Genomic DNA, 72,089 nt, shown 5'->3' with positions numbered 1-72,089 from the left:
TTTTAAATGTCATTGATGGAAAGTAAGGTTGATTTATCAATAAATTGTGAAAAAATGGGGTACTCAGATTTGGGATTTGGTGTTATGCGTGTGTAGTCTTTGAAAATATATGACACTGGGGTAATTACTCTCTTTATGCATGAAACAGCACAAGATTTAATATTTTAAACACAAAGCCTATAAAGTTCCAATGACTTCAACAGGCATAGCCTTCCTCCACATGCCCCATAAGCTGTTTGAGGCACATCCAAAAGCTTGGTTGAGAGAGAAATGCAACATAGACTTGCTTTGACTTCCTGATCAAGAAACAGGAATTGTGGGATACTGTCTTCACTAGAGCTGTATAATAATGTGATGCTGAAAAAAGTTACTGGTAACAGATTAACAGAAAATTTTGAAACTGAATAAGATGTGAATATGATATGGACTAAGAACATGACCTACACAGCAACCACTGACCTACACAGAAGTTTCCTCATAAATAACCATGTTGCTCTGCATCTCTACATTATTATTTGGTTTATCTGCTCTTCACATCAATTTTAAACACAAAAGCACTACACATTGCAAAGATTTTACTACACTCTTGAGATAAAGTATACATGCCATATATTCTACAGGTGTGTCTTATCTCAGGGCTATAAAAGTGCAAACCTTTAAGGAAGATGAAGATGAATGGTATACCAAGAGGTCACTGAACTCTCAGCTTACTGCAAAAGTTACAGGAATGCACCTTAAATGTAGACAATAAGTAGTAGCATTAAAAGATGAATATTAAAAGGTTACTAAACATATGCTTTCTATTTTTGTCATAAAATTCTCATTAAGTGAAAATATACTCCATTGTCAGTAATGAGCTAAATTGTCAATCAGTGCATTGAGATCATTTTGCTACATAAAATGACTCATAAAATGAGGTTACATCACAAACAATCTGGAAACAATCTCATAAGTAACATCGACTTTATTGACCAGATTTAAGAGGCTTGCCCTTGCCAAGGTATCACACTGAAAGTCAAATCATTTTAAATCTAGTTAAAATATCAAATATTTGTCATTATGAGATTTTGTATGAATATTATGAAAGTATACAATTTCCATACATTTATACTTGTTATAAGATGGTTTTACTTATGAAATATGCTTTTATTTCAGATAATATTGCTTATTTAAAGCATAATTTCTTTGCAGCTTCACTATTGTAAAGTACTTTAAAAACACAAATGTCTCAAAATAGTTTGAGTAATCCTACAATAAAATGTAGGTATACTGACTAGATTTAAATTACTTCCCTTGCCAAGATATCATTTTTTGCAGTGAATGTATGAATGTTTATTTGAGAAGATAAATTAAATTAGTGCTAACCGCTCCTTCTCTGAACAGGACAGTAACAGAGCTCACTCTGGGACATTTTCAGTGCATGGCCTGTGTAAAGACTCCACTCCTGACCTTTGCTGTTATTTATGGGAGATTTCTCTCCATTCACAAAGAGAGTGGTGGAGATAACCTCTGGCACTTTCCTCTGCCTGGTACTGGGTAATGAAAAGGCTTCAAGATATTAGAAGATAGAGATAAAAGGGACAGAGTAGCCCAGTAAAACTGATTTTCTGCCTTTGTGGTTGTGGATTGTTTTGAGGGAATATCCTCTCAAATGTGGTAAAGCCCTCAGAGGGTAAAGCTTCGCTGACCAGATCTCTGTGGCACTATCTGCCCTCTCACCGCACCACTGGCCTTTCAGGGTTCAGGCGTAGGTGTGATGACATAGGGATTAGCCAGGGTCAAAGGTCAGATAAGAGTTCTCCTCTGTTATGTTTCACTGACCTTGAGTATGAACAAATGTTTGCCTTTCGTAGCAGAAAACTACTTTTGTTGCATAATGTCCTCTGCATTAGATTGACATGGTTTTGGAAATTTAAAGGGATCTTCTGAGGAATAACCCTCAAACCTATAGTGTTTTAACTCCCGGGCAACTTGGCCTCAGTCTCAAATTACAAACAGTACACTAGGAGTTAAGTAAATTACTGAGCTAACATGCAATCAAACCACTACTGTCTGTGAAAACAGTTTGTTGCTGCATCCACATACACAAGTCAAAACTCTAAATATCTGAAGAAGCCGTTTCATAAGTCTGTGGGGGGGGTAAAGCCTGCTTTGTGGTGTTAAAGACTGCTGTGTATAAAACTGCTACAATGCCCTGTGTAAATGCTGTGCATGGTGAACAGTTCAACACTGTAATTAGTAGCACAATCACACGGTTGGCTTTAAGAGCTTAATTATAATAGTCAATTAGCTGAAATACAACAATATGTAATATAACCTTGAAGCATTTGGCAACAGTAAGCTATCTAGTAAATTATTATTTAATGTAACAGTATTACTCTTTATTACTGTAATTCAGAATATAATGTAAACAAATATAATTGTGTAACTCTATAACACAATATATATGTATCTATATACTAACGTATTCCCATTTGAACAGTATAGCAAAACAATAGTAATAGCTCTCAACTTTAAGGGTTTATTGAATTTAATAACATTATTTGGTTGGTCCTTTGCCTAAACCTAACCCTCCGAACCCTCACCACAAAGCTAATGAGAGTCAACTACATTTCAGCAGATGGTTTGTATTAGTAATCTGAGCATCTCTATATCATTTATAAATGACCATACAAATGAAGTAGGACCTTCAATTTCATTAGATGTTGTTTCAGTGTTGAACTGCAGCATTCTCTCCATCACAGCAGCCTTATTTCTAATCTATGTCTGGTAGTGGTTGTTTCAATGGCAGGTGCCAAACCCAACAGGGAAAAATGCTCAACCATTACAGCCCTGTATCTGGAACACAGGCAATGCAACGAGACGTGGCATCTCTCTTATCCTGCACCTCGCTTTGGAAGAAACAATCCTTCCATCCTTGTTGATCCAGGCCTGGGTGTACTCAAGCAGTGCTTGAAGAGGGACTTACTGTTCGGAGTGTCTGGAAATCATTAGAAACTCCTGTCCTCCACAGCACGCCCCAACTATACCCATATACGCTGTCCAAATGCTTCACACAGCCTCTCTAAGGGCAACCCTCTGCCAACAGAGCACGAGAGGGACAGAGTTGAAATTTGGCAGAGCCTCATGACATGGTGTGCAGTGCATGTGCTGCTAAACAAACACTGGAGGGGCTGCTGTCTCCAGAGTTAAGGAGTGGGGGGGCAGTCATCAAACTGACTCACTACATAAATAAACACTTAATAACTCCTAATGCCAAAGCTAACAGCAGCCTGTCAGTGCGTGTGCTTATATATACGCACATACAGGGCCTCCATGGTAGCCACACTGCTTTTGGAGGTGGATCACAGGCAATAGCATGTCACTATGCGTACAGCAGTAGGTCAAACACTAACTGGAGGAAAAACTGTGTCTTGATTGTATGTTAGCTCAGTAATTTATAAGCAATGGTCAGGAAGCAGGGCCAATGGGCAGGATGCAAAGTACGATGTGGTCCGGCTTATTGAAGAGGAAAGGAATGGACACTGTGTAAATACACGCAGCCGGCTGGCGTGACACTGCGCTCAGGGCTTAGCGTTTTAGCTCAGGCTGCCAACACACACACCCCTACTACAGCCTGCCACTCAAAAAATGACACAGCAGCGCAGATCTGCTAGGATATGATTACACTGCAACTTCACTTCAAAGCCAGTCGCCGTCAGCGCAGGGGCTGCGTCCAACAATGCTCTTGACCGCATTCAGTGCTCCCAAAATGCACCACTGTGGTGGCATCCAGAGGGCAGCCAATAAAGAGTTAGAACACTGCATCCTCAAACTGTACCAATCTACACAGTCAGTCTGTTACAGTGTCTCCATGGCAATCAGCAGGTTCAGAATGGGGAAGGCTTTATTTACAACGCTTCATCCAGTTGCTGGTACAGAGTGCAGTGTGCCTAAAATGAACACATAAAGTACTGAACGTGCAAAAAAACTTCAGGTCAAGTTAGTGGGAGAAGCTCATTAGACGCACCACATATCCATGTGGACTGATGGCATTCTGTAGGTCATTGAAGGTAAATAAGATGCAGAACCCCATTTCCAAAAAAGTTGGGACACTGTGAAAAATGTAAATAAAAACAAAATGCAATGATATGCAAGTCATTTAAACTCTATATTTCATTGAAAATAGAACAAAGATAACACATCAAATGTAGAAATTTTTAATATTTATCCATTTTGAATTTGATGCCAGCAACACATTCCAAAAAAAGTTGGAACAGTGGCAACAAAAGACTGGTAAAGTTGTGTAATGCTAAAAAAAAAAAAAAAAAAAAAAAAAACACCTGGTGGTTAATTGGCAACAGGTCAGTAACATGATTGGGTATAAAAGAGCATCACAGAGAGGCTGAGTCTTTCAGAAGAAAAGATGAGGAGTGGTTCACCACTCTGTGAAAGACTACATAATAAAATCAAATTCATCATCTACGGTACATAACGACTTTAAAAGATTCAGAGAATCTGTATAAATCTCTGCATGCAAGGGACAAAACCAAAAACCAGTATTTGATGGCCATGATCTTTAGACCCTTAGGCAGCACTGCATTAAAAACAGACATGATTTTGTAGAGGAAATCACTGCATATACTCAGGAGCACTTCTGAAAACTCTGTGAAAACAGTTTGCTGCTGCAACCACATGTGCAAGTTAAAACTCTAAAACACAAAGAAGAAACCACATATAAACAGGATCCAGAAACGCTGCCACCTTGTCTGGCCCAGAGTTCATTTGAAAATGGGAAGTGAAAAGTGTCCTGTGGTCTGATGAATCACCATTTGAATTTCTTTTCGGAAACCATGGACACTGTGTCCTCTGGGCTAAAGACCACTCAGCTTGATATCATTACACAGTTGAAAAACCAGTATTCATGATGGTGTAGGGCTGCATTAGTGCACATGGCGTGACGTGCACATCTGTGAATGTAATATTAATGCTGAATAGCCCTCACCCCGATAGTCACTAAGTGCTTCGAAAGACTGGTTATGATCTACATCAAAGCCAACATCGACGTCACTGGGGATCCACATCAGTACGCGTACCGGAAAAAACGATCCACAGAGGATGCCATCTCCTCTGTGGTCCACACTGCCCTCACCCACCTGGAGAATAAGGATTCTTACGTCCGTATGCTCTTTGTGGACTTCACATCTGCCTTTAACACGATGATTCCCCAGACCCTGGCTTACAAACTCCACACACTAGGACTGAGCACCTCTCTCTGTAATTGGGTCCTGGACTTCCTGACTAACAGGCCGCAGTCTGTGAGGATCCACAACATCTCCTCCTCCACCATCATCCTCAGCACCGGCTCCCCTCAGGGCTGTTTGCTGAGCCCCCTCCTGCTTACACTGCTTACATATGACTGTTCAGCCATCCATCCAGGCTGTCATATTGTAAAGGTTGCAGATGATACGGCAGTGGTTGGATGCATCACAAATAGTGATGAGTCTGGTTATAGGCAGGAGGTGGAACACCTGGAGAGTTGGTGTAGTAAGAACAATCTCTGCATTAACGTGAAGAAGACAAAGGAGATGATTGTGGATTTCAGAAGGAGCAATACCATCCCTCCCCTCCCCCTATACATCGGAGGTTCTGCAGTGGAAGTGGTCTCCAGTTATAGGTACTTGGGTGTACACCTAAGTAACAATCTCACCTGGAGTAGTAACACTTCCAGCCTGAACAGGAAGGCACATCAGCGCCTCTACTTCCTCAGAAGGCTGAGGCGTGCTAGACTCGGGAGCTCATTTTACAGATGTGTGGTGGAGAGCGTTCTGTGCTCCAGCATCACTGTGTGGCATGGAAGCTGCACTGTGGCAGAGAGTAAAGCTCTGCAGAGGGTAGTGAAGGCAGCACAGAGGACTGTTGTAGTCAACCTTCCCACCACCATGGACATTTACACCTCTAGATGCAGGAAAAGGGCAACTGGCATCATGAAGGACCCCACTCATCCAACACACACACTTTTTGTTCCGCTCCCCTCAGGTAGGAGGTTGCGGAGCATTAAGAGCAAAACTACCAGACTGAGGAACAGCTTCTTCCCTGAAGCTGTAAGACTCTGAAATTCCAACTGAACAATCACTGCAATGGCACTTCATGTCCACTTATTTATTGCTGCTGTAATGAATCAATGCCTCCACTATATCATGCCTGCACATGTCACTTTATACATTACCAGTATTAAGATGTACACCTTCTACCTCGTACTCATACTGATGTGGTCCATGCTGCTGTTATCTGTCCTCCCCTTTATGCACCTTCTATTTATTGTTTGTTTGTCACTTTGGGAGTTAACTGGACCGTGAGTACAATGTTTCGTTCCACCTCATGTACCACATGTGATGTGAATGACAATAAAGCCCTATCTCTTATATATACACACATGTTGTGGCAATATGCTGCCATCCAAACGACATCTTCTTCAGGGAAGGCCTTGATTATTTTATCAAGACAATGTCAAACCACATTCTGCATGTATTAAAACAGCTTTGCTCTGTATTAAAAGAGTCCAGGTGTAAAACTGACCTGCCTGCAGTCCAGACCTGTCACCATTGATAACATCTGGCATATTATGAAATTAAACATATGGAAAAAGAGACCCTGAACCGTTGAACATCTTAAATCCTATATCAAACAAGAACAGGAAAACATTTCACTTTCAAAACTATAGCAGTTGGTCTCCTCACTTCTCCACACTTACAGAGTGCTGTTAAAAGAGGTGATGAAACACAGTGGTAAACATGCCCCCATTCTAACCTTTTTGGAACATGTTGGCATCAAATGGAAAATGGGCATTTTTCAGAAAACATATCATTGCATTCTATTTTCATTTACATTCTGCACAGCGTCCCAACGTTTTTGGAAGTGGGGTTGTACCGTTAGTCATTTTTTTACTGTGTAAATTTTGTGGATGTTTTATTTATTTTTATTCTTTTATTTGGCTGTGAATGGGTCCAGGATTCCATTCTTTACTACAATAAGCAAAAAGAGCCCAGCCAGTCTTCATTGATTTCCAGGTAATTACTTAATAACTTTTAGGATGACGTACACCTAAGAATCAGGGATGGGAAAATCAATACTGAAATTCTGATTTGATCCTCACATTACAATATCTAAATAAATGTGAATAAGTATTACTAAATTGGTGAAAAAGTAAAAACAAATGAAAAAAATCATATCAATTAAATGTGTAGGATAGGAAAAAAAGTTCTGCCTTTCTCTTTTCTTCTCATACATACAGGCACAACATTAACGTCCACATTTGTACTGGATTGCACTGGAGATTAGACTTTTATCATTTATTGAGGAAAATATATCTGTGAGTGGGAAAAGTATGTGAACCTTTAGGATTAGCAGACAATTTGAAGGTGAAATTAGAATCAGGTGTTTTCAGTCATTTGGGGGCAAACAGGTGTGAGTGACCACCCTGTTTTATTTAAAGAAAAGGAATCTATCACAGTCTGATCTTCACAACACATGTTTGTGGAAATGCATCAAGGCATGAACAAAGGAGATTTCTGAGGACCTCAGAAGACGAGTTGTTGATGCTCATCAGGCTGGAAAAGGTTACAAAACCATCTCTAAAGAGTCTGGACTCCAATCCACAGTCAGACTGTATAAAAATTCAAGATCACTGGCTGTGTTTACATGCAAAGATTTTTGCCAATCCGATTGAATACAATCCGATTACAGATTCAGACTGAGGTGTTTATGCTCACTCTACTCAACAATCTGACGAAAATCTTCGTTTACATGCCCACTACAAGTAATTCGATGCAAAATGACGCACAGGCATGGAGTACCAAACATCATGTGATGTCCAGTCGACGCGCTTGAGTTTTTAATTGCTTTAAACTGATGTCAGACTCAGAAAAACATCCTTCACATGCACTTATCAAGGAAGACGTCATGCTCTGAGACACATAAGCTGGATGTCCGTCCCACCGTCATCTTTTAAAGCTCAGAGTATAAACCTCGTCTCCTCTGCAGACCAGTTTCAGCTCCACCACGTTGAACGTTATAAACCTTTTGCTATGACGCGCCTCGCATGCGCAGAACGTTCTTACACCTTCCGATTGGAATGTAATCGGATTCAGGCGTTTACACGGCTATTATTCTTCTATTTAACTGATTATTTAGAGGTTTACCCACCTCGTTCAATCATATAGAAATTGTATTCCGATTGGCCTCAATCGGATTAGTCTATTCTGATTGAGGTGTTTACATGGACGTATTCTATTCCGATTGAGGTTTTAGTCTGATTATTAACGGATTACCAGGCTGCATGTAAACGGGGCTACTGTTACGCTCCCCAGAATGGCCGAACAACAAAGATCACACCAAGAGCAAAGCATGTAATAGTCCGTGAGGTCACAAAGGAAGTCAGGGTAACTTCTGAGCAACTAAAGGCCTGTCTCACAGTGACAAATGGTTTGCATGTCAGGCTTTCAAGGAGAAAGCTGCTGCTCTGCAAAAAGAACATTGCTGCCTGTCTGCAGTTTGCTAAAGATCACATGGACGAGTTAGAAGGCTACTGGAACAATGTTTTGTGGACAGATGAGACCAAAATAGATCTTTTTGCTTTAAATGAGAAGCGTTATGTATGCAGAAGGGAAAACACTGCATTCCAGCATAAAAACCATATCCCTTCTGTGAAACAAGGTAGTGGTAGTATCATGGTTTGGACCCGTTTTGCTGCTTCTAGGTCAGGCTGGCTTGGCATTATTGATGGAACAATCAACTCTGAATTATACCAGCAAATTCTGAAGAAAAATGCCAGGACATCTGTCCGTGAGCTGAAATTCAGGAGAATGTGCATCATGCAGCAAGACAATGACTCTAAGCATACAAGTCATTCTACCAAAGAATGGTTAAAGAAGAATAAAGTTAATACTTGGCAATGAACTGAAGAACTGAAGCTGTTTTGTCTGGAGGAACAGGCTAAAATTCCACCAAGCCAATGTGCAGGACTAATCAACAGTTACCAGAAACGTTTAGTTGCAGTTATTGCTGCACAAGGAGGTCACACCAAATACTGAAAGCAAATTCCATCCATCCATTTTCTAAGCCGCTTCTCCGTCAGGGTCACGGGGGGCGGGGGGGGAGTTGCTGGAGCCTATCCCAGCAGTCTTCGGGCGGAAGGCAGGATACACCCTAGACAGGTCGCCAGTCCATTGCAGGGCAGACAGACAGACACAGACAGTCAGTCACACACTCACACCTAGGGGCAATTTAGCATGTCCAATTGGCCTGACTGCATGTCTTTGGACTGTGGAAGGAAACCGGAGAACCCGGAGGAAACCCACGCAGACACAGGGAGAACCCCAGTGACCCGGCAGGGGAATCAAACCCAGGCCATTCTCGCTGTGAGGCGACAGCGCTACCCACCACGCCACTGTGCCGCCCCTGAAAGCAAATTTTCACATAATTTTGCCACTCACAGATTTCTAATATTGGATCATTTTCCTCAAGAAATAAATGTCCAAGTCTAAAATTTTTGTCTCATTTGTTTAATTTGGTTCTCTTTATCTACTACGTCAAGTTTTAGGTCAAATTTATTAGGTCAAGTTTCAATCTATTAGGTCAGGTTTTAGGTCAAATTTATGCAGAAATAAAGAAAAGTCTAAAAGGTTCACAAACTTTCACACACCATTGTACATGCTTTTTGTATAAGAAAACCCACATTCATTTGTGAGGAACCTTTGTTAAGAACCATGCTTGCTCTTGTTTAACAGTTCAATCTGAGAATTTAGGTTCCTTTCTAATTTAAGTTTTAAGGTGTGAGGCTGTTTATATGTATTGGGCTTTATAAGAATATTACTTAAAAGTTAGTGTGTTTGTGTTGTTTATTTCAGTTTAAAGAAGTACGGAAGAAAGAAGAGACTTAAAAACAAACAGCTCTATCAGTCAGTAAAGCACTGTTAAACTAGAATGACTTGCATCTTTGAAATGAGTAAAACCTTAAAATCTGTATCAGTGACAATTTTCTCATTTAGTTTTCATGTCATGTCAGCCCTAATTTACATAACTGCAGGAGTGCTGTTTTGCCTAATGTGAAGATCTGCTTTAGAAAGCTGAATCATCAGGGCTCACTCTCACTCCAGGATCGCTCTGAATGATACTGCTCTATTTGTAACACATGCTGAGTTTCTAGTATCGACAAGCTTGAGCACAAACTCCTTTGGTATATATGTATTATATGTATTTAACATATTTGTATATATGTATTTAGGGTATCTGCAGCGTACTTCCATTATACAGTAGTATAACAGCTTACTGGGCGGCACGGTGGCGTGGTGGGTAGCGCTGTCGCCTCACAGTGAGGAGGGCCTGGGTTCGATTCCCCGGCCGGGTGACCGGGGTCCTCTCTGTGTGGAGTTTGCATGTTCTCCCCGTGTCTGCGTGGGTTTCCTCCGGGTTCTCCGGTTTCCTCCCACAGTCCAAAGACATGCAGTCAGGCCAATTGGACGTGCTAAATTACCCCTAGGTGTGAGTGTGTGAGTGACTGTCTGTGTTTGTCTGTCTGCCCTGCGATGGACTGGCGACCTGTCCAGGGTGTATCCTGCCTTCCGCCCGAAGACTGCTGGGATAGGCTCCAGCTCCCCCCCGCGACCCTGACGGAGAAGCGGCTTAGAAAATGGATGGATGGATGGATGGATGGATAACAGCTTACTGTTCATAGATGTTTGAAGGAAATGCTACATTATCATTATTTAAAGCCAGCAATATGATTGTGCAATGAATTATTGTTACACTCTTTTAATAAGATATTATAGCAGTTATGTGCACCTACAGCTATTTTAACATTGCAAAGTTGACAGCAACCTGACAGCCTTTTAATATAACACAACACAACAAACTGGTTGACCGAAACACAAAACACCATCATAGTTAGAATGACTAAATATTTTAAATTCATTCAAATGTTCATTTGATGTTAGAACTAACAAATCCAAAATGAATGCCAAGAAGCTCCACCCCTAGTGTTACAATATTCAGAGAAAAGCTGCTCAAAACTGTCCCAGTCATTTTCCCAATTTGCTTTGCAAACAGCAGCCGACTACTGTAAAATCTGGCAATTAAACATCTTAGACAAGACGCCTGACTGACTTCTCCCAGTATGCATCATTTTTTTACAGCAACCTTTTGAATTTAAGGAATACAGCAAATTAATGTAGGATTTCTGTCAAAAAATAAAAAAAATTCACAAAGGGCCAAAAGCCACAAAATGGCTTCATCTGGCCTGCTCACTCTACAACAGCAACAACACTTTAAATGGTATTTCAGTAAGAATGTGAAGATTGTCAGAGTTCTTGCACGTTTGTAACTACGCACTCACCCATGACATAAAAACAATCACTCACATCAACCACCCACCCACCCACACACACACACACACACACACACACACACACACACACACACACACACTCTCTCTCTACAGTCTGTGGTGTATCAGTGAACCCTGCACTCCTGCGCTGGCTGTGATCAGCAGCTGTCTCTGCCTCATTGAGCTTCTCCACACCCATACAATAGGACAAGAGGGCCTGATCTCTGAACCTGGATACAGCACTCACAGTGTAAATCACTCTTCATGAATGTGGATGTGTGTATGTGTCTGCAGATGTTCAGCACATGCCCCCATAACACTGTTCACACTCTTTAGGAACTGCTGACCTGAATCAGAATGTCACTGGACTCTCACAAGGATGCAAACAGACTGCTAATATCTGGGAAACCATCTCAAATTGACACTAGTTTTAATTACATAATTTAAAGCAGTCATATGCAGAGGTTTGGGTGCCTGGTCAATGACATGTATAAAATCAACAACAAGTTAAAACACCCTCTCAGAGAGCACATATTTAATGCATTCTTTCTGCTTATTTGTTGCATTTAACATGTTAACCCCCGCAGCCTTGATTCAGCTTTTATGAGAGTAAAGATTCTGAGGTTTAACATACTGGAGATGTTAAAATGTAAAAATCATTTCACTTGTTTTTTTATATTGTTTTATTTTTTCCAATCGGTTAAAAATGATTTTTCTAAAATTAACATTACATAAAAAGAGACATGAACTACAGGTGATAAAGGAGTAAAAAGTTCAGTTGCAAGTCAAGATGAGTGTTATTATTCCTGCAAATCTGAGCACAATGAGTGACTTTACTAAGATCTATACTCAGGAGACATGTGAAACTACTGAGGTCTTTTCCTTAGGAGAAACATCTAAGTAGCAGGTGACTTAAGCAAAAGCCTCTATTATCTTTCCATTTGATCTCATTGTTGTCTAATAGACACTACAGAGATATTTCACTACATAGGAAGACTAAATTAATAGGCTGAGCTAAGGTTACCACCTCAGAAATATATTATCTCAAAAAACCCAGGAAAATCCTAGATAATCCATAAAATCTTGGACAGGTGACAACCATAGCCTACGTGCCTACAGCTGTTTCAAAGCTGTTACTAAGCAAAGGTAACAGAGCGGCTAAAGTTCTCTTTGCCGAAACTGTCTGGCATAGTTACCATATACAATGACAGTATTGTTGAAAGTTGTTGCCTTGAGCTACAAGAATAAAGTAAAGCTACTCACACTGAAAGCATGGAGAGAGACAAATAAGGGCAGTAATGTACAGATCACAAAAAAACCACAGGCCACACTGCAAGGCTACAAAACAGTTGATAAGTCTCCATGAAGCTGGATTATTCAGTGATAGATGCTTGTTGTAACTATATAGTTTACTGATTTATCCTTTCAGTATGACTTTGCACATGGATGCAATTTAGCTATCATTTATTTGTCTGTTTTCACCCTCTCACAGATTGTTGAGGGGGCATGGGAGTAGGCCAACCCAGTCTACATGTGTTTTGTGGACTTGGAGAAGGCTTACGACTGTGTTCCTCGAGATATTTATTTTTATTTTTTTTTAACCTGTCATGTCTGGCCATTTTTGCAATCGGAATGGTAATCCGAATGTACTGATGTACCAAACATATTTGTTTTCACAAGAAAAAGCTCTATAGGTTACTAAAGCCTATTCTTGTTAAAGTTTGTATTTTATTTGTTTGGCCAGGCCTGACAGGCAAATAAAAAAGAGGACAGGAACGAAAGAGGAAAAAAAAAAATCTCGAGATATCTTGTGGGAGGTCCTCCGGTATGGGGTGCCGGGGCTACTACTCTGGGCCATCCCATCTCTGTACTCCCAGAGTGAGAGCGGTGTTCGTATACTCGGCATTAAGTCAGACCCTTTCAGTGTTAGCGTTGGGCTCTGGCAGGGTTGTGCCCTGTCTCCACTCCTGTTCGTGATATTCATGGACAGAGTGTCAGGGTGTAGCTGGGGTCAGGAGGGCATTATGTGTGGAGGCCAGAGGGTGGCGTCTCTGCTATTTGTAGATGATGTTCATTTGGCTGAATCACATGGATGCCTCCAGCGCTCGCTGGAGCTGTTTCCAGCTGAGTGTGAAGCAGTTGGTATGTGGGTCAGCACCTCCAAGTCTGAGTTCATGGTCTTAGCCCGGAAAAGGATGGCATGCCCACTCCAGGTAAGGGAAAAGGACCTGCCCCAGGTGGAGGAGTTTAGGTATCTTGGGGTCTTGCTCATGAGTGATGGGAAGCGGGATCGTGAGATCGGCTGCAGGCTGGGACAGGCGGCAGCAGTAACGTGGTCACTGTACCGGACTGCAGTGGTGAAGAGGGAGCTGAGCCAAAAGGCTCTGTTTACCAGGTGTACATCCCGACGCTCACCTACGGTCATGAGCTGTGGGTTATGATCGAAAGAACAAGATTGTGAATACCGCACATGCAGTAGTTGTTGTGTTGGACCATGAAACTCACGTCCTTCCTGCTTTTTCCATTCTGGCCATACAGGCTAGAATGATCACACTTCTGATATATAGATATGCTGCAACATAGAGGTCTACAGTCAAGAATGGACAGAGCCTGAGATGAAGAAAAACATTGTTGTTATGTGTTTTCTTTCTCTGACTGATGTATGCCCATGTTTCCATGCTGGATGTGCAGGTTGGCATTGCTGTGATGGCATGCAGCTCTACGTGTGGGTATACAGAGCAGAAGAACGCCGCTAGCTGAACTTTCCATTACAGTGTGGGGCATTCTCTGAACCGTGATAAGCAAAGCCCTCTCTATCACACACATGGGCTTTCATGCTCAGATAAAGCTACGTCAATACAAGGCTAAGACAAGGACCCAGCCTGTAGGGCAACGTCATTCTCAACATTGCTTTGTTGGGACATGTATGTGAAATGATTTGTTAGTAATATTGGCTTTTAAGAACAACCAAAATACACAGGCATTGTACAAAGAGAATATTGTTTCAACTTGACAGAATCTCATTTTGTTGCAGTTTAAAATACAAGTTTCCTGTTTTAAACAGAACTATCAAATAACTCAAGACTTAATTATATGTATTTAATCTACAAACCTTCATAAAAAAATCCAGAAATGTAGAGACAGTATATGAAATGCAAATCAAAGCTGAAAGCAGTGGTTTGAATCCACTTTGACATGTATTTAAATGAAAACCAGTCCAAAGACACACGTTCCAAAAAAGGTTGGCACAAGGGCAATGTAAAACCTAGGAATGCTGTTAAAAAAACAACAAAAAAAATCACTAACATTAATTTGGTCATGCAAACCTGATTAAGTATACAAGGAGCATCAAGGACAGGCATACTCTTTTAAGAGCAAGGACTGGTAGAGGCTCACCACTTTGCCGAAAGCATGAAAATAAATAATCCAACAGTTTAAGAAAAATGCAGTTCAATGAGTGACTGCAAAGATTTCAGGTATTTCACCTCTGTTAAATAAAAAATCATCAAAAAATTTAGGGAATTCAGAAGAAAATCTGCATATGAAGGGCAAGGCCAAAAACTACAGCTCATTTTCACTAACCTTTAACTCCTCAAATGGCACTGCATTAAAAACAGGAATGTTTCTGTGTTTGATGGGCTCAGCAACACTTTGACAAGCCACTGTCAATAAACACCATCCGTTACTGCGCCCACAAATGCAAGCTAAAACTGTATTATGCACAGTATACGTTTTAGGTCAACCACATTCAGGAACACTGCCAACTTCTCTGGGTTCAAGCTGATATGCAAGAGTTTTGTAGTCTGACAAGTCAACCTTTTAGACTGTTTATGAAAATAACAGATGGCGTGTTCTCCATGCAAAAGAAGAATAGAACCATTCAGACTGTTAGACCAGTGTAAAGTACAAAGGCCAGGGTCTATGGATGGGAATTGATTAGTGCACATGGCACATCTAACTTTCACATCTGTGAAGGCACCATTTTTATGCTGAACACACATTTTAGAGCAACATATGCCGCCATCTAGACACAAGATTCTACTTTCAAACTGGATTAACTGGTGTCTTCATAAGATAAAACAAAATATTGTGTGCTTTTAGATTTTATTAGCAATTCACATATTGCCTCAACTTTTTTGAATTGAAGTTTATACATACTTATATTACAAAAAAATAGAACATCCTACAGTTACATTATGATCTTACAAATGATTGCAAATTTTCATTTATATTTTTGCTATTGTAATGAAAATATTTGCATTTGTAGTATGATACATTAAATGGTGGTGGTCTGAAAGACACACATACTTGTCACAGAAATGGAACATGCCTAAAGCCTGTCCATAAATGGAAGAAGCCTCGCCTGACTTGCTTTAGTCCCATAAGCCATAACTTCCAATGCCCAAACTGCACACATCAGTGGTTTCCAAGGTTCATTCATCACATCACTATTGATACACAATCTCAGAGGTAGTCATATTTATGGAGCGCATCGGTGTATACAAAGCATTTAGTTAGGGTTAGGGTTAGGTACTCATGATGACCTCTAACCTGGAGAAGTCCAACCTCACAATCTAGTATGGCAACGGTAGCCTGCAGCACTGTGTTCATGTTTTCACCTGTGGTTGTATTAAAAATAATGTACTGATATAATAAACAAAATAAACATAACCATGTCAAAACAGCACGACTACAACTTTTATCAAAATATTTGTGCACAATTGCCACTTACCTGTCTGCTCACATACATAGACAAGAATCCAATTTGTATTAATAGTCAACATTCCAAAATAGGCAGCAATTGCATTTTATAGCTACTGTGAAAAGCGGGCTAACCTCATTAGACAGACTGGATATCAGACAGGATCTGTTCACATTCAGTACTGTTTCTTAATTTAAGGATTATTATAATAAACCAATTTTATAATTCTTCTACAACAGAGGTCTTATTTGGACCTTGATTCCAGTTCTCAAACCAAGATGTTGTAATTATTTTCTTATTAGTAATATGTATGACACTACGAGGGCCAACCAGTTACAATAGTAGTTCAGGTTACTACCAGTTCTTACTGGTGATGGGTAAAATAGCCTAGGCTTTGGAATGCAGCTACTGGGTTAAATGTATTCAGTAATGTTTTCTGTTACAATGCATAACAAAAGTATTATATTCAGAATACATTTAGAATATATACTGATCACACAGACACACCCCCACACACATTTTCTACGCCACTTATCGTTCTGGGTCGTGGGGAGAGCTGGAGTCTATCCCAGTAGTCATTGGGCAGAAGGCAGGATACACTGTGGACAGGTCGCCAGTCCATCGCAGGGCAGACAGACCAGACACATATTGTGAGTTCTTCTTTACAGTAAGTCTTTATATGCAGTGTGTTGATTTTAAAATACTTTATAAACAAGCAATGATGTTTCTTTAAAATGTTATATACTTTTTTTAATGTAGTGGGTCAGTATTATACACTGTGCTACTTTAAAACACAAGCAATTTAACCGAGCACTGGTACTGGAGCAGAAATAAATCCAGACATCAGAATTGAGAGGGAGAAAATTTAGATTGGTGCATGCCCACTTATTAATAATTTATTTAATTCCTTCCACCACTTCCTACCCTACAAGTAACAATGGTTTTTCAAGAGTTCCTTTGTAAAGATAATCGTTCTATATAGAACCATGAACTCTCAAAGAACCCTTTGCATTGTAACATGCTTCTTCAGATTTATGGAGAATATGCTTTAGATGGTTCTATATAGAATCTTTTTGAAATGGGTTCTATACAGCACCAAAAAGAGTTCTTCTACTGTTACAGGTTTGACATCATAACATAAGCAGAACCCTTTTGAAAAAGGTACTATACAGAACCTTCTACAGCAGTCTGCGATTTGAAGAATCCGTTCATGATGCAAATGATTCTTTGAGTGCTCATGGTTCTATATGGAACCATTTCCTTTACTAAAGTAGCCTTGAAGAACCCTCTTTTTAAAGAGTGTAGTGGCTCTTTCTCTCTCTAAACACCGTCATAGTGAATGTCTCTCACTCAGTATAGTCAGACACTACTGCTCATTCTATAAAACATTGTTAAATCTTCCTACAGAAAACTGGAAATGATTAAGAGTAGAAGTGGATATTGCGTTGGCACCGCTTACACAACAAAGACAAATTGTTGCAGTAAGGCCAATGTGAGGTGTGTTGTTTTAATCCACCATCAGAGGGCGAGCAAACCCTACTCATATTTTACAAGATATACAATTAGTCCACCACCAGATGGCAGACGTTTCATTCTCACCCCTAGTCACATTAAAAACTTGAGCAGATGTCAGGTCATCATGAAGAAATACAAAATTTAACTTGATATATTGACAGACAGGTCTGTGGTGGTAAAAAAACAAGTTATCTGCTGTAAAGGTTCTATGCATGCATCGTAATATTTTCCCTATTTGAAAACTGAAACTCTTCTCGGTCAACTCTGGTATAAAGCTTGGTTTATCTGAGCAGAGATCCTGACTGGCAACATGAATAATAATGAAACCTCAACTGAACAGGCCACCCTGCTTCCTGCTACATTCCACAGAGTTAGACCCAGATGTTTCCACCAACACTGCTGCCTGTAGAAGCCCGTGCGATAAGGAACAAGGCTACTTTGTGGGGAGAATGGAAATGAACATCAGCACAACACCTGCAGCATACACTAACACTCCAGTGCACATCAGAGAACAAAAGCAACAGTGTACACTTTTATACTTTCTCTGTATTTTTTCATAGCAAAGTGTGCAATGCCACATCGAGTAATCAGTAAATCTTAACTGTTCATGGGGTGACCACTCACCCTGACCAAATCCCAGAACTCTAACCTTTTCATGTTCCCTGCTGTACCTTCATAATTTATGCTGATAGCTCAAAATCTAAAGCAAACAAGCTGTGACATACAGCAACGGTGGCTGGCCTGTACTACAGTGGGACAAGGGTGTCATGGGTTTATGGATAGGGGGCCAAGTGTGTACTAGGGGGGTCTAAGGACATGGCCCCAATATGTCTACTTTTCTAATCAGAACCCAAAACATTCATCAAAACATGGCGATTTTGTCAAACTGGCAAACAATAGGTCTGTCTCAGTATGGTTTATATTAAGCACAGAGCTATTACTTAAATACCACATCTGTCCACTTAAAAAAGGCAAAGAGCCAGCAAAGGTACTGAATTGGGACAGTGTTATCTCCTCTCTCTTAGATGAAAGTCTTGAACATATTTTACAAATTCACAGATTAAACATCAGCTCGGTCTCAGTTCCTGCCGAGTGTGATTTTGCTCTGTAGCATGTTCAATGAGCTATGAGACAAAATATCATGTTCATAGTGACAAATATGTCCTCAGTTAAATCAAATTCAATATTAATTTGAATGAAAAGCTTAGCCGACTCTCCCTCACTTTCTTCTTGACCACTAACCTCCATCTGATCTGCTCCTTCAGCCCTGTCTGTCTCCTTCAGGTTCCTGTTTTTAGTAATATATTGTATTTATTGAATTCTGATTTACAAGAACTCCAGGAAATAATGAGAGATCAATCATTTCACTTTTCCATGTTTTAACTAGTTAAAAAATCGTCTCATCTGGCTGGCCTTCGGCAGAGCTGCCTCTTAATGTCCATCTACATGTCGAGGAACTGAGGGCTATAAAGCTGCATTTTCACTGACATTCACTTGAACTACAACATACGGCGAACACTGGAGTCCAATGGTTTCCAAATACTGAACAGAAATACAAAAACCAAGAATATAAAGAGCTGTCAATAATGCTTTTCTATCTCTGTGACAAATTCTTGTCAGCAAACTAACGCTAGCTAACGTCAGATTTAACCCAACCGTTTTTCTTTGCCACACATAACCCCAAAGTTAGCTAGTTAGCTAACAAGCAACCGAGTAAAACCTCGATATCCAGGTATACTGACCATAATTTGCCACAAATCCATGTTGTATGTGGGTATCTTCACTCTGTAACTACTACCTGTTTCACTCTGTGGCTATATTGCAGATTTTAATAACGTGATTTTGTCGACATTTTAGCCAAAACACTATCACAGGCTCAGGGAGCGTCGACCTCCCGAAGCAAGTTAAACCAAAGACCCGCCCCCAAGGTCTCATATGATTGGCTTACAAGTTGCAAACGCTGATATGATTCGTCAAGCCGGGAGCTCCTCTTTTCACTTGATGTAGTGAAGGTGGACATGGAGATGGTTGGTGTGAAAGTAGAGGAGGCAATGGATACGGCAAGATGGAGGCAGATGATCCGCTGTGGCGAACCCTAAAGGGAGCAGCCGAAAGAAGAAGAAGATAAGTAGTCTCTGGTAACGCAGCCGAAGCAGCGCTGCGTTACAGCAGCAGCGCCTCCCGCAGGTCGCGCCCTGCTATCACAGCATTTTGTAGAGGCAGTCGCACGGATGGGTGATAAAGAATGAAGAGAACTATAGATGATTTAAACTAGTAATGTACAATTTTTATGGGGTACAGGGGGATAATCATAATGTACTGCGTCCAGAATCGTTTAATACCTGACAAATTCTGTTCCCTTATAATAGTGTTCTATTTAGTGATCCAGATTTTCAAATTTAGGGTATAGTGACCATTTGGGACACAGCATAGATTTAAGTAAAGCAGCACACAGTGCATCATGGGCAATCATACTCAGGCAGGCCTGTACATCGTGAAGGTCACTGCAAACCTGACAGCAAATCAGGCAGATTTCTGACTCATATATAATATTTACTTACAAGCAGCTAAACCTTACTGCACACTGTAAATTTGATTAGATATAGCGCTGTAAATGTTACCAAGGCTCATGTCTGATTAAACAGATTTATTTTTAATGCCTTTTAAGCGTTATGCTGTCTGATGATATGTGAGTCTACATCAAGATGAACCTGAAGTATTTCCATATTTACTAACTTATTTATTTGAAAATATTTAACTTTTGTGTTTTAATTTATATTTTAATATGTTAATGTTTACTTCACTGAATAGAAGATTGTGATGTTTTAATATAGGTTAATAAATGAAAAGATTTAAATATGATCTTCGTATTGTTTTTCTATATAAGCCCATGATGAAATACACACACACACACACACACACACACATTTTCTAAGCCGCATCTCCCTCAGGGTCGCGGAGCCTGTCCCAGCTGTCATTGGGCGGAAGGCAGGATGATGATAAAATAAACATTTCTAATCTTTACTTGGTTTAGAAATTTATTTGGTTGCCATTGAATGTTTATATTTGTGGTTTGGTTTGAAATGAAAGCTCAGAATTTCTTTGACATTGTGCGAACCATAACGTGCCCACCGAAACCAACAGCGCAACATAAATTTCATTATGAATGTACTAATTCCAGCAAATATTTTCTGATATGGAAAGTGTATTTTTTTAGCTAAGGTTTAGCTAAGGTTCTGATTTCATCATGGTATGTCTGGGATATACAGCAGAGAGCAAAAACTGTTCCAACCAAGCCCACTCTCTCCTATGTATGTACATACATGTACATGTTGCATGTAGTTAGAATTCATTAATGACACTTCCAGCAAGATTTTCTGACTCGCCACACGATGCCTATTACAATGCTAAAGAGTCCGGCTTTTTGAATCATGTCATCGTATGCTGAATACGAAGAAGTATGTCTTTAGCAGCTGAATGAATATGTAAGAGTCCTTTAGAGAAAAACCTCTTTTCTCTACGAAGGAAGAAAAACAGTCCTGCACAGGAAACAGTCTGCCCTGCGCTCAGGTGCGTCAATGAGAGCAGTGTGAACCCAACCGGCCTGCCAAACCAATGTGAAACAAGGACACACCAGCCCACCTCTGCAGAGCAGCTTCTTACAAGAGACATTTATTAGATCAGCAGAATACATGCCAAAACAAATAATTTACAGCAGCATTTTTTTCACCGTTCTGTACTTTCTCCCTCTTTTTTCGATCCAGTTTGACTCAGGCATTGTGGACATGTCCTTTTCTGTCTGAAGGTCAGGTGGCTGTTACCATATACTGTTTAGAGTTGCATTTGTAATTTTGTACTGTAATAGGATGAACAATACAAAGTCCCACTGGTGAAACTCCAGGTTACTGTAGTCTATTTGTTATTAGACTGAGCTATAGTGGGAGAGAGTACCATAGGCAGCAGTACAGCCCTTAGCGAACACTGTATTTGTCACATATCTAAGAGCAGGAGTATGTACACCTCGGAGTAACTGTGGACTGTCTGGAGCCTACAGCCAGACGTGGCACTTACATTACTAGCTAGCTACTGCAAATGCTAGAGAAACAAGTGGTGTGATAAAAGAGCATTCACATGCAGTTTCTACACATCAACGTACATTTCTTCCCAAATATTTTACAGTAAGTTCACAGCTACATTCTGGTGTGCTTGTGTGATTGTGTGGCAGGTAAAGAAAAAAAAGAAATCATTATTAAACTACAAGCAATGGACACTTTAAAGTGGGACTGTAGCCCTGTCTGTCCCTACTCGTCTATTTCTTTTCCTAAAAGAGGCCTTACGCTGTCCTGTTTTCAGCTCTCGGTACACTGCCGGAACAATTGCAAGATTTTCTTACTGTCTCTCTGACCCATATTGAGGACTGCCTGGGAAAAGTGTAGCCGTGAAGCTAGAAGAGCTGTTGCTGCTTACAGAATTAAAGTCTCCATTACACTTCAGGCCATGTGCACTTCTTAACGGTAATACATGGAAGGCCGAATACAGATGAATGTGAGATGGATTTTACAGCTTGAGAAACAGAAAATACATAAATGGAGAACTAATGAGGTCTGTTATTATGTTCCGTAAAGGAGTCAAGCTTCAACAGGTTAACGCTCGACTCCACTCTGTTGAGAAAACAAACAACCCATCAAAATATGTGACTCATGACAGAGACTCATGATACATCCCATACTTAAATAGACTAAATCACACTGATGATGTGCAGTTTTTATACCAGTGGTCACCAACTTTCTGGATCTACCTTCCAACCAGAGTCGGTATGGCAGCTCCAGATAGCTGACTCCTTCAGAAGTCCTTGATTGACCAATCAGATACATTACTGTTAGGTAACATAATAGATTCAGGCTGGAACTAAACTCTGCAGGAAAGTTGCTCTCCATGGAGGAGGTACGGTGGCCACTGTTTATAACATTATGCTCAACATAAAGAGATTAAAGGGCCCATATCCTACTTTCTCTTGCATTTTATTTTCTCCCGAGGGCCTTTTTTTTTTAGCCTTAATCCATTTTTACTGACCATTTCTCTTTATTCTTTAAAACTAAACAGGCAAGTTTTGTTATTGTGCCTTTAGGATATATGTAAATGAGTTCTGATTAGTTTTGGTATTGTATTGTGCCTTATTTTGGGCTGAAACACTCTTTACAGCTTCAGCATGAAAGGGTATGTAAGGCTTTATTGCTATAGGCTGAATAGGCAGATATATGTTAATGTGTTGGTTTAAGTGCCATTACAAAAACAGTCACTGCTGCTTAGTTTCTATTTATGGATTGAGCATTAAACGGCACGTTTGGAAACTTTAAGATTCAATGTTTCACATACATCAAACTCTTATTTTAAAAAAGCAAAGAAAAATCAGGTTTTCATGATATGGGCCCTTTAAGCAATGCTAATGAGCAGATTGCATTTGGAAGCTCTAAAGGAATACATACAAAATGTTGACCCCCCCCCCCCCAAAAAATGCAGCAGTTTGAGTGAGAGAAGAAACCCCATTAATAAAATAACTCTGTATTATGCAGTACTTTGACATAACTCTGACAAAAAATGACAAAATTAAATATTAATCTAAAATATATCTAAGACATGTATTTGTGCTGAAAGAGCTTATTCAGAGGAGGAACACACATTACCCATTAATGGTCGGGACAGATTTTGCTTTTAGGACAGTTGAAAATAAAACAAAAAAGAGGCAAAAACTGGTTTGGAGAAAGAGGAGCGCAGAAACGTGTTGAATCTTCAGCGAATGGCTTTCAGTTTTGATAAACAGATACATACATACATATATATCACACCCTATACAGTTAACTGAAGAGGTTTTGTATGCAGTATATGTGCACAGGGATTGTGCTTAATCTGAAGGAAGGTTAAACAGTGGTCTTTTGCTCTCCTGCTTTTACAGTTCTGTGTTCCTCACCAAAACGAAACAGTCTTTGCTGAGAGACAGAAGTCTGTCTCAAAGAAGTTCCTTTTATTCTGTGTAATATTTACAGAATATTGTTACTGGACGTCACTGTCCAGTCTGCGTATGAGGGAAAGTTTTCCACTGGCTGCTCCCAGAGTCTGGCCCAGTGTGAGTGTGTTCTACTGCCGAAAAAGGTAAACATTCCTCCTCACATACTGCAGGAGGGGTGGAATATTGCATTCACATTTCCTGTCTCTTTCTCTGTTTCAGCAACACAGTCTGCAAAGTCTTTTCTCTTTTTGTGTCATATTTCTGTCTATTTGTATTTGCAGTTCTGTCAGCAGGCTCACACACTACGGGGCGCCCGCTGCGTCTCGTGCGTCCTGCGGTTGCGCCCCTTCTTGCTCTCTTGCATGAGCTTCCACTTGCTGGCGTGTGACTGGCCGGTGTGCAGTAGATGGGCGGTGTGAGATTGGCTGGCCTGCAGCAGGTGGGCCTTCTGCCGCCGCTGCTTCCTCTCCCTCTTCCACACCTGCTCGCACAGCTGGTCCACACTGTTAGGGCTGGGGGGGTCGATGAGAGATAAGAAGTCCTGGTACCACAGCTTGGCATGGGGTGTCCGGCCACTGTCTGGTGGCTCACGGTGTAGCAGCTCGTCCAGCTGCTCGGTGGGGATGACGTGAAGGGTGAGACGCAGGATTGTCTGGATGAAGCCGTGCTCTACTGCATGACAGTAGTATACACCTGAGTCCTTCTGCAGCAGCGTCCGAATCAGCAAACCCTGCTCGGTGCCCATAACTCGCTCATCCGCCTTTATCTGAACACACACAAACATACACAAACGCAGATCACACAACACAGCACAGCCAAAGCAAAACTTTGTATCACAAAAAGGGGTAACTTTTCATGAGAAGGAAAACACTACTTTTTTTTAAACTATATAGTCATTTTGGACTATTTCTGTTGGTCCATTCATCAATTGGTCACACTACGTAAACGGCAATAATACAAACAAATGGAGGTAAAACATTTCGTTCCTAAACCAATGATACAATTCCATCACTGGGGTCCTGCTATCACCATAGAACTGCAGTTTCTGACCGAGCTGTGGTTTTAGGTTTGTTTAGTGGTTAGGGTTTCTTGGGCTACTTGTTATTAGTGTAAGTTATTAGCTAACAAAAGGTAGCTAACTCAATTATTAGTTATTATTAACTAATAATCTAATCCCAAAATAGACCCTGAATTTGAGTTAGAATGACCAGTTATAATGACTAAAGGTTGACTGGACAGCCTAAAGAGTTATACAAGCTAGCTACCTAAGTGTTATGCTAGCACAAAACTAGCTACCAAAGTGTTATGCTACCAATGTGTTATGCTAGTACACAAAATCTCAAGCCTCTTTACATCCCTAAAATCAGCACATGCTGTGTTTTGGATGCTGGTATGCTGCTCAACCAGCATGACCATTCTGGGGGACCAGCTAAACCACCAGCAGACTGACATAAACCAGTTGAGCCAAACAAGGAAGGCTTGCTTGTCTAAGCTCTTTTTTCAGCAGGAATTTTTTGTATTGTGCTTTTTACAACGGTTGTCAAAAAACACTTCTACAGAAATCCAGAACATGATCCAATCTTTTAACAGACAGTGTCCACACAGACACAGACAGGCACACCTCCTGCTTGCTGTCCTCTCCGTGTCTCTGGAACTGCCAGTAAATGAGAGCACGCTGTGACTTAGGACTGCACTCCAGGAAAGAGCTGCTGTTCTCCACCCCATACACCGTCTTATCCATCAGCGTGTTCTCCCCATTCTCTTCATCTATTCACGAGAAACAGAAAGAGATTATTTCAAGACAACGCATTCCCCTGGGGAAAGGGGCATGTAGAGGGGAATGAGTGTGGTTTGACAATGTAAATGGCCTGCGTATGTGCCTGAATGTGTGCTTCAGATGAATGTATGAATGTGTCTATGCTCTTTCCAATCACATTCTCACATGTCTGCAAGAGGCCTTCACATAGACAGCATGTCCAGCAAAGAGGATATGAGCCAGTAATTCAAACCATGAATATGGACTCACACACACATACACATGCATTCACAGCCACACACGTACACAGGAGCACGTCACAGTATCCCTTCTCATCACCAAGTTTCAGACTCAGCTGTGGCTTTAGGTCTAGTGGCATAGAATTCCAGTGAGAATGGATATGCAGGTTTTTTTTCCATATTTTAATCATTTAAAATCCATTCATCTCTCATTCTTTCTTTCTTTAATCCATAATTGTCTGTTCCTTCTTTTTTCGGCGCTGTGTAACATCAGTGCGCAGCTCTGCAGACGTGCTCCACTGCTTTAATAAGGTGTGAGAGACCGAAATGCTCTTGAACATGGAAATGTGTGTGGTCCCTGGGTGTATGTGTGCATGCGCATGCTTTACGTCACATGCATCTGAAACAGCTGTGAAAGAGCCCCCCTGAAGTTAAATACATGTCTTTAACTAGGCAGAACAGCATTTTGAAGTTTTATTTTGGGCTCCACCTAATAATTGTATTTCTACCTACACATTACACCTAATAAAAATGAGGTCCTACACTCATTTAGAGAAAAATATAAGGGATGTGGATGAAGCAGTGTTGAAGCTTGTGCTCTGTGATCAGTGAAGTGTGGGTTAGCTATATAACAGTGAGCGAGGGGTCAGCCAGTGGGGAACCTTCACAGCCTTCTAAGCCATCAGAGAAGGCTTATCATTTCTTGGAGCTAAATAATGTAAATTTTAGTTCCGTTTTATTTAATAGACTTATTACACTTGCTGTATTTAAATTCTGCACACATTGTAGTACTACTCTTATTTGGAGGGTTAAATTCTTTACTGACCTACTGGTAAATCACACCATCATATTTCTGTTCTCTGTGATATCTAGGTAGATACAGCTGGGTGAGCTCTCCCACTGGTTAGGCCTTCAGGAACAAAATTGAAAGGCCTTTCATATTAGTTTAACTACCAACATAATTAGGAAACGACAGTGTAATCAACCAATCACATTTTGATTTAGAATGGGTGGATCTGTTTAGTGAGAACAAAAGTCACTCTAGACCTTCTTGAAGTTCTAGATATGTGAATGAATACAAATATTAGTTGTAGTCGAACCCGGTTTCAGTCAGTTGTTAGAAATGAAAAACAGCAGCGGCAGCTCTTTGCCAGGGTTCCTTACTAAAAGAGTCACTGAAAACTGCCACATGCAAGGTAAAATATGCTGTGTGTTAATGTCTATTTCAAATAAAACATATGGATTGTCTTTTACAAGCTTTGAATGGCCACAATTGTTCATATGCACCAGTATTTACGTAGTACTAACTACTAAAAATCTCATAGTGGTGCTAGCAGGAATTAGCATTGTTTTTTACCCTCTTGACATTAATACTCCAAAAAGAAGGCATAGTCCTAATCGTTATGGTTCACCACTGTGGTAAGCATGCTAAAGACTTAGCTCCTACCATGGTGCTGCAGATCGGAGCACTGGGTTAGAGGGTCTCCATTCCTGATGTCCTGGCGCCGAGTCCTCCTACGCAAACACACCCACACATATGGAACATGGTTATAGAGCACAGGCAAGTGGGCTGCACATGCTTTCAACATTCACTACATACAGCAATTCTAAACACTCCCTGTTTCTCTGTTTGAAATCCAGCTGTCACTCAGAGGATCTCTCACTGCTTAGCGCATGCAGTAAACTACACTATTAGATGTATGTATGTGTGTCTGTGAAATGGTGCCTGTTTAAGCTCTGGGCCATTTTGTCTCTGTAGTATAGCCAACTCTACTCTTATTTTACTCCCTTTAAAAAAAAAAAATGCTGCCAGGCAACAGATGCCTCAAGTCAGCTATGGATGAATATCCCTGTGAGGTTATTTCATCTCAATAATGTAGGCAATACGTGAGGCCTTGTCCCCACTAAGGCAAATGAGGAGTCTTTGTGTTATACCTCTACTGAATTAAAACACTATTGTGTACTGTACAGTCGTGTGTTCCAGTCTTGTCTTGCAGCATACAACTATGCACTAATTAACATTTAAATTAAAGCAAAAGAAGTAAAATGTATTGCATATTAGTGCATATCTGTGGCACACAAGTACTGAGTACAAAGACATGCATTGTACAAGTTACTATTTCAATGGAATCAGATTGAAAGATCTGAGAACAATTCTTAGAGAGACACAATGTTCTTGCTAAATTCACTGTTCATCACTCAGGCCAAGCCATTTTGGAAAGATGCCTGGTATTCTACATCTACAAGGAATGGCACTACATAGGATCGCTTCAGAAATACTCACATAACAGACCAACAGACACACTTTAGATGCACAAATGGGTCACAGTTAATGCTACGCAGATACTAAATTTACATATAGATGCAATTTATGATTATCATAAGGCAAAGGTTCTAAACATGTTTTGCAAGGCACACACTTTATGTAACATTCCTGTTTATTAAGTATTTCGAAACTCTTGACATCCTGTGTTACACTATCAGTTTAATTCTCCCCTACAGGGAAGTGTGCTGGAGTGGACTCCCAGGTTCAGGCTAGGTTAAGCTAGATGTGAGAAGCACGCGTACCTCTTGGCAGTGGGGAAGTATCGGGAACATTGGGAGCCGTCCCAGGCACAATAAGGATCTCGCGCCAAACAGCACTCGGCACAGGCCTTGCCATAAACGTCACAGCGATGCAAGGGCATCTGGGAAATCCCAATGGAGGAGCCCAGGTATAGCTGTTGCTGTGGAGAGACAGATAAAGAATGAGTAATTCTGTATTTCAGAGACATGGGACAGTAAAACAGCGCTCATTCACCACATCGTCTGAAATCAATGGTATTAATAGAGAGTTTGCCTCTACTTTGCTGCAGTAACAACCTCTACTCTTCTGGCTTTGCCTTAGATGTAAACATTGCTGTGAGAATCTGTTTTCATTCAGCCACAAGAGCATTAGTGAGGTCAGGTACTGATGTTGCATAGTTAGCTCTGGATCACAAACACTATTCCAACTCATTCTAAAAGTATTATAAGAGCTCCATCTCTCCAGAGAACTCAGTTCCACTGCTACAAGTCCAAAGCTGGGGAGCCTCACACTCCTTTGGCCAGTGCTTGGTAAAGGTCGAGGTGACCTCAGGCATCCCATTTTATTGGCAAAGCCGGAGATTATATGGAGATTATACAAGCTGTACAAGTACATTTGAATGTTCATATCAGCAATGTGTGCAATTTAAAGCAGCTTAAATTAGACAGTGTCTGGATACTTTTGGAAATACTATGTTTAGGTTGACAGGTTTACAACATTTACAAAGCACAAAGAAAACAAACAACAAAGCAATTTAAAAAAATGTGTGCTCAAATGCAGTTATGTGGGCGAATATTCAAATACTGTTGCTCCCCAAAAAAACAAACATTATCAGAATTTTTTTTTTCATTTTTTCCATCATTTGAGTTCCGCAGCTGTCCTTTTAAAATTACATGAAGAATGGACCAACACAGATGCTCCAGAATTACTTGGAATAAAATCTCTTTACTTTAAATTACATTAAACTTCAGAACGTTTTTGCCTTCTCCTGTAATCCATTTGGAAATGCCTGTTTTATTGGACAGCAATAATAGGTTATAAGAAGCAGAAGTCCTTAATGAAATTCCAAATGTGCACAAATATTACATATATGTATTTACTTAGTCCAAAGAGTTCTGAAAGCCACACTGTACTGAATAGCTGTTTGGTTGGTTTGGTGTACAGACTTGAATTTCCTCTGTGGATATCTTTGTTAATGGGTGTTATTTCAGTCAGTGTCTGAGGGACCTGGTGAGCAGGAACTTTAGGCAGACAGTCTGTGTGCAAGCGTTTAATTATAGATTCACTCAGATAACCTTTCAGTGTCGGCTTGATTATTCACACTGCTCAGTGCAGGAATCGCAGCTGCACACACACATACACACTGGAGTCCTTAAGCTTGAAACCAACTGCAAAGGTGTGTGTGTGAGAGAGAAATAGAGAAAAAGAGAGAGAGAGACAGACAGACACACACACACACACACACACAGAGAAACCACTAATGGTAGAAACTTATGTTGCTGCGTTACATGAATACGTGTGACAGGAGTCTCTTGTGTGTACAATGCAGAAAAACCTTTGTGTGTATTTGAGTAAGTGTGAGAGAGAGAGAGTGGGAGAGAAAGAGATACAGCCTGAGGCAAGGCCTATGTTGGGTTTTGTGGTACATGATAAATCTAGCAGTGCTACATCACTCCTGTCAACAGAAAGTGGTGTAACTGCTTGACAGGCTGTGGCCAGTCTCCCAGTGGACCCATTCTGTCTAGTACAGTTCATGCTAGGAAAAGCTCTCCTTTACTGGTGCATTTGCGAGATTATGTGATTATCTGTCAGAGGTTTTGAGTTATGTCAAACATGTAATGGAGGTTACCTGTTTTGTGGACAGCTCCATAGCGGTTATAGCAGTTGGCTCCTATTAGAAAAAAATATTAAGTGAGAACTGAAAAACTGTTCACAGACATTATTTAGAGGAAGCCAGCATTCAGTTCAGAAATACAACTATACTATTACAGTATTCCAAACATGATTATGGCTATCAATCTAAATGACACAGTGTATTATATAACTAATAAATCACTAAACATATACGGGCACACACACACACACACTATATAGTAGATTTCCAGAAACTGATCATACCCTGAACACAGTCATCTCCTCCAGTAAGACTTCCTCCAAGTCATGCCAAGTGCCTCTGGGAATTGATACCACCTTAAGAACCGTGCCAGCATCTAAAAAGATAATCAATAATCAGTGTGTTGTTTTATTCTTACAACAAAATGAAATACCAAAAGCTGAGTGAAGTAATTACAATTAAAATGCTCATAAGCAATCAGTCATGAGATTATCGGTCTAAATTATGTTGAGCCATTTTATGAGTGCTGATTTTGAAGAAAAAAAAACATGTAATTACTGACAGAGTGAAAATATATTTATGGCTATGTAACATATTCCTGGTCACACCAACCTGTGCCAATGAACATGACATCATACTGGCCATCCTCCGCCTCCACTCTGTCCACCACTATCTGAGTGAACTGGTAATCCACGTCAGTCTTAATAATGATTGGACGGTTGTTGATGGGAAGCACTGGGTTGTACATAGCAGGGTGACTTCGTGCAAAGGTAATGACATCATCAGGCAGGTCTTTTGTAGATTCAAATCCACCAAAGGTTTTGCTTGGACACTGTCATAATGTAAATAAAGATCACCAGTGAGAACCATGAAAAAAAATGAATGCCATTTTCAGAAATCACCACCCTGTAGTGACCTAAAATTTTCGAAAGCCCTTTGATGTGTTTTCTCCAAATGTCACTGGATACTCTAAATTACATTGTCATTAAGTAGCCGAATTATGAACACAGCTGCATACATGCTACAAGCACACTGTCTAATACTGCACAGTACTCATACTGAAGTAGCTCCTTAAAGTCCAGGCAACTACGGGCAAAGCAACCTAACCATCACATTTGCTGGTCTTTATGGGGTGTTTTGTTACCAGTCTTATATCAATTCACTGTGCAGTAGTGTTGTATTTAGCAATATGCATATGTCGATCAAAAATGCAGTTATGGACAGAGGATAGATAAGTATAATCAACTGGACTGAACTGAGCAACAACTGTTTCAGCTGTGATTGCCAAGGCTTACCGTGCCAGGCCGTGGGTATGGCACTCTGCCTAGGAAGGGGACCCACTGGTAGTTTGGCCCATCTCGGTGAGCATAGGGACCCAGAAACACCCTTCTAATGTCAGCCATGCTGTACATACATACTGCTGAGCCTTTGAAGATGTTACTGTCAACCAAACACAAGAAATTCAACATCTTACCACATTTAATAATCCAATAATCACAGCCATCAATAACCAGATGTAATTCCGGTAAATGATCTCAGCAAAATGAAAATGTGTAGAAAATGCACCTAGATGTTGTGAACACTGCATAGATGACAGGATTCTTGGGGTCCTTTGAGCTCATAAGGAAGACATCCTCTAAAAATGACCATATCAACAAAAACAGACAACTGAACATCTGACCAGACATTTCATACATGTCTACTATCAATTTCTCCCACACACATATACATAAGCGCATGGCATAGACAACTTACGCAGCTCATCAAAGTGTGTGTCGATGCCGTTGAGCCCGGGGACGGAGCAGATGAGCCGAGCTTTCAGGAAGGTGGTCCACTTATTCACCAAACTCCTGTGACCTCCAAAGTCATTCTGTTGACACAAAACACAAAACTCATGAAACTTTAAAAGCTCAATCTTTGAAGTTGGTTGCATTTTCTGCCGCTCACAATTCAAGTAATCCCAAACACACTCAATAATGTTGAGGTCTGGGGTGGAGGATATACAAAAACCCCTGTGGATTTTTTCAGATCTGAAGCAAGAATGAAGCTTGAAAAGTTGTCAACTGTTTATCTGACAGTGACAATTTTGATGGTCTACCATATATATACCATATGCTCAATTTCGTTGTACACTGTGCAATGACAATAAACGCATCTTATCTTATCTTATCTTATTTTATATATACACTCCCACACAAATACATACACATATGCCATGGGTCATGGGCTGCTAGCACCCCAAGGTATGCATTTTTATTTGATACTGTAGTAGGATATTTCCTCAATACAATGCTATAATGCTGCTGATTTCTATTAGTGTGATGTCTGGTATGTGCTCTATTAAAACAGTGACATGTACCCTATACTTTGGCCTAATATCACTGAGTATAGAACAGTATGATGTGCTGACTGAAGTGTGCTTGGTGAACTGAATGGAACGCTTTAATATCCATTAGCAGATCATCTGATCAAGCTGAAGATGTGCTCCAGCATGATCACTACCAAACAGTGAAGCCTGACACACCTATCTACTGTTTATATTAGGAAACACTACAGATGATTGAGGCCGCTATGTTTGTGTTTGTTTTTTATCAGAAAAGCTGGCAGCTGTGATGAGAAACACTGGAGCGGTTCAAACACTCTCACGCACCCCAACATTTATGTTTGCTAATTGGCAGGACAGAGTAGCATACCGCATAAGCTAAACATACACTTAGCATAATGAGACAATTGTCTGCGCCAGTGAAGAGCGGATTCCAGTCATACCAGAATGCCAAGCGCCACGTAATTGAGAACACCTTTCTCCCTTATAACTGCTATAGGGTTCCACTTCAGCTAAGAATGACTGCCAAAGTCACACTTTAGATCTACAGAGGAGCCTTTGTTTTCTGCCTGCTGATGACTCCAGTGACATTCCAGACATCTCTTTAGCTTCATGGTGGGCGGTTAAGATTGGGATGGTACAAAAACACACACAGTGCCAAAGAAATGTGGATCTGTTAGCTACCACACCTACTGTGTGTGAAAGGGTAAAATGTGTGTGTATGCAAGCATGTGTGTGTGTGGGTGTGTGTGAAACTGTATGTGTGGCTATTTGTCTATATGATTTTCTTGCTGTCAGTGTGAATCTGTAGGCTGTAAGTGATATCTTACTTTACACAGCTGTCCAATTCTGGCATGTGTGGCTTTGCCAGTTTGTTCTCCGTCAATGGCGTTCTCTCTAAAGAACAGGTAGATCTTATCATCTTCAGGGTTATCGCTCTCAGGAATGAGGTGGACACTTACGAACCTGGGGTCTGCAGAGAAACAAACCAAGACAGTGTTGACTACAGCTAGCTTTTTACTGCAAATTCTACTACTACTATTAATAATAATAACGATAAAAACAAAACAATACCACAACTACTACTGCTGCTTCTACTACTTTTAGTGCTACTGAGGCGTAAGATCCTCCTTCTCTTTCAAAGTTAAAAAAGGTGCCAGAATAAGGTTACATTTTTGGCATCCACAGCATTTTACTTGCTGTTAACACACGAGAAGAAGCTGATTATTTTGGACTTCTGCGGACCTAAGAACATTAGCACCCCCAAAAAGACTAAGACAGGGCTGATTTACATCTAGCTCAAGCTGTAGATTTACAAGACAGTCCGTGATTCTGTTTCAAGTGAATTGGGACAGTAAAACATCCTTTTGGCAAATTTGCCTTGGCACACCTTTCCACAAGTCAGTTAGTACTAGCAGGGGCAGATACAGTCAAGTTGTGAGCGTGTCATTACATGGCAATGTTTAATGGAAAAATGTGTTAATTTGCTTTATAAGAAGCCTGTATTTGTCCATGTAAAGGTGAAGGAGGAGAGGAGGCAGAATGCAAGTACGAGCTTTTATTGCAATCCATGATCAAAATGAAAGGAATCCAATAAAGAACAAGACTAGACAGACTAACAAGACTAACAGACTAGACTAAGGCATTATTAAGTATTATTTTAGCTCAATGCTTCTGGCATTCAGGTAATATATAACCTAAAGCTGATACTACTACAACTAATAATAATAAAATAATGTATTTTCTCATGGAGCTCATTTTCAAAGCTCAAGGTCATTCATAAAATCAATGATAGAGCATACTGGAACAAACACAAACAGAAGCAGGTAAGAATAAACAAAACATTCAGAATGTCAACAGAAAAAGACATTCAAAAAATCTACAGATCACAAATCATCAAATCAGAGAAACAAAACAAAGAATATCACAGTGCAAAGCAAGAGGGTGCAGCAGAATTAGCATGATTAGACTAAAGTGCAGCAGGAGGAGAGGGGCAGGGCAGAAAGAAAGGACTTTATTAAGATTTCAATTGGGATTTAAAGGATGAGAAGATGCTACAGAGGTTTGGGTGTCATAGCACTGAATGGCCTGCTACCCATGCAAGTTAAATGGTGATCTATATTTAATGGGATGTGCTGAGTCATGGCCACAGCAATTGCTTCATTAAAGATATACTGATTCGAAGCATCTATGAAAGTGTTTTTGTGATTACTGTCAGTACTGCTTTTTTTTCTGGAGTTGTGTGTGTGCTGCATTATAAATGCTCTTGCCAGGCACTAATGACTGTGAGATGAGGCGCAGTTCTTCACGGCCTGTTTGCTGGTTATTCATGCTCATTACTTTCTTCACACACGTTCAAGGGCAGGCAGCTTCAAAAATCTCATGACACACACACTCACAGCAAAACTCAACACATGGTGCACTGACAACAGCAAACAGATTCACATGCAGAACAGATGAAAATGCTGAATTATATAAAATAATTTTTACTGTTTTATATACAAATTCTATGGGACAGTCTTACCACATGTGGACAGTTTTGCATGGAAACAAAATGACCCAAGGCTAAGCAATTACTCAATTAAACCTGATAATTCAATTTAAATCATAAATCATAGATTAAAATTTATCTTCATAGTAGACCTAACAACTTGCATGATAAGGTATATTTTGAATTTTCCTACTTCTATTCAATTACAACGAATCTTCCTACTTCATTCTAATACAATGAAAAACTAAGATTGTTAAGGTGCAGTACTGTGCAAACATTTTATGCATATGATTTTAAAAGCTAATTTGGGTAGCAGGTGTTTATTGGCTTAAAAAAGCAAATATTAAAATAAATTCAAATTATTTTAATATGACAGAAAGTGATTTTATGTACAAACTCAATTCCCAAGACATTAGGACAGTGTGAAGTGCAAGCAAAAACAGACAGTAGTGATCAAAGTAGATTTTAACAAAAACATGATATTAGATGTTTTGTATGAATTTTATTTATTTATTTGTTAAAATATGCTTATTCCAAATTTGATGCTTGCAAAGAAGTTAGGGCTGCAGCATGGGTTACTGGGTTCCTGCCTTCCTTTTAAAAGCATTTAATAAATGTTTGGGGACAGTTTTCCAGTTTTAAAAGCAGAATTTTTTTGTCATTCATCAGTTATACATGTCTTCAGTTATACAACCATATAGAGCCTTTGCTGTGATATTTTGCAATTTACAATGTGGCACGTTTTCAATGGGAGACCCAAGAGGCCAGTCTTGCATCCTCACTCTCTGATTACACCCTATGCTGTTATAACATGCAGAATGTTTCTTGGTGTTGTCATGTTAAAATAAGCACAATAATCTCAGAAAAAGGCAACAGGCAGCATATGTTGCTACAAAATGTGTATATATATATATATTGTTCAGCTTTAACAGGTGTGCAAGTTATCCATGCTATGGGCACTAATTTACCCCCATACCATGGCTTTGGAACTTTACACTGGTAACAATCTGGATGGTATCTGCTTTTTTGGCCTCAAGATCACAATGCCCATTATTTCCACAAACAATCTGAAAGGTTGACTTGTAAGACTACAATACATTTCCTACACAATACACAATTACGCTCAAGCCCAAGAAAGTCTGCAGCATTTCTGGATTTTATTGACATATGGCTTTCTTGGTGCATAGTACAGTCTTAGCTTGCATTTATAGATGCAGCAACAAACAGTGTCTATTGACCACATTTTGTCAAAGCACTCCTATCACAGAAGCAAGCTAGATCTTAATGCAGTGCCATCTGAGGTAATTAAGGTCACATGTATTCAGCTGTGATTTGGCCTTGCTTTTTTATATAAAGCAATTTTTCCTTACTTACTAAATGTGTGAATGATGCTATGCGGTGTAGTAGGTCAAATAAGAGGTCGAAGTGGATATACAAATCACTGCTTTCTGTTTTTATTTGTGTTTTACATATTGACCTAACCATTTGGAAATTAGGTTTGTATTGGGTTTAAGAAGGCCCTGTTTTATTTACAAATAAGATCCAATATGTGGGTTGAATAAGATTTGATTAAATTAAATCAGGTCTGTTGTTGATGGAATTTAACAAATCCATACAACGGCTGAGGGCACTGGTGTAAAAGTTCAGAACCACACATTTGTTCTTCTGTTACTCTTGAACTCGACCACTGAATATTGGCATAACCATGCCAAAAATATGCCATAGCATTACATAGGCTGTCATGTGCTGTCATGACAGATTTTGTTCAGTAATATGAGAGTCAAGTTACCAATAACTGTCATGGCCTTTGCCATAATATTTGATGACAGCCTATGTCACATACTAATCTTTGTTGAGTGTGCTCTATTTAGCTGTCATAACGTCAAACATAATTTTTATTATGATAATAATTACTGGTATTGGTAGCATGGCACTGTTTTGACAGCTCAAGACAGCATGTGACATTTGCCATAACATTATGGAGTGGTTATGTCAATGTTATGTAACAGAGTTCAAGCAAAGCATTCTTGTTCTTCTAACATCTCTTTTACTCATCAGAATAATCATTTGACTAAGATAACTGGTAGCGGTAGTTAGAATATTCTCACCATTGAGCCACCTTGAATCATGCTGCTCCGTTCTGATTGGATGATGCTCTCCTAATGTACGGAAAATGGCAAAGTCCCGCCCCATGAAGTCGGCTGACGTCCCAGCATACAACTCACCATCTGTCAATTACATGTGCTGAAGGTCAAACAAGGTTCAATACAAAGAGGGAGAAGACAAAGGAGAGTGAGATGTGGCCAGCTGATCTGCTCTCTGGGCTTTGTCCAGTTTAATAATGACTCAAGTAAAGACTCAGCGAGGCATGATAGTCATCACTGAAACATTATTTCATGCTAAGAGATGGTGTGAGTGAAACAGATCCCAGAGTGAAGAAAGGGAGAGAGGAGAGTGTCTGTCAGAGTGACCTTTAAGATGAGATGAGAGATTTAACAGTGGAACGCTCTGCAGGTAGAGCACAAAGAGGAGAACAGACTAATCTCCTCATCCTCTTAGAGAGGCTGTTAATCAGAGGTGTTGAGTTTCTATTCAAAACAGCCAAACACCACACACACACACACACATACACCCCAGCACAGAACAATAAAACAAAACAAAAAATTAACAAAGAAATAACACTATGTAACTGTATGTGCAGTGATAGAGTTGGGTGAGAAAGAAACACAATGAGAGAGAGAGAGAGAGAGAGAGAGAGAGAGAGAGAGAGAGAGAGAGAGAGAGAGACTTCACACTTAATACATCTCAAACATACACACAAAGGTTTGTTTTTATATTATGTCAGGGACATAATATGCAAAGTGAGTGTTAGGTCATTTAGGCCCATCAAAAATAGTTTGTGTTAATTTTTTCCATGTTATTTATTAAGCAGTGCATAACTGCTTAAACAGATGTGCTGATACATTTAGTACTGTGCAAATGATTTAGGCACCTAAAAGCATTGTTTAAAACTACTTCTCACAGTCATAACTCTGTGTGCTTGTAAAAACTTTGAATTTACAGTAAAAAGTAACAAGAATTTCTTTCTTTGTTTTACTCAGATAGTGTTATCTTGTAAGCTAGCCTGAATGGCAACACTCCCAACTGTCTCACTGGTTTGGTCAAGTCCATCAGCAGCACCTCTGATTTAATGTAGGGATGCATTGACTAGCAAAACCATGTGTTGGGTGATAGGCTGGGCTGCAACTAGGAGAGTGGCAAAATAAAATAAAATAAAATTGTTACTGTTAAAGCTATTCATATTTATTGTAATACTAGTGTTTTTTTCTGAGCAAATAAACATTTTTGCCTAAAACTTTTTTTAAAAGCACAGTACTGTGTATAAAAAATCCTCGTATATCTATTTTGTGAGGGCTCTTCAACAGAGTTATAAAGTAGTGATTCTTAGTAGTTAGTTAACACAGTGGACAATGTTACATCCTAGTATGCTGGAGACAAGGGTTCAGTTCTGTGCTGTGGCAGTAATGTTAAAAAAAAGGATATTATTGCATATGTATTGTAATATAAAACTGTATTCCAGTGTAATACATAAATATACTAAATACATTTAGTACCGTGTATTCAGAATTCACCCATCACCACTTTTTCAAATATGAACATACACACTCACCAATAAGTAGGGAAGCGGTCTGTAGTTTTGGGTCATAGGGACTCTTTCCACGGCCGTTCTCAAATGACTCCAGCTTGAAGATGTTGTCCTAGATTCACACACGCAAACACACACACACACACTGTAATCAGGGACAAACGACTTCAGGATAAAGAGAACAGTGACCAACAGTGTTCGCCTGACACTCTATTCACACACAGAGAGAGCAGAACACAGCTTCTCTCTCACCCATCAGATCATGTCCATTACTTCCAGCAGTGCAGACAAACTAACAAGGGCAATGCGTATGTGTGTACACTTCACTGCTCAGCACCATGTTCTCTCTCATTGATGAACTAACCCCACTTTACTGTCTGCAATCTATATCACACACAATGTAGAGAGAGTGTGAAGGCAAAACAACAACTCCATTTGATGATGAGAACCTAACAAAGCGGCATACAGCACAAACCAGCTCTCAATTTTCCCCTTCATTTCCCCAGCAGAATCAGTCCTGAAAGAGCGCTCAGCTGATCAGTAAGAAGAGAGAATCCGGTCACGCTTGACCAGTGGCTATAATTTGCTACAGTTAACAAAATGCTAATGTCACACATATCAAATATATTTGATATTACACACACAGACAGAAACAATGTGTATGTGACCATCGGATCAGGCCATGTGTGATCATTTTAACATTAATTACAGTTTTTGCAAAAGTTTGGACACACCAAACCCCAGAAATGACATATCCTCTGCAGAGAACACACCCAAACATGGCACTGTCTCTAAATTGTAGTGCACAATTTCTATTTTTTCACTGGGTTTAACAATAACAACCAGTTTAATAATAATAATAATGATAATAATAATAATAATAACAATACATTTTTTATACACCACTTTTCCAAACTCAAGGGCAATGTGTGTGAACACTTCACTGTTCAGCACAATGTTCTCTCTCGCTGCTAAAGATTAGATTAGATTAGATTAGATTCAACTTTATTGTCATTGTGCAGAGTACAAGTACAGGGCCAATGAAATGTAGTTAGCATCTAACCAGAAGTGCAATATATAACATTATTTACATAAAGTGCGGTGGTAACAGTGACCAGTGCATAAATATAACTGTTATATACATGTGTGTACAAGTGAAATGTGAAATATGTAATATAAAATATGAGACATACAATATAAAATTGTACAATCCCCTATAACCAATTTTTTGGAAATGAGAGAATAGAAATCCTCACAGTTCTCTGTGAGCTCAGTCACAGAGCTCTGTCACAGTTTATTATGAATTTCAGTGATTTCACACACACTTGTAAACATTTCTGTTACATTTCTTATAACATTATGCTACAAGTTAAATTTTGTTTGCTTTGAGTCACTTTAGTCTGCAGGGTTCTGGGTTTATAAGAAAACGGTGTGCTCAGGAATGTGCTGTAAGAATCTCTAGCATAGGCTTTAAGACACTGAGAGAATGACTGGCAGAAGATACTTACCTCTGGTCGTTTGCCCACCTCCACATAGGCACAGACGGGGTGGAAGGCTCCTGTCCCACACGCATACAGGTGAGTGTGATTAAATGGCTGCAGCACCTTAATAAAGTTAGAGCACTCTTTCTATAGAGAGAGAGAGAGAGAGAGAGAGAGAGAGAGATTTGTACTCAAGAATTGTTGAACACTCAATTACATTTCTAAGAGAAAAAGTATAGAGCCTCAGATTTCAGATTTTAAAAGCCAATCAAGCACCAATGTATAATGTCTGTTTGTTTCAAGTTCATAGCAGCAAGAAAATGAAACAGTAAGAGGAAAGTGTCCCTATTAATGCCAATTCATCTTTGCAAAAGGACTAGTACCACCCATAAGCCATCTCACCACACAGAATTTGTATAAAAATGTTAGGACCCAGCAGACCAGCTAGTATGGGTTACAGAGAATGATTAGTTCATGTCCAGATGTTATTTATTATAAAAGTTATTTATTATAAAAGTTATTTATTTATAAAAAAACTACATGCCCTGACTCTTAAACGCTGTGTGATAAATCCTTTACTTGTTTCTTATTCTAGCAGTTTTTATACAAAAGCTTGAATACCCCAGGACAAATCATGTTTTAACGCATTCCTCTAAAGGGAAATTCTGCTAATGTTAGTGCACAATTTCTATTTGCTCAGTTTAACAAATTTTGGGGGGGTGCCATAACCTTTGCATAGGCCACGTTGTATGTCTGATTTACTCTCACGATGTGAACTCATTTGCACTTATAAAATGTTTAAAAAGTGTCATTTGAAGAGGAAGCCTAAACTTTTCCATGTGACTCTACGTTAGTTTATTTCTGGCACCAAACCTCCCCATTAGATTGATTATTTTGACACAGTGCCCACACGTTCACAAAAATATGTTTCTCTGCATTTTTCACTTTTGTGCCACATCCAACTTAATGTTCTGGCCTTCAGAATTGTTTTTAAAAGAAAGAAGAAAAAGAAACATCTCTTATTGCACCCAGGGCTTCTTTAAAACCGGTGTGATTGCAATTCCACAAGATCTTGCTCTTTGACTATTTGTAGAACAAAGGCCACGGAAGCTGTGAAGTGTGGGGTCAGAGAGGTCAGCAGTAGGGTTCCGACAGGCCACATTCAGAACAACAAGGCAAGAAGAATCATTCATTTTGCAGTTTGTGCTTGTTGAGGAATGACTGTGAAATACTTATCACTTGTTTGTACTTTAATTCTGTATTATTCTTGTGACTGTTGTCATGGGTGGTGCACTGTATAACCTCAAATTGTCTCAAAAAACACATTAACAGCCCACATTCTCTCACTAAGCACACACACACACACACACACACACACACACACACACACACACACACACACACACACACACACACACACACACAAAACCCACAGTGATAGAACTGCAAAATACACAGATACACATGGCTGTAGAAAGGAGGGAATGTTACAACAGCTGGAGCTGTTTTTCAGCAGGGCACGTACAACATCAACAGAGGCAATCCTGTTATGAGCATCCAGGCATCCCCTGTGGCTAGTGTCTGTGTTCATGTATGTGTGTGTGTGTGTAACAGCTCATCTGTTGTGTGTTTACCCGTGATCTAAAGGCACGTGTCTGAACAAGCCTGACCTTGGTAGATACAACTGAGTCACAACGCATGGAAAAGCTTTACAGAATAACACACACAGGACAATTACAACTAAAAGATGAGTCAGTGCTGCTGACACACACACGCCTTAGCTTTCCATGGCTGTCCCTAAAACAAGACCACATTGAGCATGATGCTACCATAACTAGATTACATGCCACTCCTAGACTCAACTGTGTCTGGAAGTAATTTCTAAGAAGAATACACCAGTTTCTAGCCATGCAAATTCATCCATTCTGAATCTATTCAACTCAACTCAATAGCTTATTCATTATTGTTAAGTGGGCTCTTCTCTGGTGGCTTTATGCCCACCAGTGCCCAAAAAGTTGCACATTTTACTTTTCAGTTAAATATAACAAAAAAAAACCCTGCAGTGTTTAATTTGATATTTAAACCCAATATTATTACAATATTAATTATTATTAAGAGACACTTATTAGTCCCACAACGGGGAAATTTCACTTCCGCATGTAACCCCACATACACACTAGTGAGCACTCACACACACTAGGGGGCAGTGAGCACACTTGCCTGAAGTGGCAGCCCTATCTGCAGTGCCCAGGGAGCAGTTGGGGGTTAGGTTAAGCTAAATCTCATCTAATTGAAGTATATCATTCAGTCTTTCTAACTTTAGCTAGTGTGACATTATCCAAGAAAAAGCTTTTCTGTCTCATTTTTAGTAGATCCCCAGCCCAGTCCAGTGCAACCACATCACATCATCACAGTGCAACAATGGCAACCAACTAGGAGAGGGATTCTGCCTATATGTCATGTTCTTTATAATAAACCAAATGTTTCAATTTGATTTATACATCATATTTTAGTAGTACTGGACATGTAGACTTTTAAAAAGCATACAACTCTTAACAATCAGTGTTCACTTTTATATAGAACAGCCATTTAACACGGGATATTCATTACATGTCAAAGTATCCTGTCACTCCTCATCACTGAATTTGGCTACTTTCATTTGTACCCATTGCTCTAGCAAGCATTCATTTGCACACACACAGCTTGTATAATCTCCAAAGAAAACTTGGCCAGGAGAACAGGATGCTCTGGAGTAGTCGTACATTAGGGTAAGGTCAGCATGCCCAGTGCCAAGCACTGGCTAGAGGACTATAAAGCCCCCTAACATTGGCCTATGCAGTAGCAGATCTGTGTTCTCAGGAACAGGGATGGGAGAGTAGCTAAGTAGACTGCTACATTTTGTAGCTCACTACACTTTTTGTAGCTAATAGCTTTAGTTGCTACAGTTGTATGAAATGCAGCTAACAGCTGTAGCCCCTACAATTCTTGTGGAGCCATGGTTATAATCACAGATCACGGTCATTAACTGGGCTGGTGGCGATTGTGCAATCCTGACTGAGCAGCGGACAGCTCGAGCAAACAGTCACACACTGATCAACCCTTACTAGTAGACTTACCTCTTTTTAAAAATTATTTTGGGAAAGTTTTACAAGTTTACAATTTTTTCAGTATCTATCCTAAACCTTCTCAAGTACCCATACCTTTAGGATGAGTTGGACACCATGACAGAGCCTCTAGGTACTGAAAAAGTTCATGAAGTTCATGGCATAAAATCATAAAGTTATTTCAGAGATTTATTCGAAGCATTTAATAGCTCTTAACTGAAGCACCCTCACATTCTTCCTGATGGGCATATCAGTTTGCTGTCAAGCTTTCCCGTCAAAGTTGGTGGTGTTTATCCTTGTTACAAAATGCAGCAGATGTTCTGACAACAGAGCTGAGACAAACTCCCTATTAAAACCTTGATTTTAGAAGTAACATTGGATGATGTTTTCTGCAAAACTCAACTCACGTACTGAACAGTTGCTACAGGTACACCTGACAAGTTTGATATCAAATGATATATATCAAACGATATATATCAAATGATTTGCAAATCATCGTATTCTGTTTTTATTTATGTTTTACACAATGTCCCAACTTTGAAATTGGGGTATATATATATATATATATATATATATATATATATATATATATATATATATATATATATATATAGAGGGAGAGAGAGAGAGAGAGAGAGAGAGAGAGACTAACCATGTCTATTTGAAAAGAAACTATGTACGTACATAGAGGACCATTAAATGTAAGATCTTAGTAAGTTGTTTCTTTAGTTTTAGCTCTGGACAGCTTTCTATTTAAAATCTTAAGTGTTCGCAAACCATCAAAGAAAACATTCTCATTTGTATGAAAAACATTTTGAAAGGCTAGGTGTCTCCAGTCCTTTGATGGGCAGTGTACTGATCTCAATGTTGAGTTGTGGAGTGCTAGATGAGTTGCTCTGCTTTAGTGGGGCAGCTGCTCTCTGCTTTCAGCTACTTTCAATGGCCAAAAACTTGACATTGTTCCACTTCAGGAGTACTACGCTTGAGTCCGCCTGTCTATGAGTGGAACAAGCTTCAGTCAGTCTCTTTCTTTTCACTGGCACCCACCTCTTCACATAAAAGCCATCTTTCATAGAGTCTCTGCCAGTCACAATCACCATGTTTACATCAACATCTCACACAAAGCCTTTTACTGCTATTCAGATGAGTGCTTTTGAAAGTCGAGCGAGCTTCTTTCTGGAGCTGAAAGGGCAGACAGAGCACTGCTATGGTTCTGTATTTGAGTGTATTTCAGTGGAGAGCCCTGGGCGGTATCTGTGATGGAATTTATGAGAGATGGAGTGGCAGCTACGCCTGGAAACAGTTTATCCTCCTCTAGCCCACAATGCAACAGTGATTTATTTATTCTTTCTCTGACGATGTGCTGAGCTTGCTGAGGGCCCAGTCTGGGCTGGACTAGTATAGACAGCCATTTAGCATGTCGTGAGATCAGGTAAGCCTACCGACTTACTACAGTGATACTGTAAAAGCATGTCTTTCATCAAGTTGTCGATCTTTACATTAGCTGTAAATTGTTATGACTGGTATGTATACCATTCTCTACTTTCTGTGAGAGTGATTACAATATTGACTTTGCTCCGTTCAGAAATGAAACAAATTCGTTCATATCAACTGCTGTTCAAGCATCTCAGATCAAAGACAATTCAAATGAACGAGAAACACATTTATCAGTTCTTGTCAAAATATCTACATTAAGAATATGTTATTATAGTGTGTAATTTCAAATGTACTTTGTATGAGTGTAAAAGGTAACAAAGTTAGAAAATATTTGATGTTTTATTTTTTGTGTAACTAATCTAACACATGGTGACATGTACAGATGGGTTTTGGCATTGGTGTTCCTGAGAATGGCGAGGAAGGCTGTGTGCTGAAATACATCTGTAGTTAATCTGCGAGTTTGATAAATATTTTGTCCAAACTTTTTCCAACTATTTAACAGACTTTTTTGCATTCAGCTCTTTATAAACCCTTTTTTATGAAGAGGATTGCCTGTTCACAATTTTCACAATTATGCTGAAGTTAACCTGACATTTACATTTTACCATGTTAGTTCATGTCCCTGGTCATACTTGGCAAAAAAATGTTGCATATAATTGTCATTTTCCTGTAACTGTACATCCAAGTGCAATGACTTTTGCACAGCCTCTAAAGCATCTTCTGAGTTTTGATGAGATAATAATATTATAGAAACATGATATTAACTGATAATATAATGTTTGACTGCCCCCTCCCACCACCCCCACCTACACTGAGAAAAATGCTAGATTGGAGATCGTCCACAAATCTGTGTTTTATGTCACAGTACAGACGAGAATTACGGCATGATTTCTGACTCATGTTGACTTTAAGTACTATTTTTATTCTCCTATTTTGGAGATACAAGGGTTTCTAACAACAGTGATAACATAAAAGACATTGAGGCATCAACTAGCTCACCTGAACATCTTTACCAGCCCACTTGCACTCATCTCGACGCGATGAAGAGGGAGGCCAAGATATCTATCCCAGAGAGAGAGAGAGAGAGAGAGAGAGAGAGAGGGAGAGGGAGAGAATATAAGTGAGCACACAAAAGAAAAAAAAATATCACAAACTGTCAAGTCATATTCAAATCACTATGGGGGAAATATAAATAAATGCCGAATGCATGTTATATGTACTTGTTTTAATGTGTGCTGCTGAGTTAAAGCATTGGGTTTCTGACCATGGAGTGTAATGTGCTTTCCATGTGAAGGTGAGAACCATCTGACAGGGTTTAAGTGTCCCAGTAGAGAAAGAAAGACCAGTGCACAGTAATCTAACTCCCTCCTGCTTTAGGGCTGTGAAAGAGCAATCCGGTGTCCTGATTAGATCAACTACATCAACTTTCAACCAGGTGTGTGCGTGCATGCACATGTGCGTGAGTCAGAAAGAGTGAGAGCTAAAGAGGCAGAAAGAATTCAGCAAAGCAGAATTCAGGACAGTATTCTACTTTTAGAGAAGGTTGATTCCTCTTGCTGTGAATTTAACATAAGCCCAACGGCATCTGTGTGACAGTACTCCACCCAGAAACAAGAACAGGCTGTCATACATATTTTAGTGTCCTGTATATGCTGTACATCCTGTCTACTGGCTGACACAGGGAATTGAGAAGAAGACAGAGGGATAGAATCGAGAGGAATGAGGATAGTGTAAACATCTCAGGGCAACCTAAGGAAAAATCTGATATGTACTGGATATGATGCTGCCAGCATAACTGGCAATTTCACCATCAAATAAAAAAATTGCAATCTCAGTTCTAACTGTTGCTGAGACTACGATCGACTTTCAGTTGCCCTCTAAGCTTCTCCTGTTCTGCCATTCTGGCACATTTTTAGGAATTTTTGGACACATAGAAAACAAGCAACACATTGGATTTAAAGGGCTTATATTAGGAAAACTGGATTTTTCTCATTTTTTTAAGTAAAAGAGTATGTTCATTCCTAAAGCCATAGTAAGATACACAAATCACAGAAGATACACAAATCACAAAAGGATTATGTGGACATCAAAGAAAAGAAATCAAATATAAGAAAAACATGTCAACATGTCATGTTGATGTGGAAATGAAACGTTTGTAACAGGTTACCTCAGTGCATTGCTTTTTCAGTACTTTAATACGGCCTAATGATTAATTTTACAATTGCTAGCAATGCAACTTCACATTAACACAAGGTCATAGCAATAAAACGATTCCTTCATTAAAATCTCCTTTATCTGCAGCTGTGTCTCTATGAAAATGGCTTGTATGCACCGCAGAGCGCGCTCAAGTTCAGTTCTTTGGGGAAAGCTGCAATGCAATTTGTCTGCACTTTGTTGCGTTTATTTTTCATTATTTATCCAGGTGAGCAGAGGACGGCTCTCAGCCCAGCGCACGTCTGATCAGCATGACAGCTTTAAGCTGAAATATTCATACACACTTTCCACTGGAAACAGATTCCCCTGGTGCTGGGAGTGTGTGTATGTGTGTGTGTGTGTACCTTAGATTCCACTCACTACCCTTTATCAAAGGCCTTTGTACACGACATAAACCACAGCTAGATGCTATCACTACTCTGTAATTTTCCAATCAGCCCTGCCATCCACTGTATCTGTTCACAGAGCGTATCCCACTTAACTGAGCGAGACGGCTTCAGCAACTACAGCACTGTCTGCTACTGCAGCGCATAGTGGGCGAGATGTTGCATGTTTGTTAACTGTCACATTTATTGTCAGTAAGCCTTGTATTTATTGCCAAATTGCACTATAACAAAAGTATGGTATAATTTGTCATTATTTCTCACTTTTATTATGAATTGAGTCTGAGAGAAGGTTATTGTTGGATGCACAGAAAATGGCTAAAATCTAAAGGATCTTTCGGCATAATAGAAAAAAATAAATAATAGAAAAACAATATAAGTACAGATTAAACACAATGTAAATGTATAGTAATTGATTATGTAAAATATACTAAGAAATGTAACTAATGTTGTAACTATCAAAGATAGTTATAAATAATTAGAATGCTAATATCAAATAAAATACTGTTTGTTGCCCTTTGCTGTCCGGTTCTGGTTAGTGCAGACATGTTCAAACAGTTTGAGCAGCAGCAGATCAATACTGGCCGCATGATCTCATTACAAGGTTTCCTTCCATGAGAGTGGTTTGTAATCGCTGTTCATTTAGAGAGTGTAGTGTCCAAAAACTATTTCACTACTGATGTGATTTCATTTGAAAAAAAGTTCATCTCATTTAATATGCAGAAAACAACAAATCAACAATGTTGCTTCAGTTTTCAGCCCAAAAGTAATTCTACAACAATGCAATTTGCAACACAGTCTCTCTTATATAGACCATCAGTAGATATAACAACATGGATGTGATAAGTATTATTTTAGTGGTGCAACACTCAAACGTCGAAGATGGATCTGATCCCCATTGTTCTTACCAGCTGTTGGTCCATGTTGATGTCGATAAGGTTGAAGGCCAGGACATGGTCCTTCGCTCCTACAAAGAGCCGGCCCTTCTCCTCATCAAGCAGAAAAGTGTGATAGGCAGAGCTGTTGGCCAGTCCGTTGAAAGTAAGCAAGTTGTTTGATTCCAGCATTTCTGTGGGAAAGAGAAGAGACTGTCGTTCACATAGCAGTTCCAAAAAAGACACCACTTTACAGCAGAATAGCAGGAGATAATGACAAGCCATACATATTTGCAGTGGCTAACAGCTCTAAGAAAACAGTTTAACCAAATCCTGCTGATCTTGCTCCACTCACTCTATCATGTGATTAAGTTATAAAGATTTGTGTTCATATCTGTAGAACGGCTGAGAGACATTTTCCAACCTCACGTACAGTGAGCCCTGAGTGTTGAGCTGAGTAGGCTGTTACAGGGCAGTAGGAGACAGGACGGATTGGGGCTTTGGCTCATTCATAGTGCAGTTCTGCAGGGTGGCTAGTCCGCTTTCTCTACCACTGAGTGTGTGACGCGCGAGTGCGGTTTTGGCCGTAATAAAGCTGAGATCACTGGCTGGGTTCTCTCACTCTCTGTCTCTCTCTCTTGCATACACATACAGGCAGAGGGATGTTTGCTTGTCTTTGGGGCTCTTGCCGTCATTCATGCTTCATGGAGCAGAATGTCGAGCAGAGCTGTGTGGCCTGTGGGGTAGAGGTGCCAGGTTAGGTTAGAGCCATGGCCAGGCCAACATGTCTGCCAAGCCTGATCTGACCTTTAAAAAACTCTAGAATATGCTTTACTACCACGGTATGGAACATTAAACGACAGTAATATCCATGTATAAAAATAACTAGAATAACAGCAGTACTATGTCTTTGCATCCAGGAACAAAAGTTATGTTAGAGCAGAACCCTTTTATCAAGTTGATCACTTTCCTCTTACCCTAAATATAGTCAATCAGCCAAAACATGTTTGGTTTCTCTAGTTTTGCACTGGAGCTTGAGGTTAAAATAACTAACGAGCAATGGAAGCTCAAATTAACACAGTTTAAATGGTTTGCCTAAATCACAATATCCGCTTCCGTAGACTAGTCAGCAAATATGGTTCTTGATCACATACATGCATGATGTAGGCCTGGGCTATACCTAAGCTTAATTAGCATCTCTTACCTCCCCCAGAAACATGCACATACTGTCTACTTCCCTAACATACTTTCATGTTCACATGCATGTTACCTTTAAAATTTCAATGCAATATTTAATAAAAATCAAACATCATATAATGAATAGCTCAACTTCTGTGTTTATAAGCATTTTCACCACTTGTTTTGAAAGGTGTGGCCACAAATACATGTATTTACAAGCTCCTGCTTGCATGAATCCATAGCTGTTTCGGTGGATTTAGAGACAATGGATATTGCCCTGTAATGATACATATTCAACAATAATTCAATACAAAACCAACAGTGTTCTAACAAAAAAGTGAACTAAACATTGTCTGCATCTACTTTTTAGCAAGTTGTTCTAATGCATCATCGCTTGATTACCTGTCAGTCAACATCAACATCAGATTACATTGCTCTATCAGCCAGGTTTAGTATGGCATACTGCCATTCAATGCCAGAGTGGCTGCAATTGGTGGATGCAATATTCACACATGAGTCATGTGAAGGTGACAATAAGAGACAACAATAAAAAAGTTACTTAAGGAGGATGAGGGCATATCCAAGCAGGTGGGCTGTGAGAAATGCTGACTGGTCTTCATTTATCTAGCAATAGTTTGTAGCTTATTGACTATGATTATTATGTCACATGGAAATCACTAGCTAGTCACTTGGTTGTCTCGGTGCAGCAAAGTAATAAATAAGAGTAAGAAATTAAAAATATTTTAGAAAATGTTGTTTTGCATGTACCTTTTGTCCAATCTCTGTCTCATTTTCTACTACTTCTTTTATCTATCTTTGTGGTTATCTCACCATCTTTAACCCAAATTAGGAATATTTTAGAAAAAGTTGTTTTGCATGGACATAATACTGTGTGTGTAGCTGCTCTGCATCATGTAACTGTTTTGAAAACAACCCTCACTCCTGCCCTGCTGTTATCTACAAGAGGAGACAAGAGTACAGATAAAGTAAGATTTCAAAAAGGTTGCTGCTCCTGTTTTTAGCCATGCGACCCACTTTCTGATACATTTTAATAGATGTTTTGATGATGTGATGTTGAACTAAACTACTGGTGTTTCTTTTAATGGCTTTTGTATTTCTGTTGATATTCCACCATCAGTACTTCTTGATTCTTCCAGGTATGACCTTCAACACAACACGCTGAGACACAAACCCACACATACTCACACACGAACAACACCTTGAGCAGTGCGAGAAAACAGAGGCCAGGCAAGCAACACATCCACCCCTATACCTGAACTCCTGCTGTCCAGATAACAGCACCCAGTTCTCTCTATCTGCCATGACTGGTTGAGGGTTTTGGAATCAGATACGTTATTATACATTCTGAGCCACTGGGAATAGAAAAAGTTCCCTGTCATATTGGGTTGCATAGAAGAAAAGCTTAACATGTTCCATTTCAGATATTAGTTACATATAATCCTTAACACATCAGTGAACATAGGAGAGTATTTGTATTCTGTAGAGGAAGCCAGAGAGTTAAAAGATAAAGGCTAAGACCAAGCCCGAGACAGGCTGGGCTGAAAGAGCTCGAGCAGTAGAGGTGGCAAGGGCGAGAGAGTGAGGACTCTAATTACAGCCTGTGACCTGAAGGAAAATGAGATTTTCCCCTGAGCCCACACTAGCGGCTTTTAAAACTGCACCCCAGAGCAACATTAATACCAAGCAAAACGCATTGGACACCTCAACCTGTTATTACAGCCTGTGTGTCCATCTATGTGTGTGTGTGTGTGTGTCTGTGTGTGTGTGTGAGAGAGAGAGAGAGAGAGAGAGAGAGAGAGAGAGAGAGAGAGAGAGAAACATGTTAAAGCTCAACTGGGCTGTGAATGGAAACCAGCTCTTAACATACCACAGCTCCCTCTCATACACCCCCCCGCCTCATTCACACTTCAGCTGGGTTTATCACATAGAGGCAGCAGCTGGACTCTCTCGACTCAGTGGCCAAAGCCAAAGTCACTTCTTTCAGCCATCGGATTACATTTGACTCTGGATTTTTTAAATTATTATTTATTTCTTCTTATTCATTCATTTATTTATTTATTTAGTGACTGATGGAATCCACCATGAATTTTTCAGGAGATATACTCCCCCTCCCCAAGACACAACTCATATGATAGCTTTAAAGAATTGGGGGTGGGGGGGTGGGGTGGGGGGGGTGGAGAAAGTGGGGCAAAGGAGTGAAGAGAGAAAAAGATGGGTTAAAGGTGGTCAGATAACCACAGTCATATACAAACAGAGCTCAAAGAAGTAGTAGAAAATGAGACAAAGACATTAGAGGAGAGGTACGATGAGAGAGGGGGTTAAGGAGAGAGGTGTACAGAAAGAGTGAGTGAATGAGAGAGAGAGGGGAAAAGACAGTGAGGGAGATGGAGAGAGACAGAGTAAGATAAGAGATAAAGAGAGTGGTGGAGAGAGAGCAAGTGCAAGTCAAAAAGAGAGGAAGTGAAAAAATGGAGAGAAAAAGAGTAAGAAAGTAAGCAAGAGAAAGATAAAGAGAGGGAGAGATAAAGACAGAGACAGTGAACGACAAAGACAGTGAAAGACTATGAAAAGGGAGAGGGATAGAAAAATGAGAGACAGACAGAAAGACAGGAAGAGGGAGTTAAGGAAAGAGAGACAGAAGATTCACTTGCTGTGAAAACTGTACGGTATGTATTTATTATATTGAGTGAAAACACAGAATTCTTTCCAGCTCCAGAGTGACACTCTAACTCACACTCTAACTCACTCTGCATACAAGGAATTTATCTCAGCATCACTCCAGTGTGCACAAGCAGCAAGCACACACACACACACACACACACACACACACACACACACACACACACACACACACACACACTGAAATTACACTGTACAAGAACACCTCTGACAGCATGAATGAGGAAGCCCACCTCTGTACATAATATTTAACATATATATACTGTAAAAAAGGCGTAAAAATGAAAATAACAAGAATCTATGTTCTAACTCACTATTTTTAGGCCCCCTATTAACCTTTTATTAGTTTACAGTCAATTCCGCTATTAAGTACACAATATTCTTTTGTCAACATCAGGGGAAAAAGCAAAGAGAATACATTTAATAGAGAAATTATGCAGAAGCCTCAATAACTACATATAACAACAAAATGCTTTCAGAGAAATCAGCAGGGATATTTTTTCACCCTTGCAAAGTTCAGTCTTAGAAGTTGGTTGTATTTTCTGCTTCTCATGATCCAAGTAACCCATACATTCAATGATATTGAGGTCTGGACTCTGGCGTGGCCACTCCACTCTTCTGATAACACCAATATTTTAATTTTCCTTTAGAAAATCAATTCCTTTAGTTTCCAGTTTTCTTTTTTTTGTCAACTGTCTTTGGTCAGCAATGGCTTCTTGACAGTTACACATCCTGTCAGAGTTTTGGAAACTCAACTTGACTTCCCCCTTCATTATGCAAGTGGATTATCTTATATCTAAGTTCCTTGGAAATATCTCCTGAAAAATTAATATGCTGCACTGAATGACCCTTTTGACTGAAAACTTTATAAATGAAGGGTGTCTGACTTTTGCACAGTATTGAAGGTATAGAAGGTGGAACTGACTGCGAGGAAATCAATAGCATATGGTTTCTCTGAGCTGCGCCTGAGCTGAGTTGCTAGTTCTAGCCTATAAATGACCCCCTACCCACACTGATAATCCCTCCATCTCCCTTCTTCCATGGTTTCAAATCACCCTGCCTCTCCTTATATAAGGAGACAAGAGTGTGAGAGAGGCATGTGCATGTGTGTGTGTAATGTCTCAACCAATAGATGTATGAAGTGTTGCTGGAGTCTCATTGTATTTTCAAGTGTTTGCTTACATAATGCACTTGTGCTGTAGAGTTCCACTAGAACTAGTATCTACTCTGATGCACACACACATAAACACACACTGACTTAAGCTGTTACAGTTGTGTGTATACATACCCTGAGTGTTTCACAGATTGACAGGCATGTGTCTGTATGTGTATCTTTCCGTGCACATACATTACTGTGCAAAAGCTAGAGACCACCCTTTATTTACATAATTTCCAATCAAAACAAATTGTTCAGAACAAGTTATTTATTTTTCCGGTGATATTTATGCGAAGATTTGATATAAGTCCAATTTGCATTAGAAAGGGGGAAGTGAAGGGAAAATAAGTTGAAAAAAAAAAGTTCAAAACATTATTCAAAGATATAGAAAAAATGGAACTCCTAACTATGTGCAAGACCGGGTCGCCAACTAAACTATCTCCATCAGATAAACAGTATTTAAAGCTTTAATCTTTGAGAGAGAGGAGAAAATCAAGCTCCACTCATGACTCAGATCTGAAACATCCACAGGTGTTTCTGTCCATCCTTCCACTGTGAGAAGACCACTCAACGTGGTGGGTTTGAAAGGATATGTAGGTTGTCAAGAAGTTGCTACCGAGAAAATGAAATAAATAAAAAGAAGAAAATCTGCAAATCAAACAAAAAATCTGCTGGTGTTCTTAGAACCTCAGCATCACTGAATTACTTGGATCGTGAGAAGCAAGAAATGGCAACCAACTAAAACTGAACTTGAGATATAGAAAAATATCCCTGCAGATTTCTTTGAAAAACTGAAAGCAAGTCTCCCAAAACCAAAGGAAGCTGTAAAGAAAAATGACACACTAAATACTGAAAACAAATTCATGCTAGTAAACGCTAATCAAGTGCATCAAACTCACATGCATGTAACATTATTAATTAGACACTTATTCTTAATTGCACCTTCTTATTCCAATTCGCCATTGACTGTAGAGACAATACTTCGTCAGGTAGTGACGTTCAATAAAAATGTGGGAGCTTATTGCACAGAAAAAACTTGACACTGAAGAAACTCTTGCCAAGTGTTTGTAGGCGTGTAACTTCAAGCAGGATTTCAACCAGTTGAATTGTCTAGTGAGCAACACCAGGTGTGCTAGCACAAAAGAGACATGGGAGTTTGTTGCTTGCTCTGGCCAAATACCAAATGTATATAGAGACTACCTGGATGGTGTAATTAGATGAAAAGCATCAAAGCATGACATGCCAAGCAGAATGAACACTTTGCTGGGAGGACAGCAATACTTTATGCCTTGGTTGGCGCTTATATGTTTTAGCTGAAATAAACTAACCTACAGCCAGGGTATTCAGTGTTTGTGAAATTGCTGTTTTATCTATTAAAAGGACCGCATTCCATGTGCTCTATTGAAATAATAGTATAGGGCAGTTGAGTAATTTAATCTTTTCTCAAGCAACATTAGCATTATGCCATAATTTGTATCACTTATATCTAAATAATGAAATAAATGAATGCACTTAACAAACAGATAATCACTTCACTAAAAACTGAAGTCATGACAATCCTTAGTAATGCTAGCAGACTCTAAATGAACTTGATGCTGGGCATTGTCGCTAGGGGCGTGCATTGTTTTGATGGGAGGGGACATGGGAGGGGGATTAAAAGTGTTGTCTATGTAAACATGCATTCCAAGTGTGTGTTTGTCTTCTCGCTTTATAAACTCTTCAGCATGCCCCCATAGCAACATCCGACGGCAAATCTCAGTGTTTATTTTTGTTCATGTATGCTGTTAAGATCCCCCGTTGCCAAGCTCTCGCAATAATACACGGTGTGTCATCAACCGAAACAAGCAAGGCAATATACCATAACATGACTGTATAATCCTCCTTTGTGTTTGTATGTGTGTGTGCATGTGTGTCATTGTTGGTTTAATTCTGTTAAGCTCACCAAACCCAAACTAAAGCTCATTCGTCGTCATGATACATTAGGATGAAGCTGATCCAGCGTTTCCAACATACTCAGGTACACCAGACACATCTCCTGTCCACAGATTTCTGAACACTGATAAGTCAACAATGGTGCAAGTAATTAGAGGTGAGATAAAGTTGTTGTGTCAGTCTATGACATTGTGAAGGCCTGTCACGGCATCCTGGTGCCATCATGACAACAAATACAGGTAACATACCTGAAGCAAAAATGCAGTCATGTACACTAAAACAGCTACCTCTACCTCTACCTCTACCTCTACCTCTCGCATATATGGTACAAGAGGATAATTACTGTTGTGAAGTCAAAAAAGTGGACATTATTTAAATTAAGCCATTTTAAAACTCAACAGCCAAAAAATTGCAGTCCTCCTTAAGTGATTCACCCAAAAGCCCCTACCCCCCAAAAAAAATTAAAAGATGAGAGAAAGCTTGTGATAATGACATAGCACAACTGATTAGCTAGCCAACATTAGCTAACACAGAAGGAAACTAGCAAGCTAAGATCAACCTTGTTGAACTGAATCACTCAGAGTGCAGAGTCTACTTTGCTTCAGAAAGTCAAGCTAACCTAGCTATATATCCAACAATAACATTAGCAATTTTGCTATGACAGCTGCACAGTTTTTAATGAAATGTGTTATTTTTGTTGCCATTATTTCTTAAAAAACTGGCTGTCGCAGATCTTCAAAACTCAGGTTTGTAGCTAGCTGTATGATGCTAAAGCTAAGCTAGGCCTATCTGTTACTGACAGACAAGCAGAGACACCTCGTGATCTGATAGGTTGGATATATATATATATATATATATATATATATATATATATATATATATATGTATATATATAAATATAGAGAGAGAGAGAGAGAGAGAGAGAGAGAGAGAAAGTGAGAGAGAGTGAGATAGACAGTATGATGGAAAACTGCACTTTGTTGAAATAAAATAGTCTTTTATGAATACACACACACACACACACACACACACACACACACACACACACACACACACAGAGTCCTTTAAAATCGACAACACCACCTTTAAATTGATATGTCTTGTTTTAGATTACAGCTTCACTGCAGATGAAAACAATGGATAATGAAAGCCTTTAAAAAAAGAATCTGGCATTTGTATTAAGTTATAATAGTGACAGTAACAGAAGTGCTCAAATTGAACCCAAAGAGTGCATGTACAAAATCCGTTAAAAGTCTTACTCTGGAAATCTGGAACGCAAAAATGGCTTTTAAGCGAAACAAGAAAACTAGGCTAATGACATGTTCAGTCGCCTGTTGTGCTATGACAGAGACTTTCCACAACTGTCTCAGCATGGCAGCGTTTGTGAGTTTGTGGCAGTTTGTGAGCTGAATGAGTGAGGGTACTTTTTCTGTTCTCGGAGGAGAGAAGAGCAGAAGGAGGCTCCAGGGTGGCTGAGCAACCCACTGCAATAAGCCTACGGGAGAAAAAGTGTCTGAAAAATGTCCCCTATGACAGTTCAGATTTAGTCTTACTCAATTCTTTTCCTTAGTTGCAAAGTTTTGATTTTCCTTTAGAAAAGCTGTTGGTGACCTTGCTACCCAGCTCTGGTGACGTACACCTATAACACTGCGTTAGAATTCATCTGCTCTTTCATCAGTCTTTCTAAATAGCTTGGCACACTAAGACACATAAAGACTAGGGAGAAATCTCTCTCTCTCTTTCTCTCTCTGCTATTGTTATGAAAAACATCAGAGAAAGAGAAGGAGAGAGGGCAGATGGAGGCAGAGGAGTATTCCCATCTGAGACTGATAAAAATAAACTCCTCTACCCTACATACATCCTGCCCTCCCTGCACTGCAGGCCCAAATGTGTGTGCGTGTGCGCAAGGGGAAGTGGTGGGTGCAGAAAAAAACATCCTTATTGTTGTCTATTCACTGTGTCCCTAACAAGAAAATCTAACAAATGCACCTGGGTTGCTTTGTGCTTCCTGTCTCCTTCCAAACACTTCCAGCTATTTCCACAGAGCTTGTAATGCAGTGGCCCTCTACAGGCCTTAGCAAGTCTCAATGAGGAAACTGGTCTCACGTGTGCTTTCACTTGCTCGGATTTAGAAGCTGTGCCATTGCATTAATGATTATTCAGTATGGAAGCAGCCATAGCAATTGGTGCACATGCTCATAGCATTAAACATTTCAGCACAGAAGGTATGTCACCATTAAATGCACTGTGTGTCAAAGTTTGCAGACACCTACTCATCCTATGCTTCTTCTGAAATCAAGGATATTTTAAAGGGAGTTTGTCTCTCTAGTGTAAAGCTTCTTCAGAAGGCTTTCACTAGATGGTAGAACACTGCTGATTTGACATTGAGGATTTGATTGCATTCAGAGCCACAAGAGCATTTGTGAGGTCAGTCTTGGATGGAGCTCCACCACAGGTCCACTGCTTCATACCCTAATACTGGGGGGGGGCTTTATACCCCTCTAGTTGATGCTTGCTATTGGGCACGGTGACCTGAGGCTCATGTGCAGCTGCTCCAGAGCGTCCCACTCTGTTGACAATACTTTCCTATGGAGATTATACAAGCTGTGTGTGCACAATCGAATACCTGTGTCAGCAGGTGGTGCACATTAAAGTAGCTGAGTTCCCTACTTAGAAGGAGTGCCTGGATACTTTTGGGCATCACCACCACTTAAGGACTAAAATAACGTAAGCATTGATAAAGCTACAAAACTTTATACACAGATCTTGGGGCAAAATTTCACAAGCAAGAAAAATATAAGAGATGGGCCTTTTAAACAAAGAGTTATACTGTGAGAATCTCTGTGTGTATTCTTTCAGCAAATACAAAAATATTATATGCTGAAAATACTCTCACCGGCCACTTTATAAGGTACAACTTGCTAGTAAAAGGTTGGACCCCCTTTTGCCTTCAGAACTGCCTTAATTCTTCTATTGTCCAATTTTGGTATTCTGCATTTCTTGGTTGTAAGAAGTGGTTATTTGAGTTACTGTTGCCTTTCTATCATCTCGAACCAGTCTGCCCATTCTCCTCTGACCTCTCACATCAACAAGGCATTTTCATCCACACAACTGCCGCTCACTGGATATTCTCTCTTTTTCGGACCGTTCTCTGTAAACCCTAGAGATGGTTGTGCGTGAAAATCCCAGTAGATCAGCAGTTTCTGAAATACTCCGACCAGCTCATCTGGCAACCACGCCACGTTCAAAGTCACTTAAATCACCTTTCTTCCCCATTCTGATGCTCGGTCTGCACTTCAGCAAGTTGTCTTGACCACCTCTACATGCCTAAATGCATTGAGTTGCAGCCATGTGATTGGCTGATTAGCTAGTTGTGTTAACAAGCAACTGAACAGGTGTACCTAATAAAGTGGCTGGTGAGTGTATGTGTTCACTGTTATATCAAGCCTAATATTTGTTCTTTCTATTTTTTAAAACTAATTGAAATGTTAGCAGCCCCCTGTACTGTGTGAACGTTTTATGATAAACAGACCAAAAGAAACAGGCCAAAGATATCAAACATTAAAGACATAAAAAAAATGTTCTCCTAACTCCTATAAAGTTAGCTATAATGTTTTCTCACAACAGCAACACTACATCCTATGTTGATTTTCATAACACACATTAATAATTTACATTTCATACAGGAGCTGTGTGTTTGTGCGTGTTCATGTTGAGCACACAGGCTATAAAAGGGTGAAGAGGACATTAAGAGTTCACATTCTCAGGCTGTAACTGAAGAACTCTTTTTAGATTCTTGGCGTATTTTTGGATTAGAAGTGTAATGAAAGCAAATTAAAACTTCCTCATTCTTTCAGGAGATTATGCAAGTCTCATCTATCCTGTGCTAATGCAAAAGAATCATTTTATTTTCTGTAACGTTATATGTCACACTCTTTTTCTGACTCTCTCATACCCCTCACCAACCACACAGCCCCCTGTGCACTCACACACACATACACACATGCACAATGTATGAGTTGACACAGTCAAGCCATATTGGTAGATGTGTATGTAAGGGTGTTAATGTTATCCTGCCCTGGGACCCCTGGGTTCAAAGGGGGTGTAGAACGGCCCACCCTAATACCCTCCCAACCTTCTCTCTCTCTCTCTCTCTCTCTCTCTGTACTCTTTCTCTTTTGCTTTCACTCTCTAAATTTTCTGCTCTCTATCTTTCTCTCTTTTTGGACCCCTACCTCTCTCCCTTTTGCTATCTCTCTCTCTCTCTCTCTCTCTCTCTCTCTCTCTCTCTCACTATTTTGTTGTGCTCTGTCTCTCTCTCTCATTTTGCAGTCTCATCTCTCTTGCTCTTTCTCTCTTTTGCTCTCTCTTTCTTTATCCTTCAGGACTTCCTCATGGGTAGCATTCCCTTCACACACCCAGAACTCCCCCACAGGACAGGTTCCCCCCTGTGCTGATAGAACTAAAGCCTTGGGAGCAGTCTGTATGTGTGTGGTATGTGTTTTCTGAATTACACTACCCTTCAGAGATACAGAGAAAACATTTTTTTAGCATATGATAGTCCTGTGATAGTCCTGTGATATTGTTTCATTTTCAGTACCACTGTAAACAGCCCTTCATTTATTATATAAATACGTGCACTTAGTCATGTACAAGCTAAGCTGGAGCAGTGTGAGCACTGTGAGCACTGTGTAAAGCCTGTCTCAGCTAGACTTTACTGACCTGCATTCACAAGTGTGTGCATGTATGTATGTGTATGTGTGTTTGTGAGTTTGTGTTGGGGAGATGATGCTGGTGGGCGTCTTAGCAGTGTATCCAACAGGGCAGCGTGGGAGGAAACGTGAACGCATGCAGTACAAAAATACATATCAAAAATACATTCACTAAAAAAGTACATAATTTCTACATCAACATAATATATTACATTAACACAGATACCGACAAAAGTAAACAGGAACACAAAACTGATGTTGCACATTCTATCCATAAGGAAGTGATGTACACATCTGAATCAAGTAAATTCACTCATCACTGTTTCTTTGTACAGTACTGTGCAAAAAGCCCAATCCCATTTCTCCCCTTGCCCCTATCACTATGCCCTTAGCCTTCCATTTTGCGCATTTGTGTCACAATTTATGTTGAGATAGAGGGGTAGGGCGAAGTGTTAGGGCTACATGGCCCTCCAAATGGAAGTTTTTCAGAGGCACACTCCAACAAGTGTTATGAGAAAAAAAGAAAAACTGACAAAAAGTGACCAAAGAAACCTACAAATCGCTAGTAGTATGCTAATGTCTCGGTAGCTAGCTAAATTTCCTGTTCCACCTTGAATAGTCCAGCAGTATTGATACCTAAAGTGCCAGAATGTAACTGCTGCTCCATTTAAGGTGGAACAGAGAAAATTCACACAAGAAGCTGGAGAATACCTGAATTCAGTTTAATATCACCAAAGAATTAGGGGTGGTATATAAATAAGAAATTGGATTGGGACTTAATGTCCAGTCAAAACAGCCTTAAAGTACAATAGATATTAGCCAATCTACTTCCATAAACAAGGGTAAAGTCAATGATAAGTTTTCAAAACCTCACAATATATTAAAGGATGCAGAGAAAATCAGACTTCTTACAAAGGTGCAAGACCTGATAGACCACCAATGCTGTTACCATCAAATAAGCAGCCAAAATGTTTTCATCTTTGCAAGAGTGGAAAAAAAATCAAGCTCAACTTTTGCCTCAGATCTGAAAAAATCCACAGGTGTTTCTGTCCATCGTTCCACTGTGAGAAGACAACAACACTATGAGACTGAAGGGCTGTGTAGCTGTCAAGCCGATATTGGGGAAAAGCAGGTAGACAAAAAAAGAAAAGAAAATCTACACAAACAAAGAAGCTGCTGGTGTTCACAATGGACTGACCACCCATGGACTCAAGGTCACTAAATGTGTTTGGAATTACTTGGATCATGAACTTTGGAGATGTGGAAAAAAAATTTAAATAACAATGAGTCAAACTTATTGTTACTTTCATACTAATGCTTTACTTCTATTGCATAATTGTTAAAGTCCAGTTATCCTGTGCCTTATGTTAAACCTGTACGATAAATCTCTGAAAATAACTGGAGAAAAATTACTTTGAAAAAATCTTGCTCTAGTAACTTCCATTACAAAGTTAAGAACGATTTTCCTTCTCCTGTAAAGTTAGCATTTTTGACATATGAGGTTTTGTTCCAACAGCAACGATATATTTTCTGTTTCTGAAAAATTAACCCTTACTGACCGTTTTTGACTAGAAATTAAATAACTGAATGGTGGCCTCCAGGTTTAATGGAGATCACCTAACCGTTTCAGACATGAGTAAGTTGTTCACTGTAATCTCAGCATTCTAATGCACATTCCACAGAGTCCTCTTTCTTCACGCTCCTCCATCCATTCATCCATTCACAAACACACTCCCCACAGATATGCGACACCTTTGTTTATCAAATCCATCTCTACTGTAGACACACACACACACACACACACACACACACACACACACACACACACACACACACACACACACACACACACACACTGTATTCCCAAGCTGGGCATACATGCTGTACAGGTGCCTGTAGGTGTCAGTATTTGTTGCAGGAAAAGTCACTCAAATCCCTCAATCTCATACACGTACACACAGATCTGTGAGACATAGCACTGATATTGCAGTGGCTGTCAGACACTCAGGTTCATGAGGAGCTCTGTTTCCTCCGGCTAGCTAATGAGGAGCTGTCAGTGGAATTAGAAAACTAGCCCAGAGAAAGATGGTTCACTTTTAGTTCAGCGTCTGACCTTACTGTCAACCTCTCTCTCTCTCTCTCCTGACAGTTCATTTTCTTCTGGTTAACAGAGAAAAAGTGTGAGGAAGAAAGAGAGCCCACAAACCACACCATAAAATCCATTTTCCACATCACTGATAATGTCTTAAGGCTGGATGTCATTTATAATTTTTTGATATAATAAACTTGACTTCAAAACTGATTCCTGAATTATTTTAAATCGCAAACTGAAAGTGTGGCTTAAAACAGTGTGTGAGGTGCTGGGAGTGGGTATATTAAATGACCACAATTGACTGCAGACTAATGAAGAAACATGGATAATAAAAACACCATAATTTAGCCAGTCTAGATCTGAGAATATGCATGCCTATTGGCTCACAGATTCTACGACTCATGACTGAAATTTGGTATTCAATTTTTCTTGGTAGTGTTGAAGTAATTTGGTGAGTGATTTCAATATTCAGCCCTACACATAACCATAGAAGAAGAAGTCCTTCTAAAGAGACCAGACTGCAACGCTACAATGACAGGCTTTTGAGACGTATGGCCAAGACAAAAAAGCAGCTCATGATGTGGTGAAACAGCAGAAAGCAAGCACATGTTGTGGTATATCATAGACATATTTTGTGTAATGAAATGGAAAATTATGACTGATTATGACAAGATGTTGTTGACAGAGACTATTAGTCATTCATGTTACAGAAGTACAGACAAAAGCAAGATAACTACATAAATATAGTGAAATACACAGATATTTTTTCACAATAAGGGATGAATTATACATGTTAATACAACCAGAGAGCAGTTAAAGTATTCCCATCTGTCTCCAGTTCTATTCATCCATCACACTCTGAGCACTTTCGTACTTACATACCTACTAATACAGCTTTCACAGCACAGTAAATCTTTATATGTTCATGTGCTGTTATATATATTGCATAAATTGTCATTAGACCCAGATAAAAACACTCCAATCCCAAATAATGTTCTTTCCCCTCTCTTCTCCTCACCACCCATTTACAGTGTGGGAAACAGGAAAAAAATGTGGCTTAGTAAGATTATGCTTATCTAAAGGTGAATACTTGTTTAATCTGAGACAAAAATGGCAATTCAGCACCAGTACAGGCTATTTCACAGCATGTGCTACTCAGAGTGAATCCCACTTTAATGAGATAATAGAAAGCGAACGTTCTGCCTGCTGAGCTCAGAGAATGGAAACAGGGAGCAACAACTAAAATCAAGCACACACATCTGCTTTGATAAAACATGCCTTTTAAATCACTTTGCTGAAGTGCAAAATATTTTAACAACAACAACAATAACAACATTAATAATAATAATAATAATAATTATTATTATTATTATGTTTGAAGCAAATTATTAGAAGCAAATGGTAATTACAGTCATGCATACATAAGTCTTTCTGTCTCTAACTTTGCATTTTCAGAATGGCAACTTTACAGGAGAAGGGTGATTTAACTTAAACGTACTCAGATTATATGTCAAGTCATTTTGGACCATTTCTATTGGCCTGTTCCTCATCAACATTCACATAATGTAGAAAGCAGTTTTACATAGTGCAAAAAACATATGACTGAAAATATATTTTGTATTGTATTATACATGATAATACAAGCCTACTTGAGTCTAATTAAAGCATTAACTATTTGTGTACACAATACTACTCTACTTAAAGCCCATCAGCAGTCAATAGAAGTACTTACCTTTATAGGAAAGCTTGAGCCTAGGTACGTTGTTTTTGGCCTGCTGTGCGTCCACTCCTCTCATGGGCGCACTGATCCCAAACAGCAGCACCATGAACCCCCACAAGTAGTCCATGATGACCCGCTGGCACTGTGCAGTCCAGTCCCCAGGGCTTCAGAGAACACAGCTAATATCAGCAGTCCAGATCAGAACGGCAGCACCTGAGGGTGGAGCAGGTGTGAATGTGTGGATGTGCGGTCAGTCAGTGTATAAAGCACATGGTGATCACATCCCTCTTGGTGGAGTGCTCAGAACACTCAGGCACCGAAACTGACCATCAACGAACGCCAGTGCCTCAGCACACTTGCTTTCTCTTCTATGAATGTGTTTGTGTCTGTGTGTGTATATGTGTGTTCTTTCCGAGCCTTGAGGCTGTTTATCTACTCAGCCCCCCTTCTGTTCTTTCCCTTCTCTTTTCTGCAACTGTCTAAAGTAGCAGCCCTGCTGAAAGCGCACTGAGACTAAACTGAACTCTACCACTCTCTCTCTCCCTCACACACTCTGCCCCGCAAGAGCTCAGCACACACAAGTCCACACCGCGCACAACTGAAGAGAGAGTGGAGACAACTGAGAGAGCCCGGGCGAGCGAGGGAGGGAGAGATAGAGAGGGAGGGAGGGAGGGGGGCTGGGCTTGGAGGAGAGGATCCTGTAGGTATAGTTTTCTTTTTTCCGCCTGACACAACAGCCCCCCCCCACCATCCACCCACACTCACTCACTCACCCACACTCACACACATGCTGTCTATTGCTCACTCTCTCAAAGATTTTCAATGGTTGTGGTAATAGTTCCTGACTTTCTCTCACTATAACTGGTCCTCCTTGACTTTATCATAAGCATGAGTTACACAGCAAATCTAGGGACACATTGAGCTTAGCTTCTTCTCTGTCTGTAAAACAAAAACTATAAAAAAAATCTCTTTTGTACATATCATTGCTGTCAAATTAATTTTTTTCATTAACTGATTTAAAACATTTTGAAATGAATCAGTTAACTTATTTTGTATCATTTGAAAATGGCTGCTTTTATTTTATGACAATGGACCAATTGAAATGGTCCAAAACTACTTGGAATAAAAATGTTACTTTAACTGATATTGAAAGTTATAACACTTCCTTTGAGGGAATTAACACATAATACATTATCGCATAAACATTGATAACATATAAATAAAACATATAAAGCAATACTTACATATTTATATGCACCTTCTTCCAGTAATCACAAGATTACTGTAAATGATATTGTATTGACATTTGGACCATTAAACTAAAGAGATGGACGCTTAATAGTGTTTTATTTATAACACTGATATGAAGCTCAATTCCCACATAATGGACCTAGTTAGGTAGAGAACTAGGTTAGAAAACTATGAGTTAAAGTACAAAAGCACAATTTCTGTTAAGAACTACATTCTGCTGACCTATACAGCTAACGTTTCATGTCTGCAGCCACACGGGTCTGTTTAATAGAATTTGTTCATCAACATAATATAATTTCATATATAACATAATAACATAATTATTATAATATAACTGTAATAACTTAATTACCTTTGATTATTAAGTGAATGTAAGTACATTTAAGAACCCAAGTACACTCTGTTACTCAGAAATGACACTTCATAATAGTAATATTCATGGAACAAATGTCCATCACTTTAGTTTATGGCTCCTTATATGTAAACAATATTATTTACTTCATCAAACCCTCTAGTGACTACTGTTCATAAATTTTCAAATTCTGCTCAATAAATACATTATTAAAGGTGTGTCCTGATGTATTCAGCCTTCAGATACCATGAAAACAATACACAATGCTGTAGAAAGTTTCAGACAGCCATGAAAAAACATTAAACCTATTTATCCTCACAATAAGTGTGTTGTCCTCAGATACACAATATAATAATAGAATAATAGAATACTTTGTTAAATTCCACCAGCAACACACTGACTTAATTTACTAAAGGACTGATTAACTTGGATGGTAATTGTAAATATCTGACTTCCTTATGGAGAGGTTTTGAAACGGTTAAACTAACTGACATGATATGAAATTCATAAAGTCACAATGTATTATTTATTTGTTTATTTGTATTTATTCTAACTGTAGTGTTTTTTAAACACATAAAACATATGTTTTCTGCATTTGCTGTGTAAATCATGCTTTTCCTCTCACTGTCCTGTCTGGCTTCCTGACCAAGACACTCCTGAAGCTCCTGCTCAGCTCCACCCTCACATCAGACACTTATTTTTAGCCTGCCCCACCACAAGAGGTGAAGACAGCAAGGAGAGAGAGAGAGAGAGAGAGAGAGAGAGAGAGAGAGAAAGAAAGAAAGAAAGATAGAAAGATAGAAAGATAGATAGAAAGAAAGAAAGAATAATTGTATACTCTTTGAACAGTGTACCTGTGTTTGAGTGACACTGATAGCTGCTGCTTAACCTCTTTCCCACAGTCACACTGACACAACCTTTCCCCCAACCCACTCACTCAGTCAGCCCCAACCCCCCCTCCATGAGAGACATATAGTCACGCCAAATACCAAAACTTTCAGTCCAGTCTTTTCTTATTATTGCCCTATTACTGCAAAGCCCGTGTGGAGTGGCACACTGATCCTGACCTACAGCAACACTTTCCTCCTAACATTTCCATTTGGCAGTGCCTGAGTGGATTATTTAACTGGCACTACTAGCCTCTATCCTGGGCAGGGCAGGAATCCTTGAGTAATTGGATTTTAATATGGTGCAACATAGGAACAGTTCTAAGTAAACGTGTTGTTGACAGGAGCAATCTCTCAATAGTCAGATTTATGAGAGCAAAGAACAAGACAAGAGACTGAAAACATCACACAGTGATCGACAAACAGCAGCCCCCTCCAGACCCGACAGTGCGTATCTATGTGTCACTACAGACACAGGCTCTAGTAGCAGTAGTAATGAAAGGCATTGACAAGGAGGAATTCATTACAAAGTAAAAAGGTATGGAGTCTATAAGCATAAATAAATGAGTGACTCATAAAGTAAGTCACATATGAGTCAGTATCAGCTGATGCACATAGTAATATAGAAAATAAAAGTAACCAAGTAGTTATGAAAATCTGCCCACTGCTGGTCCCTGGCCATTGAAGGGGTTAAATCTCATAAATGTCATATTGTCAGCATTAAGGTTTGCCATTTGACCCCAGAATGTCACCTGACATGCACTCTCACAGATAAAGGTAGTAAACTGTCACTGGGGCAGTTGTCCTCTTGTTGTTTGGGTGATACCCTCAAGGGTACCTTTAGTCAGGGAACGTAATTGTAATATAATCCATTGGAATTATATTTTCTAGGATGTACTGACTCCACACGCCCTGTCTGGACTTTTTATTGTTCTGTTTTAAAACATTAGGCTATGAAAATGTACAAATATGTACTTTTTCCACTGGGATAAAAAAGCTTATTTAAGATACAAAATTGGACCTTATCACCACTGTTGTACCTTTGGGGGTACAAAAAATGAAACCCGCACAGCACCTTTATTTTTAAAAGTGTAGACGTGTCAACTTGATATCAAAGTTGGCAATCTTTATGACAAATGATGCCTATTGTCTACAAATGTTTGTGTAAGTCTATGTCAGATGTCATGAAGGGCTTATATAGGTGGCATATAGCTACCATGTTACTATTCTGATTAGCTTCAACATCCAATATAGCATGGTATAGCATTTTCATCTAGAAACTTGATGTTATGTAGCAACTCCATTGTGTGAGCCAACTGAAAGACATTAAGCAACGTAACTGAAGCTAATAAGGAGTTTCACAGAGAGCGGCCTGCTTTACTATCACCATCATCCTAGTGAGGAGAAAAGCCACCCATGCATTATTACCGAACAATGGAAAATGTAGAGTTAGTCTGAAGAGGCTGCAGCTCGTCTCGCGCTCGCCTTTACTGTCAACTGATGAGGACAGAAAAGCCATTTCTCTCCTGCATTCATGTTAATGGGGAAATAATGAAGCCAGCATGCGCAATGGGACAGGCAGCCTGCCAATTCATTTTAAATGGGGTTCAACTTTCATTACATTACTCTAGTGAACTCTCCACTGCTGGCTTCAGCTTAATGATGTCTGCTGAATAGGAAAGAAGGCACACGGGACACTCAAACAGCCTTGACGTCTGAAAACACACGTGTGGAGTCTGAGTAAAAATGATTTTTTGTTTGTTGTTGTGCTGCAGATAATTTGGAACCCAATGCTGATTGACAAAAACCTCATGGTGGGCTCCTCAGTGACACACAATATGGATAAAACACTATATTGTGATTATATCGCTATAAACTATGACAAATCACTGAAACACCTGACATTGTTCATGATGCTTTTAGTACACAATAACAAATCCTACCTAATCTTTGTTTACACAGTGTGGACAATGCATTTATTTTTAGCAGTACTCTTTGTGGTTGTGTCTTTTTATTCATTGTACTGGTATGTGTATTCTGTATTGTCCTTCAGGACCATTACCAGGTTCAAAATCCGAACTCAAGTGTGGGTCCATTTTGCAGAAACGTGAAACCACACTCCCAAATATGTGCACTATACAAATCATCAATTATGATCTCCTGCATGTTTTCAACTTCACTGCTCAATTTTTAAACACCCGTCTATAATATTTATGCACCTTTTCTTCCATCCCTCTCTTCATTTCCCATCCCTCCCTCCATCCAAAACCTGAAGTCACAATGAATTAAAAGTTTACATTTAAAGCATTTGGCAGACACTCTTATCCAGAGCAACTTACAACTTGACCATTTTTACACAGGTAGGCAAAGGCAGTGTTAGGCATCTTACCCAAGGACTCTTATTAGTATAGTGTAGGGTACTTGTCCAAGCAGAGAACTGAATCCCAATCTACAGCATAAAAGGCATGTTACCCACTACAGTATATCAGCAAAATCCAGTTACAATTTTATTTTTTATTATTTACTGATTTATTCTCAACTAAAAATATAAATCGCTGCTGTCAGAACAAAACCCATTTCCATTTTTGTAATTTTTCAGTTTTTGATATAATTTGAAAATACCTAATGCCCTTTGCATTGTCTGTAAATTTCATGATGAATGGCTCAAAAGAAATGGCCCAAAATTACTTGGAAAAAAGTCTGGTTCCACTGATGTACATTAAAGTATGTTTTTTCCTTCTCCTGTAAAGTTACCATTTTGGAGATGTGAGGTTTTGCTCCAACAACAGCAATAAAGCCTATGCGCTAACTTGATGATAATGACTTTATTATAATCTCCTATTTATGTGTTCTTGCTCCAAAGAACTGAACTAACAAATAACTCATTTGATCACTAATATAACTGGTGGTGCTTGAAAGTTAACACAAATATGTAATATTGAATCATTTTCCTCAATAAACAAATGACCAAGTATAATATTTTTGTGTCATTTGTTTAACTGGGTTCTCTTTGTCTACTTTTAGGACTTGTGTGAAAATCTGATTAAGTTTTAGGTCATATTTATGCAGAAATATAGAAAATTCTAAAGGGTTTGCAAACTTTCAAGCACCACTGTATATTATAGCCTAAACCAAAGACTGCACATCTTCTCTGACTAAAAACTGAGCAGCTGTTGCAGTGAGGCTTTAATAGGCTGACAAAGTAACAAGTAGTCTAAATAGAACCAAATTGTGCAGTTGCATTTTACAGGCTTAATCCTTTAATTACCCTCATAATCACTCCCATTTCTATCTTATGATCTTGCACAAACTCTCAGATCTAGATCATAGATGTTTACAGGTTTGCCCATAGAATGCATGCACATCATGCTAAGAAATCAATGTCACTCTGAGTAGCATAGCATCTTGTGCAGAGCTAAACATAATGGGCAGTTCAGTCTATGGGTGAAACACAGCTGCTCTGTGGTCAGCTGAGAACCAGTCGTGTCACTACTGATTGAGTTGTCTTGGGATGCAAGCTTTTCCACAAAGTAGGCTGACATATCATGAGGACGTCACTGTTTCCACACTGAATCTCATGATTGGAGATATGTGACAACAAAAAACTCTGGAAACTGCTGAAGTCAGGACCTTAGTGTCCCCACTGCAAGTTATGGCCATGTTGTCTATTCACATGTGGACCAATCCCTCCAAAAATCCTGATGCATGCAAGTATGCTTGTGCAATAAAGTGATTCAGCCTGTTTGTGATGTCAGTATTGTACAAAAGCAAGAGTATAGTAGTTTCTGCTTTCAACATTTCTTCTCAACATCTCTCTTTTTCTCTTCTCTCTTTTCAACATCTCACCTATCCTCCATTTTCAGCTCCAACTGCAGACTTCTAAGTCTGATCACATTTCCTTTTGTCTAAAAGTGACTATTAGTGTGACTTCTGCATCATATCGCTGACTGTGATCAGCAGTAAGGCGGCATCACCTGTCCTCTAAATCAAGTCCTCCTTCATGCCCCTGCATTACAAGCTACAAATAAATCATTGTTCAGTAAGAACTACAAGCAATAACAAAATGTCCCATGAGGCTCACCTACCAAGTAGTCTGACTAAAGCAGTCTATAGAGCCATCTTTCCCTGTAACCCTGGGCCGTAGCATTACATAAGGCATATCAAAGCCCTGCTCTCAGCACAGCATCACACAGCATGCCCAAGTCTGTTTCCAGAAAGCCTGCAGTGTGATCAGATGACTGAGCACTGGGAGATTTATCTCTGTATCAGCTGGGGCCGGTCAGCTTCACTTACAGTGATGTACAGTATCTATGGAGCTAGAAAGCAGGTTAAAACTCAGAGAGAGAGAGAGAGAGAGAGAGAGAGAGAGAGAGAGAGAGAGAGAGAGAGAGAGAGAGAGAGAAAGACGAAAGAGAATTGAAGAAAGACAGAGAGAGTATGAGAGAATAAGAGAGTAAGGGAAAGAGAAAGAGTGAAAGTGAAAGACTTTTAACTTTTGCTGTACTTCCAACTTGCTGCAAATAATTTCCACAGAAGCAGAGAGGAAATTTCCAAAGAAAACTCTTGTTCCAGCATGACAGCAGTCACATGTCTTACTTTAACCAGTGTCCAGACACACAGATGTAAATGTTTAGCATTAAGCTAGTAAACCAAGACCCAACCATGGTAAACTCAGAGGATTTACTGTGAATACATGTTTTAAAGTGCTATGTAAGCAGTAGTTCAGTAACAAACTGTTGGGAACTACTTTGACTTTGACAATGAGGTGCTGATATTAATATTCACTGTTTATAATCAGAGAAAACAGGCTGAGGCTATAATGGCATGACCAACAGAATGTTCCTGACTTTGTAACTCTGTAAAGAGCTTTTAAACAAAAGCCACATGTTTCACTTTTTAAAAAAAAACTAAAAGAAAATTGTTTGGTTACTGAGGTGAAGGTTAGAGTCAAGAGGCTTAGAAAATCTAAATGTACTTCCATACATATGTGATGCACATGGGACATATGACACTACATCCCAACACTGTATAAAAATGATTTTTGTGTGTGTGTGTGTGTGTGTGTGTGTGTGTGTGTGTGTGCAGAATGCTTGTTAACTGGCTCATCCTTGCTGTAAATAAAGCCCTTTAGAGGAGTGCAGAGGAGCCAGAACTAATCCCACCCAGACCCCCTCATGGATATGGAAATATAGGCTGCTGTGGGTTTGTACATTCAGAATGGAGGAAAGGCTTTAACTGTGGGATTGGCTTAGGCAACAGAAATGCTCATTATCCTTCCAGAGTAACCCTGTCTGATTCCTTTAGCCTGCTGAATCCTCTCGTCAAGTATTGCTGAACGAAGTGTGAATGGGCCTGTTCAGAGCATTAGCCCCCAGACATGTAGTCTTTTTCTTTACCTGTTGTTTAGTGGGATTAACCTGTAATCCATTGCTTAATGTGGATCTAAACCTGACCTGATCTGCTTCATGTGAATTCATGTCTATAATGATGTTTAAATGCACTTAAATGCTGCCATTTGGGTCACTACAAGAAAACAAATCTGCTGAGACATTACATAAGTCCTCATCTCCTGTTCTTGTCTTCTCTCATCTCCTCTCTTCCTATTATTCTCACGTTCTTCATCTGATTTCCACAACTCTTTGCTCCTGTTCTCTTCTCCTGATTTCCTCTCCTCTTCTGTTCTTTTCTCATATCCTCCTCTTTTATTGTCTTCTTTTCCTCTCCTCCTTTCATGTTCTTTTCTCCCATTCTCTCCTTCACTGTTCTTTTTTCCTCTGCTCTTCAGTCCTTTTATACTCTACTATACTATGCTTTTTCTCCTTTCTTCTTCTGATTTCCTCTACTCTTCACTAATGTTCTTCTCTCCTATTATTTCCTCTCATTCTGTTCTCCTCTCCTCTCTTGCACTTATCTCCTCTCCTTCTGTTCTCCTGTCCTTTTCCGTTCTCCTCTAACCTCTTCCTCTTTTCTCCTCTTCTATCCTCTCCTGTTCTTCTCTCATCTTCTCCATTATTTTGTCCTCTCCTATTCTTTGCTCATCTTCTCCTCTCCTCTCCTGTTCTTTTCTCCTCTGTCCTCTCCTGTTCTTTTCTTCTCCTCTTCCTCTGTCCTATTTATTCCTCCTATCCTCTCCTCTACTGTTCTTTTCTCCTCTCCTCCTCACTCCTCTTCTG

At 39.6% G+C, this 72,089-nt stretch overlaps 1 protein-coding gene across 1 annotated transcript; it reads right to left on the bottom strand.

The window, feature by feature from the left end:
* Positions 1-21,224: 21,224 nt before the first annotated feature.
* On the bottom strand, positions 21,225-64,026 carry sema3ab (sema domain, immunoglobulin domain (Ig), short basic domain, secreted, (semaphorin) 3Ab). The gene is made up of 17 exons (XM_017724884.2): positions 63,439-64,026; positions 47,969-48,129; positions 45,463-45,525; positions 39,950-40,069; positions 38,466-38,553; positions 36,904-37,023; positions 33,135-33,277; positions 31,737-31,851; positions 31,548-31,617; positions 31,277-31,421; positions 30,594-30,813; positions 30,266-30,357; positions 29,997-30,038; positions 28,150-28,307; positions 27,029-27,096; positions 25,208-25,353; positions 21,225-24,352 (listed from the first exon to the last, which is right to left on the bottom strand). The coding sequence occupies exons 1-17, from the start codon at positions 63,551-63,553 to the stop codon at positions 23,882-23,884; spliced, it is 2,337 nt and encodes a 778-aa protein (XP_017580373.1). The 5' UTR covers positions 63,554-64,026; the 3' UTR covers positions 21,225-23,881.
* Positions 64,027-72,089: the final 8,063 nt, after the last annotated feature.

Source organism: Pygocentrus nattereri, chromosome 7 (assembly GCF_015220715.1).
Source record: "Pygocentrus nattereri isolate fPygNat1 chromosome 7, fPygNat1.pri, whole genome shotgun sequence".
Taxonomy (NCBI): domain Eukaryota; kingdom Metazoa; phylum Chordata; class Actinopteri; order Characiformes; family Serrasalmidae; genus Pygocentrus; species Pygocentrus nattereri.
The sequence above is the reverse complement of the archived record's forward strand: the minus strand, read 5'-3'. Positions and strand labels throughout refer to the sequence as shown.

Coding starts and splice junctions, on each gene's coding strand:
- sema3ab (XM_017724884.2), bottom strand. CDS start 63,553: ATGGACTACTTGTGGGGGTTCATGGTGCTGCTGTTTGGGATCAGTGCG. Junction 30,814..31,276: donor CATACCCACGGCCTGGCACG/GTAAGCCTTGGC, acceptor ACATTATGACAG/TGTCCAAGCAAAACCTTTGG. Junction 28,308..29,996: donor TGGAGCTGTCCACAAAACAG/GTAACCTCCATT, acceptor GTCTCTCCACAG/CAACAGCTATACCTGGGCTC.